We start from the raw sequence: 72089 nt of genomic DNA, 5'->3' as shown, positions 1-72089 counted from the left end.
CTGCTCAGACATTGCAAGGCTCTCTCAATAATTCTCACATAGTTTGAAAATACACACTTTGTTCCCCCAGAAAAAGCCTGCAAAACAGTGGGATGAATGCTAAAATGTGACATGGTTTGACAGTTATTTATAAGTGATATTTGGGAACGTGTTTGCTGTAAAAGCAAGGGCCATCCAGTAGCTTCCAAGAGTTGTTTGGCAGTTACTCATTTTTTTTAAAAAATGAATTCTTCTCCATGATTTATGTTTATGGCCAAAATGGAATTGAGTGTCTTTCCATTAGGAGTCTGGCAGGGTTCAGCCCGTGTTTTGCTATCCATGGACAAGTCTGTCTCTAATTTACTGATGCAATACAGTAAAGCAAGGCAAGGGTTGTGAGCTTTGTGAGCAGCGGCAGGGATGCTCAGGGTGGATAAACAGGTGCCCGGTATTTCTGTGAATTTGGACATATTTCTTTAGGGTTAGATCCAAATTGGACAACCAGTACGTTGTGAGAATTTACCCATTGTGTGATTGCAATCTGCTGTGGACTTACTTGCGAAGGGCTGCACTGCAATGTCCCACATGGACTTGACTTTGCGTAAGTGATTCAATCCAGTCAATATGCACTTCCCAACAGATGGAAGCAAAATCCTTATTTTGTGCAAGTAGCTAAAAGCAGAGGCAAAACATCTTCACATTTGTAGGTACTTTCATTGCTGGGCTGTGAGATGATTTCGATAGGATAACAGCAGTTTGCATTCAGTCTTTTACAAAGGCAGATTTTGATGGGGGTTTATGCAGCAAATGTTCTTTCCTGGTATTTGCTGCTCTCCCTTTATGACTCCCAGTGTCCACATTTGCCTGTTAATCACGCATAGCCAATATTCAGGTGGCAATGCCATGCTTTGGCAGACGGCAGCTCCAGATCCCGTTTGTTTTTTGTAACCAAACATAAACAACATACCAGTTCACTTTGAAAACCTTTGCTGCTACGGTTCAGCAGCTGAGCTACAAAATTAAAGGGCTGGAGTGTTAATGTGTTGCAAGGTCATATGAGAAAATAGCGCGTTCTGTAAAACATTCATATAGTTCAAAGAAAAGACGTATATTTTGCTGTCGGACAGAACCCTCATAGTTAATTAGTCATTATTATATATTATTTATTATTCGTATAAAACCACAGAGGCTTGGCATATTTTTATAACAGGTCTGTACCTCTTACTGTGCTAGCCAGCTGAGTCTGCTTGTGAACGTCTCCAACTCAAATATCAATTTGAATTTCAAGCATGCAGAGAGGAAACATTTTGCCTTCGCAAACCCAACCTGTTTAAGGGCCAAGAGACTTCTGGCCTGATTCAGCCTTAAATGTGCCTTTGCCTTCCCTGCTGAGGTCCCTGCATGTTTATGGCCTGAGTTTTCTCTCCCTGGGGTGCAGCCCTTCTGAGGCTAAAAGCCAAGATTTAGCTGGAAACTTCTGTGCTTATCCTAGTGAAGGATTTCATCCGTGAAGTGAGACACATGGCCAATGCACACCTCTAACCTGAAGAAGTCAGCCTAATGACTGGAAATTTTTCAAACCAGGCATTATGCAACTGTGTTTTGCCTTAGGATCTTCCTAATCCCAGCCATGCCCAACCTGTGGATTTTACATGTCAGACTGTTCTCCAGGTGCTTTCTAATAAGATCTTGTGACCCAAAATCATCCTTACCACCTTATCTCATTCAGGTACTCCTGGAAAAATCTGGTGTGCCAGGCCCAGCAAGGAGCCAAGAAAGAGTTTTGGAGTGAACTGCTCGGTACCATTTCCCCAGTGTTTTCAGAGGGACACATGAAGATACTTCGCCCTCTCTGGGATATATTTCCTGACAGTGCTGCTATTGACCTAGCTCAAGAGAACAGTGAGTGATATGATAACACAATCAAGAATCGGTATTCATAATATTATTACAAGCAACTCCTAGTCTATCACAACTAGTTCTGTCACTAAAAAAAATCAAGCCCTTCTTAGAAGAGTTCACAGAGGTTGGCTGGTTTCTAAAATAGATGTTAACTGCCTCCACTTGACTTGGTTACTAATACACAGCATTACTTTAGCTCCAGCTATTTGAACAATACTTTTGACAGTGAAAGAGACTCAAATACATCTTTTGTAATGTGGGAGAAAGGGCAATGCACATTCAAGTGAAAAAGGAAGTTCCTAAGCTGGCATGTGCAGGAGTGCACAGAGGAAGAACAAAGGAGAAATGGAAATATCATCTTCTAATGGATTTTTGACAACGTTACATTCTGGTCAAAGTTTAGCAGCAGTTGAACCACAGTATTCTGGGTACTCTTTTCTGTCTCACTGATGAAAAGAGATCAAAAAAGCAAACTAGATCAAAATCTTTCCTGTCTGGATTGTCAGGTAATTTACACATCTTTTTTACATTTTTCAAGGTAGCAGGATGGGTTGATAAGAGCTCTCAGTGAAAAGATCCTCGATTACATTTAGGACGGTCTTATTCTTCACCTTTCAAAACTATTTTAACCTCTTTCTCAAGTTCATTCAAGAATTGGGCCCTAAAATTATTTACAATAACTCACTCACTGTGTGTGAAATTTGAAATTACAGTTCAAATCACTTTCTTACTCCCTTAGACAGAAAATATATGATACTTGTGCCTACACATTGCAGACCCACACTCCCAGTTGCAGCTGGCATTATAGATTATAGATTATTATCTGTGCCTTTTTACAAGGTCATCCATTCCTTTCTTGTTGCCTTACGAGTTTTTCTGCTCTTGTCATTTAAAATGGTATCATGTCTATCGATCATCATCTTCATGTCTTCAGTTTTCATGTCAGCCTCTTGCTGTCTCAAATTGAACCTTTAAAAATTCTTATCCTGTGCAGGCATTGTAACTGGAATCACACCTAACCTATTACTACTGCTGTAATATCTTCCACATGATTACTGTAAGTACAGTACGTCTGATAGGATCTGGAAAGCAAAGTACAGACTCTGTAGTCGATAGTGACTTTTTTGCTGCCATTGGAAAATATTTTTATCTTCCCAGGAATTACCATCATCAAGGGAATCTAAACACCTCAAAACCGGAATAAAAACTAAAACATGTCTGCCAACTGTTTCTACCCATTTCACCTCTCCATCTAAATATAAAACCTATAGATTTCCTACTGAAAGATTTTGATACATTTAAATGATTGGGTTTGATAAGGAGAACATGAAAACACCTGAGCTACATAGAAGAATAACAATAAAATCATACCATTGGTGTTTTATATATTTTGATTAACTCCATGAGTTACATGGACCTAAGCTAAAGGAAAATCAACTTTCTAACACTTTTGTGTCTCATTTGTAGCAGAATTGCATAAGAAGATGGAAATTCTTTTCTTCTTCCCATTAGCCATCCCCAACTTTCATTTAAAGGCAACTGAGTTATCAATAAAATGTTGCAGAAAGGCAAATAAAGGCTTGAATTGATATAACAGCTTTGAAAGTATTAAAAAGAGATGTCCATTAATATTATCCCTATTAGTGGATATTTACTGTACTGATAAATTGTTCTGTCAAGGCTGAGTTCAGAGCTGAATTGAAAAGCTTGAACGTTTACAGTGCAACTAAGCATTAACACATCAGCAAAGCAGAAACTCTGATAGTTGAGGTTACAGACTGAAAAGATTAAATGGCTTTTAAATCTCTAGAGAAATATTTATCATACACTATTGATATTTACAATTGTTCCAGATGCATTTTTACTTTATTTATTGTTAATGACTGTCATTAAAAATAATATTAAGAACTATTTATGTATTAGTTTTTATACATATATATTTAATAATGTCAAATTCTGTGTTTCTGTGTGTTTTTTTCTGTAGAGTAGAACCTTCTAAGTAAGTCTGTACGTACTGTATTACCAAAATAATTTATATAGTAAATATAAATGCCACATCAAGTATTAATCATTTTAAATATATGCAAAAAGTACCTCACAGCCACAGCTTTACTTCTAAACTAAGCAGAACCAGTTTAAGGTCGAGCCGTGTCCCATGACTGCCCATTCTGTTCAGCTACCAGCATGTTTCCTGGCAATTTTAGCCTATGTTAACTAGCTTTCTCACAGGCAAACCTGAGCATAATTTGCTCTTAATGACATTTACTGAGCAGCTAGAATGCTCAGCCTCCTGCAGAGTGCAGCACCCTAATGGATCCTGAAATAATAAGACCAGAAATCCAAATAAAAATGTTTATAGAAATCTTCTGAGACAGAGATCTAAAACGTCACTTAATTTTTGTGTTGCAAAAGGATGGGGAGGAACAGTTGCATGTTTGTTTTGAGAGCTTTTCTCCCATCAGAAAAAATATAAGGCACCCAGAATTTGATATTCAAATCCTTATGTGTTGACAGCACACTAATCTTTCTTAAGTTGCAGACAAATAAAGCAGCTACGCTTGATTGTAACAGCATGATACATAAGACTGTGAAAGATTTGGCAGAAGGAGGAGATTTTTATTTCTTCAGTTCTGTCTCATCCTGTATGGTAACATCTCTAGGTGGCTGCATATTTAATAATGGCATCCTTTATGAATTAGGTCTGCAAGGGCAGACCTCCCCAGTCTGTTCTAATAAATGCTTTCACCTTGATACAAATGGTTTCCAGCCTGTTGCCAAAAGTGACTGATTACCTGGCTGGGGGATATTTTCTTAACTCCAGGTACCTATCAACTCATCATTTTTTCTCCTACCTTCTTAATAATGTTAGCACCTCTTGTCTCAGAAGTTCAATGGTTCGTAAACAAAATGCATTTTTTTTCACCAGCTGGACAGATTAATGAAGAATTATATGTCTACATGAAACCAAAATTGAAAATGTTGAGCAGTTATTAACACAATTAAAATTAAAATGCTAGCACACATATACTCAAAGTTTAGAAGTTCATAAAATAAGTAAATAACTTCTGTAAGTTGTCAGACTTTAAATTTACTTTGTAGAGGGTCCCTACTCTTCTCTTCACATTCTTCTGAAAACATTAACATCTCAGGCAAGCCGATTTGCCAAAGTCCCTAGGCTTCATTTACACCATTGGGTTTGGAGTGGTCCTGTAATATTTTGGGGGAAGTTCAGGTGCTCTCTCCATGTCAGAGCACCTGCAGGACAGTACTTGCCTTGCAGCCTCATGGAGTCCCAGCATGGCTGGGGCTGGCGGGCACCTCTGGAGCTTGTCCAGTCCAGCCCCTGCTCAAACAGGGTAAGCCAGAGCAGGTTGCTCAGGGCCATGTCCAGTTGGTTTTTTGAATACCTCCAAGGATGGAGACTCCACAGTCTCTCTGGGCAAACTGTTCCAGTGCTCCATCACCCTCACAGTAAAAAAGTGGTTTTGTGTGTTCAGATGGAATTTCCTGTGTTTCAGTTTGTGCCCACTGCCTCTGCTCCTGTCACCGGGTGCCATTGAGAAGAGTGGGGCTCTGTCTCCTTTACTCTCCCCATCAGGTGTTTATACAGATTGATATATCTGTATATGTATTTGAGCCTTCTTTGAACAGCCCAAGCTCGCAGCCTCTCTTTGTATGTCTAATGGTCCAGTCCCTCAATCATCTTTGTGGCCCTTTCCTGAAGTCACTCCAGTATGTCCATGTCTCTCTTGTACTGGGGAGCCTGACACTAAACACGGCATCCAGATGTGTCTCACCAGGGCAGAACAGAGGGGAGGGATCAGCCTTCTTGGCTGCAGGGGCTCACTGCTGTCAACTTGTCCACCAGGACACCCAGGTCCTTCTCTGCCACGCTGATTTCCAGCTGGTCGGTCTCCAGCATGTACTGATGCAAGGAGTTATTTTTCCCCAGAGGCAGGACTTTGCTTTTCTCTTTGTTGAACTTCATGAGGTTCATCTTGGTCCATTTCTCCACTCTGTCCAGGTCACTCTGAATGGCAGCACAGCCATCTAGTCTGTCAACCACTCCTCCCAGTTTTGTATCATCTGCAAACTTGTTGAAGGTGCATGCTGTCCCAGCATCCAGGTTATTAATGAAGATGGTAAGAAGTATTGGCTCCAGTATTGAGGACACCACTAGTGACTGGCCTGCAGCTGGGCTTGATGCTGCTGATCACAGCCCTTTCAGCCCAGTAGTTCAGCCAGTTTTCAGTCCACCTCCCTGTCCATTTATCTACCGATGCTCCATCGGTATGTCTATGAGGATGCTAAGGGAGACAGTGTTGAAAGCCTTGCTAATGTCAAGATACACAATATCTGCCCCTCTCCCCTTATCCACCGAGGCAGTCATCTCATTGTAAAAGGCTTTCAGATTGTTCAGTCATGATTTCATCTTCGTAAATCCATGCTGACTACTCCCAGTCACCTTCTTGTCCTTTATTTGTTTGGAAATGGTTCTCAGGATTATTTGCTGCATCACCTTCCAAGGAACTGAGGTGAAGCTGAAGAGCCTGTAGTTTGCTGGATCCCCCTCTTGCTCTTCCTTAAGACAGGAGTGACATATGCTTTCTCTTGGTCCTCAGGAGCCTCCTCCAGTCGCCATAGCCTTTCACAGATAATCAAGAGTGGACTCACAATGACACCAGCCAGCTCCCTCAGCAGCCGTGGCTGCATCCTGTTAGGTCCCATGGACTTACGTATGTACGGTTTGTTTCAATGTTCCCTGACCTGATCCTTGTCCACCAAAGGTAAATCTTCTTTGCTCCAAACTTTCCCTCTGGTCTCAGGATTATCTTGACTGTCTGCACAGCCTTTGGGTATCCCACGATCCCTTTCAAAGGCAACATCAGATAGACAAAGCAAAGGGGGTCACCTCCCTGGAGCACTTGGATTTTGTGCCAAGGGGCACAAGTGAGCTGTGTCAGCAGCCTGGGCTGAGACTGAACATGGGTTGGCTACAAAGCGTGGCCAGTCTCTGGAGCAGCCCTGGGTTCAGGTGACTCCAGGAGCAACCTGTTAGATGACACATCTGAAATCCAGCACATGGGATCTTAAAAGGAGTTCTTCAAGCTAATGGCAGCTTTGTACAGGAGAAACAGAGATCAGTCTGACAGGTACACAAGCAGTTCTTTGTTCTGGGCTCTGGCACTAGCCAACCGTAAGGCTTAGACTCCAGTATGAAGTTTCACCTCCAGTGGCACATCATACAAAATGTAAAAATCAACGTGGGTAGAGCAGTCAAAGTTTAAATGGCAAACAGACTACAGTGGCCCAATTTACACAGTCACACCCTGACAAATAGATTTCTCCTTCATGAAGGTACATATTTCCACATTTGCTTTCTCTTATGCCTTTGAAATTAGGGAGGCATCATATCTTTTGCACCAAAAAATAGAAAAAAACCTAATTTCATTTTAGAAACTCGAAAACAGCTCGTTGCTGAATTTGATGAGCAACTTGGGCATGAGTTATTAATGAAGCTGGCATAAAGTAGATAGGAGGTCAATAGGATACACATAGTAATTAAAATGCAAAGTTTGCATTGTTTTTAAGTAATGCCATTGGGACGCAGGATGCTGGTGGTGAATACAGTTTAAGAAACAACCCAATAACATCTATAAACAGCAGATAAAAGGATTTTTTGGCCATTACAGATAGTGAGAAAAACCTTATGGAAAAAAAGAGATGAATATTTTTTTGATTTAACATTGTTATTTCTTTTTATGGGAGTTTTTTATTAAAGTAAAATTGATCAGATCACTAGCCAGTCAAAACCAAAATGAATGATTACAAATATTGTCAATATGCATGTGTGCATGTGTTTTTCTGTGAATGTAATTTGCATGACATAATTTAACTTCTAGTCAAAGTCAGTGCGGCCATGATAACCTCCTTGCCTTCTACACTGACAGCCATATCTTTCTACCATAGCATATCATGAAGACTAATTATCTTCCATTACTTATTTCAATCATTTATCATTTGTTAGCCTCCCCATCAAATATATAAACGTTCCTTTTAGATTTTACTTCTTTAGGTTTTACTGTTTCAGGACACATAATATTTAAAACAAAATTCTACTGAGTCCTTTCCAGATTGAATATTTTCTGAATTGCAAATACTACAACGGCAATGGTGAACTGCTGCAAGAAGGAGCTTTCAGTGTGTCTTCAAGGAAATTCCCAGCATGACTACTTATGCAATTAGGTATTTGCATGAATATGCACAACACTTGCCTTGAACCTCTTTGCAAACCAAATGTTTTCTAACACGGATGTTAGTGTTGAACTAATAAAAAGGGTGTTCAATATCATGAAGGAGGAGAGCTTTCATTCTGGTAGCAGCTCACAAAGCCTGTTTCAATCTGTTCATTAATTTTTTCCTTTCCGGAAACAACCTCCAACATATGAAAGTTCATAAGTGCTGCCGCAAGATGACATCTCCTGCAGCCCTGCATCAAGGGGAAGAGGTCTAACGCACCCAAGGGATGCAGCAAGAGTTTCCAGCTCCCATTCCTGCTCTGGTGCATTCCTGGGAAACCACAACTTCGAGACGCTCAGTGCTACAGGTTAGAAATAGACTCTCCGTTTATCCCTGAAGAAATAAAGTGGCATGTGAAAGAGATTACACAGATCCAGAAAGATCCAGTAAAAGAAAGTTCTCTTGGGAGAAAAAGAAAAAAGGAAAAAGAGGAAAGAGTTTCCAAGCAGCATCTGATTATAAAGCTAGGTAGCACTTGTGTTGCCAGTTCATTGCATTGCTAGGATCACCGAGTTTGCCGAGAAAATATTGCAGCCTCTGCTATGGTTTCAGGCAAAATCATTACAATTCTCATCATTTTCTACACAAATTACGCATAAGGGAGGGCTCCTTTAAACAGTCAGCAGCAATCCAACTCGTGCTCATTGTACAGTGGTTGCTGTTGCTAAGGTTATATCTACACAGCAGAGTGCATAATAAATTCATAGACTGTAGCGTGCAGGAGTATTCATGTTGAGTATCTGCAAGTGCATCCGCAGTGTTTGAGCGTGATCGCAGCAAGCAGTTTCCTGGCTGGCTCACAGATGCCAATGCACTGTTGCGGTCGATGCGCCTATCTACATGGTGGATGAGATTAAAAAAAAAAACACCACCGGAAAAATAAAAGGCTCCCTTTTGCCTTGGGGACCTCCTGCACTGTCTCTTCACAGAGGTGTGTGGGACAGATGCAGGAGAAAGATGTGAGGTAGAGGGGTAGTGACAGGTTTTCCTTTAGATAGGTGGGTGCGTATTCACTTGTCCTATAGGAAATGTAGCATGCCAGAATTGGATCCCCTGGTTTAAAAGACTTCAGACTGCAATTAAAGGTGATACTTAGATGCAGGAGGGGAGTAAGTGTAACTGCATCCCTCTAAAACTGCAAAATATATTGGTGAGTAGGGCTGGGGAAGGGCTGCTGGCAGTGATGATGAACACCCTCAGTAAGGTGTTGCGTCTACAAAAGGCAGCCAACCTATATAAACAGGGCTTTCCCCTGCTTCGTTTAAGAGATCAACATTAGGGTTTTTGTTTGTTTTTGTGCTTTTTGTCCTGGATCCTGGGCAACGAAACCTAGGCTTAAAAAAACAGATGATTCAATCAAAAAGCTGAATAGGTAGTAACCACACCAGAAGTGGCAATTTTCAGTTTCTAACAGTCCATGTCCAATCCCTCAAACTGAGGCTTTATCAATCCTTTTTTTTCCTTTTTTTTTTTTTTTTCTAGACAGCATAGACAGCAGAAAATCCTCAGTAGCAGAAGCTATTTAAAGTCCCTGGCCCAATATTGAATCCTCAGATTTGGCAGTAGCAGGTTTCAGCTGGATTTTCTGGGCAGTAAGTAACTCAGCAGCAAATTTACTCTTTTTAATACAATGGCAACAGTCCTTGGAAGTAACACGAATGACTTCAGATGGTGCCAAAATTTAAATGAAAAATCTAACTATAGCTGGCCTTGCAGCCTGCTGGCAGCACACCCTGCGCTTCTGTGGGAGACGAGGGTTCAGGAGTGAGCTCAGGGGTCCTGCCTGGCTGCTGCAGACACCCCTGGGAGCGCCGGGGTGATGGGCCCTCGCACCGCCATGGGCTGATGTGCTGACCCGACACACCACCTGAAAGCACGGGGAGGTGCAAAGATCACTGGCAGAGTATGGCAAAACGTGTATCTCGTTGGACATACAGGTATGTGTATGTCCAACAGGAGGACTCAGAAAAGCCTGAAGATGCAGTCTAGGGTGCTTTCTAGTCTGCTGCTGCCATTTTTATTAATTTTTGTTTCTTATTCCCGTACACTAATGAATACACTATCCCTTTACACAGAAGGGACATAAAGATGACAAAAGAACCTCTCTTCAAGAACACCTTTTGCCTTTGGGAACTGCAGAAACTAGATACGTAGTTTGTAAGATTTGTAAGATTTCTTTTAAATGCAACTCATGTAGGTTTTCTATCTTTACAGCATAAGTGTAGACAGTCATCACTTTTAGAGAAAAAAATAATGGAAAAATGCCAATGGAGAAGAAATCCTTATAGTTGCAGGTAAACTTGCCTTTTCAGGTGCCCCATAGGAAGGTCCATGTCTTCTAGCCAGACTACTCCAGACTGATATCTGCTTGGGATAAGCCTTGACTCTCTCCTGGGAGATGCAGTGGGTATGTGAATACATACAGCAATATGTATGCAGGCTGTGAGAGTGGTCCTGGGAATTGGGAAGCTATCTCAGGTTTGCTAATACACACATAGCCTGCGAGGCTCTTCTTGCAATGAAATCCCCAGCAGTGTAACCAGGGAAAAGTAGTGTTTTCACATGCGTGGAAAAGACTGAGGGTCAGCACATAACTCCCAGTCTCTCTTGGCCTACCAGGACCAGCACTGTGGGAGCTGCACATTTTTAAAACAGCTCGGTCTAATCAGTACAAATTTTAAGCATCTTCCATCACTCAGAAATAAAATATAGGTTGGGCAGTACTTAAGTGAGTCCAGGAAAATAATCACTGCCTGTATGCTTAAGTTAAGCACATGCCTCAGAGATTTACTGTAATGTGGCTTCAGTAAAAGGACTAAGACACGGAAAAATTGTATTAACACAACTTCTTGGATTAAAGTGCACTATACTCACCTGCTTGCTTCTATTCAGAGCATATTATCAACAGACTCCTTTTAAATTTACTTGCTGTGATGCTGGGAATTTTTTTTACCTACTTTTGGGAAAAAAGTCAATTTTCAGTCCAAGTTGTAAACCCTTGAGAAAGGGATTTTGAACAGATCCCCCACTGTGACTGGAATAAAAACATACCAGAAAAGCGCATGTTGGGATGGCTGCCTCATAAGAAACAATGCTTTCTCCTTCTCAATCACATTGTGATTGCTATTCTTTTAATATATCTCAACCACCTAGCTAGACATCTTGCTTCGCTTCTATGTGAGGTATTGCAAGTTTTGAAATACACCCTGGGAAAGAAAAAACACAACAGCAAAAATGCCTAATAAACCTGAAATGAATCACTTATTTTCATTGTTTTAATAAACACAGAAACAATAGTATGGAGTGAATACAGATAACAAAGTAAGAAAATACCAAAAAAAGTTCTTGGGAATCGCGAATTAGTCCCCAGACAGAGGAGAGTCCGGTAGAAGTTTGTAGTGCAATGCTGGTTTTGAAACATTTGGGTTGAGCAGACCTTACCAATAAACTTTTACTACAGGCATTCACAGGCACACTTTGCCTCTTATTTCTCACCCCCACTCTTGTCTAACACTTAATGCAGAATACATTTCCCTCCATTTCGAACACTGAAATGTTTGGGTGTACAAACCAAACCTCTACACAGTTTCTGCTCTTGTAAGTCCTCCCTTCAGGATCTTAACTTTGCCTATTCTGTCTTCTGTGCATCTACTTTTGAAGCTTTGAAATTATTTGAATGTAAATTCATTTAATTGTTTAAAACCAGAAAATTAAGAAAGAAGACAACTGAGATATTTTTCCTGTATGTGTATGTGATATGTATCCACACAGTAGACATTTTCTTGTACAATGCACATTTCAGGAAATACAATGTCTGAGAGAGGAATTAAAAGAATAGTCCACAGTAGGACTCTATCACTGAGAAATATTTTTGACCTAAGTTAGGAGATAGGATGAGGAATAATCAGACTTAATGGGAAGGATCTATTGTTAAAGTCCATAGCATAGTAACATGCTATTGCTATCCAAGAAATACATTTGTTGCTCATTTACTACTGACAACTCATGAGCAAAAGCTGTTGCAAAGTATTTTCATTAGGATGAAGACAACTTACATAGACATTTCTTCAGGCAGCATGTTCACTATGAGTTGACAACAACCAACCTTATCATCTTAATTCCACTTAAGAATATCAAGCTTTTTTATTATAGGGATCCTATGACAATTTTTTTGTCCAAGTTTCTTCCTGTCCTTTCAGGGGAATAGTAATGGTGATTTGTTACTACATTGTATGGAATATTTCATTTGTGTGTTTAAGAAACAGGCTCAGTAAACCAGCAATGTGGTCAGCAGGCAGTTTACTGACTGCTTGAAAAGTTATTTAATTCAATGCAAGTACATAAAGAAGAAACAAAGGCAGCTACAGTTCACAGTCTACAGAAGCCTATCAAGAAATTTAATGTTAATACCTCCTCTCCATTTATGTATTATGGAGAAGGAGGTATAATGGAGGAGAAAGTATGCTGATCCTCTGTCGAAGTCATTTAATATTTTCTTGGATTAGCGTTTTCTCTAATAAGAATTTATGTTTTCTCTAAACAGTGTTAATTCTAGATAAATCTAAAAAATATTTTTTTATTAATTTATCTAATATTTCAGGCTGTAAAAAGGTATCTTCTCCTGGATTTAGCTGATGGAACTAGTTACCAGCCCAAGTCCTCTGGCTGTTCATTATCAGCCATAGGACTGAAGTTATCATCCCTTCAGACCTGCTAGTGGAACTGATTGTGTGAGTGCTCCCTAACCCATTTCACTCAAAATAAGCTAAGTTTGCAAAGCCCTCCTACATAGGATGGCACACATTTGACGTTCTGAGAAATGCAGGTATGATATGGACCATTTTAATCACTTTTCACATGCGTGCGTAGAAAGATTAAAGAAATTGTTAATCATTCTCACACTTGTGTCAGTTGAACACCCAGGAAATTAAGTTGTGAATGTTTTTTGGGAAACTCAAGAGGTCTAGGATAAGTAGAAAATGCAGAGAAGAAAAAGGAGTCTTCATGGGGCTAGTATTTGTATTAGCTTATTAGATCTGTTTTGTAATCACTTAGCGAGCCAAAGTGACTGGCAAATGAGAGAATAAGAAAGAGAGAGTACTTGTTCCTAGGAAAAAAGTATTGACCTGATGGAAGGTTGATTACAGAATGATCCATGTGAGTACCACATTGTTTTTTCACATCTTATTTCTCTTTTTCTTGTTATAATCTTGATAATAGCAAATCCAGGACTGGATTAGTATATCCTTACAAAAATGAGAGTTGGTTTTTTTTCCAGTTATGTATAGCAAAGGAGGAAGTATTCGTTTGGTAAATGTAAAAGTGTTAACGAGAAGTGGATTTTATTTGGGATTTTTTTATTATTGAAGAAAGAAAGACCTTTCATTTGAATGTTTTCTGCTGATGAAAATGTTATGCGTTTGGAGCTGGGAACTGGACATGGTGGAGGTGGAGGCAGAAGAGCTATATGACCACTGCCATGAACTCTGCATGGGCTGTCTTCCCAGCACAGTATGAACTTGTGGGTTGACTGAATGCCTGCCAAATCCTGTCAAAATTCAAACACTATATCATAGCACTAGTATCTCTTACTGGAGTTCTGCAGATAACCTCTATGTGAGATGTTGTGAGTAGCTTTCTGAAGAGAAAAAACCTATTGCCTGATTATATTCTCTGCTTCAAGTCTCACTTTTGTGTTAAAAGAGGGTGTGCCAATATAGGTCTTTTATCGTCTGGAAGTACTGATTTCCTGATTCTCTTCCTTCCAGTTTCAGAGGCATAGATGTGGTATAGAAGTTGCACAAGTGTGTTCTTTGGCAGGTTTCGTCAAGTTACCAACGGCCTTTGATCTTGCTTTCCAGCCTGACTTCATAAATTTGGCTTTGGCTTTTCTAGGAGAAAGATGACAGAGAATTCCTACAAGCTATTTTTCATTTGAAGCACTGATTTTAAACAGAACTGTTCCCTTTTTTTTGCCTCCAGATTCAGCATGTTATGAGGCTCCTGGCAGGCTGCCTGGGAAGGGACGATTTGTGACATATGTGGAAGGTGCAGCCCCAGACTGAATGGGAGAGGGGTCCTGCCCCAGCAGCAACTTTGCCATCAAAGTGCAGAACCACGGGGCTAGTTGGCCTCACCAGAGACTGTCTTATCCATCCTGCTGCCCCAGAATAGATCCACTGTCCATGTTATCCCTCAGAGAAGTTTATCTAAGAGATCTTTTAGGATATCAGTGCTAAAAACACTGTGACCTTTCTTGCCAATCCATTCCAGTGTCTTCACCATTAGAAAGTTTTTCTTAATATTTAGCAATTCTTGCGGTAATTCATGCCAATTTCTTTCCATCCTATTCACCATAGACATGAAGGACAGATTTATTCCCCTCAATACTGAAGCAGCCTCTGTGTACTTGTTAACCTGTTCCCAGTAAGTAAACCCAGTGTATTCAATGTTTGATGTTAAGTCAGCTTTTCTAAATTTTTGATTTCTGATTGTTCCTTTTGCTTCCCTTTGGATTCTCTCCATTTTCTCTAATCTTTTTTAAAGGCCTGCATTAAACTACACAGAATAATCCAGCTGAGGTCATACCAGTGCTGGGAAGATCAAAAAGATTGACCCTGTGCACCTTGTAGTCCATGCTCCTATTTGTACATGCAAGGTTTACAGGTTGCCCTTTCTACAACAGCATGGCATTGTTGAGCTACGTTTTGATCCATTGTACAGCCAAACCTTTTTATGAACTACCATTAAACTAGTCATTTCTACCCTGTGTTTGTGTACGTGAACTGCTGTGCCCAGCTGTGGTACCATTTACTAATTCCTAAAGGCTGTTTCTCCAGGATTACATGATCATGAGCTCAAGTGCCACAGTGAGTGGTAACAATGAGTAGGGGATACCGTTCTGGAGGAAATCTGTGCCTTGCACTGTGTACAACCAGTACTTCTTAGCCAGGTTTGCAGCTCAAGGCTCTTGTTAGACCTGCTGCTATCTGCTTTTCAGATGAAAACTATAGTAAAAACCCTTTCCTTCTATTTGCATTTGAAAAGTGGACCATTAATAGATATATTCAGTTTGTCTTTCATGTCTGTTCTTATTTCTTGAATGTGAGACTACTGTTACAAGGACCAGACAAAATTTTGTTCAATAGATATAACATTTTTCTTTGAGACAAAAACATTAATGGAAAAAATGAAAATTTCTGTAAGGATTTTTCAGATTTTTTGAATGACAAAAATCAAAGCTAGAGTATGTCCATGAGCATTTTAAAATACTTTTTTTAGATTCTTCTAGTGGGAAAAATCTTATTTGCTAATCTGGTGCACTTATGATAATTAACTATTTTCAAAGAAAATATGAAATCTTCATGTTTAAAAATCAGGGGCATTTTCTTTATCCTCGTGCCCCCTTTTTGACATTGTACTTATTTTAATATAATAAAATTAATTATGTTCATAAAGTGGGTGAACTACTTTACATTTTTATTTGTATTTTTCCATCTTGTAACTTTTTAAAAAATTCTGATTTTTTGTAGCATCTCGGTGAAATGCAATCTCTTGCCTATGGGTTGGCTTGTGGGGGAAAGGAGCAGGAGAGCTGTGGAGTTCCTGCTGCTGGAAGGCACCCTGACACTTCCTAGGCTGGGCAGGGGCTCAGCTTGCAGAGGCTGAGACCTGTCTTGTTGAGTGTTCCCCACTGAATATGGATAGCTCTGAATACGGATGCCTTTGGGAGTGGGACAAGGGGTTCAAAATCCTGCCAGTCCACATTCATTGCTGAGGAAGGTCAGCCAAGCTATGTGCAGAGTTGGCTCATAGAGGAAAGGGGCTAAATGGCCCAGCTGTTAAAAGCTGGGGATGCTCAGACCCAAATACCAAGCAAGAAGGAACTACAAAATAAACATCTGCCCAGAGGGGCTGGAAGCAAAGGTAGGGCTGATTATATTTGAATTTCTGGTGCGTGCTCCAATTTGAAACAAACCATATTGTCACGCCTTTGGGAAGGACTGATTTATACGGCAGGGTCCCCATCACTGTTGTTCATTGTCTAAAGACCCCAGACCTGATTGCTGGCTGGTAGGAGATTTCTGAACATTGCACAACTTGTACCATGCAGCATCTACTTCCGCTCCCCTGCCTGGATGAGCATCTCCTTCACTGAACATGAGCTATCCCTTTTGGTTTTGAATAAACAGTTTCTTGGTGAAGACTGCTTTACATTGTGAACAGCAAACACTAAACAAGTACTATCTCCTGCTCTCAAGTGAAGCACGTCAAGAATTGCTGCCGAAAGCTCATCTGATCAAGCAAGCACCTAACATCTTCTGCGCATCCTCTGAAGTGACTGTGGATACGCTGGTTTCGCTGCTTCGTGCTGAATTCCTGCATTCTTATTAAGTTCATAAAATACCCGTACATGGGTGAGCTCCCTGTCGGCTCCTGTGACAAACCACACGCTCTCGGCAAGTCTCAGCTTCAGCTGAAGTGGACCTTCAGCCGCGGGAGGGCAGCAGTTCAACGCGCCGCGCGGGGACTGCAGCCTCTCCGGTTGTGAAACGCGATGAAAACAGCGGGAAAAGAGAGTTACATCGACAAACGCCAGCCACAATAACTGGCCTTATTCCACCTCTTCTGCGGTGTTAGTTGCTGTGATGGGGTGCTCTGAGTGTAGCATAACATCATTTTTAGACAAGTTGCAGATGAACTTTTTTTAATATATATTTCTCAAGTTATATATAGATTTATAACAAGCTCACAAAATTTGTTTCTTCCCTTTCTTGGTACAAATCATACGTAGCAGGTGCAAATGCAATACTGTGGAGGTGCTTTGTCAGGGTACTTCTAGTACTGCCATTAATTTAATTCAATGATTCCTGTGGTGTTTGGTGAAGGATATGTGACTTAATTTATACTGATGTTTAAATATTTGTTTTCTTACTCTGTACTGTATTACAAATCTTATTGAAATAAATAACAGAATTTATTAAGACAATAAAGTGATTAAAACAAAGTCTTCGACAACAAAATGAAAAGACAAATGACTTCATTACAATCTTAATTGCAATTAAATTCATTTAATTGTAATGAAATTAAAAAGAAAACTATGTGAGAAGCAGCTTTTCCAGTGAGGATTTAGAAGTGAAAACAAGCTTTCATGAAGTAAGTTTGAAACGCAGCTCTGTTGCAAAGCCTAAGATGAAAACTGGCTCAGTGTAGATGAAACACTGGCTGTGTTTGCCTCGCTTGCAGAAGCACAGGCTAGGCCATGACGGGCTCCCTGACCCTCGTGCCAGGCCTCCCCACCTGTAGCTCAGGCTAGCTGCCCTCATCCCACTCTCGCTGCTCTTTCAGCACAGAAACTCCCCCTATCTCCTACCACCTTGGTGCAAATGAGGTCAGGCTGTCTAGGAAAGGACACACGAGTGATGTATTTTTCCATCTATAACTCCATGGATCATGATCGCTATGGTTTGTGGACCAAGCACACATGGGCATGGCTGTATCGGTGCCACCCGTGGTGCTGGCTGTATGCCATAAACCTGTGCTAAAACATTGCAAGAATTCAAGCATTTGTTTTCCCAGGTTCTTGGGAAAAAGTGTCCAAAGCTCACTCTTGAACACAGGCTTGCCATCAGTCACTTGGCTTGACTGCTACGCTTAAAGTATAAACAGTCAGCTGGCAATAGCAAAGAGAAAAAACACTTGATGAACAGCGACATAAGAAAAATATTACTTTGTGTGCATGTGCCCTGCAGTAAAACCAGTCATTCTTACTTTACATTTTTAACCCCACAGAATCTTTTCCATTCCTGACTGTGGCACCCAGATGTTCCCCAATAGCCCAGAACAATATTGTTATGGCTGATGTTAAGCCAACTCTGGGTTTTTGAATTGCTAGGTTGGGTTTTGGATACTTTGTGAAGGAGTCCATCTCACAAAGCCTCACTTATGCAGGCAGTTTTGCCCAGCTGAGCTCTGCGGTGGGATCACTGCCCTGAGCAGGCAGTGCTGGCCAGTGCTCAAAATGAGAAACTCACCTGCTAGAATTTTTACTTTAATGATTTTGCTACTGTAATTATTTCAGGTACCCACGAGATGGTGCTACTATGCTTTGGTTGAACCTTGCAGCGAGACTGGAAAGATGGCAAAGAAAAAGTAGTAGATAGCTTGAGTCAGGAATGTCAGAGGTGTTGCATATATTCACGTTGCACAGTTGACATTTTTTTGACAAGTATAGATGGAGCTTAATTGCAGTGAACAAAACCTTCATAAAAATATCTTAGTGGAGGACAGGAGAGTACAATAGATGACCATTGGTATCTAACACATCTACAAGGGGAAGCCTAATAGCAATTTTTAAATATCAAATTCAACCTTTCAGTTTATAACAAAAGATTCCTTTCCAACCAAAACTCATCTAGATTAAAGCTCTCTATTGTGGACCCTACAATAAAGCAATATTACCGTTAAGATAAGAGGATATAGCTGCTTTTGTTGCTTGTTTGTTAAGGATCAGAAAGGCAGACAGTCACTTCCTCCTATCATTTATGTAGAAACTCATGACCCACTGGTGTTCAAGAAGATAAAAAAATTAAAACACTCCCTTTTTGTCTTCCATATGCGCAGCTTTTAGGCCACTGTACTATTCCTGTAATGCAGCAAAAAAAAAAGCCTAAGTATGAATTTAATCCAGTAGAAAACATTTGTATTAAAGAGGAAGAGATTAACCTGGGCAAGCAATATGTGGGAAATGTTGTAATTGTGCTTTAATACGGGAGAGATATTGAAGCCTGCCAGCTCCTGCACTCCTGTGTCAATCTCTTGCCCAGGGTCTCTTCATGGTGGCAGTTGGCACAGGTCAGCAAGTTGTGCCTCTGTCCTAAGGTGCAGGGCAGGTATTAACGTCACAGCTAGTGACTCCACATTAACTGCAAAGTGGAAGCTCTCAAAAGTGGGAGAAATGAGCTTGTGCCTTAAGCAAGGAACAGTCGCCATCCTGCCCTTCCCAGACTCATCAAGGCAGAGGAGTTTTGGCAGGATGATTGATCCCAATATATAGAAGACTGAGAACCTCAGCTACGAAGAAAAGGAACAGAAAGGGGACGCTTATCTCATTCTTATGGTGAGAACTGTCTTTACTATTTAAATGCATAAAGGAACCGAAAGCCAACAGTGACATAAACTGCAACAATCCAAACAGATCACTTTTCTCTGTTCAGTGAATTCATAACTGCCATGCTGGGGTCACCATGCTATGAAATGCATACAAATCCCATGTCAGTCACTGTGTAAAAAGCAGTCTGTAATAAAGAAATGGACAGGAGCATCTGCCTATCATACCTGCCTCTCATAACTTTTCCTGCAATACTCATGTAAGATGTACAGTAGTTGTTTTTTTCTTTCAGCGCATACAGATAAAGGGAAGTATTAGACATGCCAGTGGCCTATGAGCCATACACTGCCTGGTTGTATGTTAAAATTCAGATGAGGTGAGTAGTGCCCCTTGACCAATATCACTGCATGGGCTGGATGCTGCCTACATCATCCCAGATGGCACGCTACTGCCATGTAAAGTGTGATACTCCCAGATCACACTACTGTTGGTGGAGGCAAGAGGCAGCATGACTCTCACTTGCATTCAAAAGGCGTTTGTAAAATTGGCTGTTGCTGTCAGATGGCCCAGGTATTCAGTGTCCCTGGCAGTCTATGAGAGCCATGGCATCACGTATGATCACATGTTTACTATCGGTGATAGGGTGAGTTGCCATGTGGGTGTGTTTTTGCTCATGTTTCTTACTGCCTTAGTAAAGTTTGATTTATAACGTGTTGTCAGACTCCATTACTGTTTGGACCACATTAATTGGCGTCACAGACAGGATGGAGTCTTCCCAACACCTGCTGGAGACTTTAGGAAAAGAACAAGGTTGGAGCTCGCCCCAACGGGCAGTGGATTGGGTCTGAGATAATTGGACGAACCTGCAAGCTATCAGGGATGAATCTGAACGGTGGCATAAGGCCAGCCATTGCAAACAGGGTAAGGGCAAAGGTGCCTTGATCAGCCTCCTGAGTTGTGCTCTAGACACAGCCTGGGCCGAAATCACCGGCAGCATGACGCCCTTGGACAGGCAGGAGAAGCTAAGCAAGGGGCCAAGAAGGACGCAGCAGCATGGCGATCCAACTGCCCAGCCTTTTAAACCCAGGTATCAGTGTTGGAGTATAAGTTAGCCCCCTTCACCCAACAGGCCCTCAAGGAATGGCACGATCATCCTGTTGCAACAGCCCAAGTTAGGGCCACCATCTACTAAGATGATAATAATGATGATAATTGGGATGGGGACATTTGTGGCCCTGGACCAGACCCTGACTCCTCCTGACCCTATAGAGGAAGACACACCTGCCCCTCCATATTGCCCTCCACTCTCCTTATATCCTATGATTAAGGAGGAAATTGCTGATGACACTCCCTGGCCTTGGCATGGTCAGAGCCGAGAAGCAGGAGCCCCTCCCCCACCTGCCCTGAGCACTTGCTCAAGTTATGCTCCCTGGGTGACCGGTTTCGTAAAAACACAGGGGAAGGCTGGTGGAGTGACTCAGGAGGCTCTGGCGCACTGGAGCAGCACTAACTTACCCCAGTGAGGGAGAAGTGGCCATCCTGCCCCTTGGACCTGGGGTGCAGTTGCAACTGGTCCCAGGGCAGGTAATGTTTTCACCCTGTGGGATGCCACCCTGGCCATGGTGTGGGCTCTGCCCCATGATGAGCGAGAAGGCAACCCCACATTATGCGCCTGTCATGGTTTAACCCCAGCTGGCAACCAAGCACCATGCAGCCACTCACTCACTCACCCTGCAGTGGGATGGGGGAGAGAATTGGAAGAGTAAAAATGAGAAAACTCATGGGTTAAGATAAAGACAGTTTAATAGGTAAAGCAAAACCCGCGCACGCAAGCAAAGCAAAACAAGGAATTCATTCACCGCTTCCCATCGGCAGGCAGGTGTTCAGCCATCTCCAGGAAAGCAGGGCTCCATCACGCGTAACAGTTACTTGGGAAGACAAACGCCATCACTCCGAATGTCCCCCCTTCCTCCTTCTTCTCCCAGCTTTATATGCTGAGCACGATGTCATATGGTCTGGAATATCCCTTTGGGCAGTTGGGGTCAGCTGTCCCAGCTGTGTCCCCTCTCAACTTCTTGTGCACCCCCAGCCTACTCGCTGGTGGGGTGGGGTGAGAAGCAGCAAAGCCTTGACTGTGTGAAGCACTGCTCAGCAATAATGAAAACGTCCCTGAATTATCAACACTGTTTTCAGCACAAATCCAAACCATGGCCCCATACTAGGTACTATGAAGAAAATTAACTTTATCCCAGCCAAAACCAGCACAGCACCACAGTTGAGCAGTATGAAACTACAATGGAGCACTTAGCCATTTGTGATTTACTTGATCAAGCTGGCATTGGAGGGAATTCCCTGGCGCTCCGGGCATCTGATAGGGCACAGCTCCCCAGCTGACACCCTTCGGTGTTCCACTATGGCAGCTACAGGCTACTAATGGCAGATCCCCCACATGGACAGAAATTGTCAGATAGGGAGGGGATGGCTGGTCAGTTTTTGACAAGACCCCCACTTCCCAAGTACATCGGTGGCAATGGCTTCTGTGCCCAAAGGTCAGATGTGGAGGAACCCTTGCCCAGGTAGAGGACAGGGCACCTCCCTCCGCTGGCCAAACAGAGAGGGGCCACCTCTGGCAGCTCCTGCTGGAAAGGGACTTTATCCCCTCTCAACAAACTGATAAATTGCATAACAATGTTTTGTTACAGCTTTTGAATGGCCATCGGCAGGTGGCCCCCATGAGCCATGTAGCACCTCCTTGCACCCTGGTGTTAACCCCTTCTGCCCATCCTTCTTCTCTCTCAAAAGCGCTACCACAGAACTGGTGGGTGAGTGTCCACTGCCGGATGGAGACCTGCCTCCTAGCTCTGTTTTCCAGCAGATGCTTTTGCTTACCCCATGTCCTAGCCCTGATTATAAGTTGTCATGAATGACCGGCACCCGGTCACCTTTGTTGCGGACACCGCGACCCAAATCTTGATGTTGGATTTTAGCTCGCCCCTTCAGTCTGTCCTGAGGGTAGCCGCCATGTTAACATGGTGGAAATCTCCCAAGCTCCCATGCAATACTCCATTAGTAAAGTCAAACTCTCTTTTCCCTCTGGCCTTAATATCTATACAGCCATGGCACTGGGACCTATCAATTTTTTAGGTATGGACCTTCTCCAAACCCATTCTCTAGGAGGCCAGTGGGGCCAATGGATCCCAGTCACTCTAAATGCTTTGGTGCAACTCCTTCATACTGCACCACCTCTGCCACCCACTTCATTAGAGCATACGAAACAGTACCACATAGATCCCATGGCCACCAAGGCAGTAACTGCCCTCCTCAAGGACCTTCAGGCAAGAAGGTCATTGTCACCACCAACTCCTCCTTTAACTCACCCTTTTGGCCCATTCAGAAACCAAACGGTGACTGGCAGCTCACCTACTTGCTTTCCCCAGGGACTGATTCATAGCCCTACAATTGCACATGCCATATTAGCTAAGGAACTAGCTCCTGTAACCCTTCTGGTAGGGCTGTGCATGTATCAATATATTGATGACATCCTCCTCGGTGGTCCAGACTGCAATTCTGTGCAAATTGCCATTGACACCATGACCACACGTTTGCAATCTCTTGGTATTGTCATTCCTGAGGTTAAGTGGCAAGAGCCTGCTCAGGAAGTTACGTTTCTGGGAATTTGCTGGATCAGCGGCAGGGAGTCAGTACCTACTGAAACATTATCTGAACTCAAAGCTCTATCCTCCCCTAAGCGGGTAAAGGATCTCAGGGCCCTGTTAGGAATGCTCAGGTTCTGGCATCATCACGTCCCTGTGTTTTTGTTAGTAGCCAGTCCCTTGTACAATCTCCTAAAAAAGTGGTTGGTCTGGCACTGGGATGAAGTACCTGAGAAGGACTTGCAAATACTTCCTGACTCAGTGGAACAATTTTAAGCCCTGGGTCCCATCCGCTCTGGTCTCCCTTTTGGTCTCCATGTTGACATTTCTGACCACAGTTTCTCCTTTGGTCTGTTGCTACCCATGCAGCAGTATTGGCTACAGCCAACATTACCCAAGATGACCCAGTGGAACTTAGACTCCCTATCTCAGTTTTGCAAAGCATTAGCAGCTCCAGCCCTATTCCCCGGGGCATAGCAAACTCCAGCAGCATGCATAAGCTCATAATGTATATTGCCCATCACGCTTGGACTGAGGACAAGCCCTCCTATCTAGCCACCTCATGGAGGTCCACATTCCCTGGGAGGGTGAACTCAGCCTCTCCAGTGCCCCGGCTTCACCCATCATGGATGCCCCTTCTGTCACAGGCTTCAGCCCAAACCCCACCACATGGCATGGAGTTCATTGACAGAAGCACACACCGCGTAGCTTCCACCTGGAAGCGGGTAGCTGCCGGTATCAATGGATGGGGTTGTAGATTGTACTGTAAAACATTTTCTCAGTCATGGTCAAGCCACTCCCGACCTGGGTTGGTGGCCGCTGGATATAAGCAGAACACCAACCTTACCTAGCTTATTATATAGCTAACGAACCGCCAGATAATACCCTAGCCTAAAACTCCACATCAAGTGATGATTTGAGAGAATCAATGGGTGGAAGTGACACCCTTGACACCCTGCCCCTTGACCAACATCAGCACGTAGGCAGGATGCTGCCCACGTCATCCCAGATGATGTGTAGAGCACGCTGCTGCCATGTAAGGTATGATTCTCCCAAATCACGCTACCGTTGGTGGAGCCAAAGGGTGGCAACTCTTACCTGCATTCAAAAGGCACTTGTGGAATTGGCTGTTGCTGTCAGATGACCAGACATTCAGTGTCCCTGGCAGTCCACCAGAGCCATGGCATTGCTTCCCATCCTGTGTTTCCTATCAGTGATAGGGTGTGTCGCCATGTGCGTGTGATGTTGCTCGTCTTTCTTACTGCTTTGGTAAAGTTTGATTTATAACATGTTTTTAGACTCCATTACTGTTCGGACCACATAGTGCCATAAAATTATTCACATCTGTTGGCTTTAACCTACAGAAATTAACCCTAAAATCTTGCCCAGTGTGCCCTGGATAAAGAGGATAAGGGAACCTCGGTATTTGTAGTGTTCTGTGTTCCTTTCCTACTCAGCTTGGGCAGTATCTAGAGAGCTGCAAATATCAAGATCATTTTACTTCATTATCTAATGTATACAGCACTTTTCCATAGGCAGCCAGAAAAATAAAAAGGTATCTGATAAAAAGTAAAATATAATATACACCACAGAGACTCCAGGAATCAAATGGATGCAGAGCTTGAGGCATCATGCTATGATGCCGTGAGCTGAGGATCAGCTTGGGTTCCTGGTACATTTATTTAGTGAACAAACTTACAGTATAGAGCCCAAATGTTCATATGGGAATATCTAAAGTTATTTACCCAGTTTTGTTATTTAAATACAGTGTCCTGATTTTTTTAATTCCTGAGGCCCTAATTACCTTCCAGAGTGCCCAGGGGCCTCATCCGGGTTTTGCTGGGGCCCCTTGGAGGCCCCTGCTGCCCTCCAGAGGTTCCCACATTCTAAAAAATCTAAAAGTCTAAAAAAAAATCACTTTCAAGTAGAAATTCACTTCTGTAGATATTCTAGAGGGCTGTATAGGCTACTTTTATTTGTGTTTTTTAGCCCCTGGGACCCACATCTAAATCCTCTTCATCTTCCTCCAAAATAGGCGAGAGACCGAAAATATAAATAATGAGGATTGTTCCAGTTCTTGTTTTCCAGGTCGTCATCTGAAACTTCTTTGGCAAAATTAGAGGAGATGAATCCTCTTGTGCCATCCACCAGCTCTCCCACATACCATCTTCATCCACCTGTCTAAAGACATAAACATATTGTTCAGCAGTTAGAGGAAGCTCTAGTTCAGGCTGCTCACTGGGACCATCAACAGCATCATAGCTGTATCAAGCTTTGCATGTTCGAAGCTTTCCCAGTTGCTGTCCCAGAGCCTGCAGGATGACTACCTGTTTGTCTGCTACCGATTCTTCTGTCTCACTTGCAGGGTCCTCCTCTAGAAGAAGGCAGGACCCAGGACTGTCTTCTGCCCAAGCTGACTTTGAGGGGCTCTGAAACTGATTCTCCGGTTCACTTACCTGGGCTCAAAACAGTTGCACAGCTTCTCTCTGGTCCCTTTTTACTTCTGTCGGAGCACTTTCTGCCATTTCTCTAATGGCTTTCAGTTTGCGCTCTGTATCTTCCAACTGGGTTTCAAGACAGTTGATGGCTTGGATGACAGAATTTCGCTCCTCTGGCACTCGCATTAGTTGTCGCTTCAGGTCAGCATTTTCAGCTTGAACCTTTTCTGCCCAGCACATCTGCCCATGGAGGCGAGAATTTTCTTCAGCCAGTCTGGTGTTTTCATCCATCATCTTTATAAGCTGCACCTCTAACTCCTCACACCTTTGGCCGAGGGTGCTCACATAATATGAGCCCTCTTCCTCTGCAGCCAGTTGGGCCTGAAGCTTCTCAGCCGCCTTCTATGAAACTTCATTCTGCTGGTCTTGTGCCAGCAAAGCTCTGGCAGGCCCTCTCCTTTGTCTAGCCCTCTGCTGAGGAAATGATTTCATGCACAGTTCCTCAGTGGAGCTTTGGATGGGCAGTGGTACTGGGGTGTTCATCAGGTGCTTGATGGTCTCCTGCAGATGCCTGCATCTTTCTTTCAGCTGCTCGGTGAGGGCAGCTAGCTTAGCACTTTTCTGCTGGAGCCTCTCTGCCTCCTTGAATGCTTCTGGAGAGCTTCTCTTTCTCAGGAGGCGGTTCTCCATCTCAAGGGCAAGGCGTTGCCTCTCCAGGTTTCCCAGGGCATGCTGCAGGCAGGCGTTCTACTCCAGCAGCCAGCTGCATGCGCTCCCAGGAAGCACCAAGTCTTCCCCCACAGGCTTTGGCACCTGGAGCAGAGCACCCACCACAGCCTGGCATGTCGTCTGCTGCCCAGCGCTGTGGCTTTCGTGGGGTGTCTGCTGTAGCGTCAACCGGAAAGACCGAGGCTTGATCTGGTGGCTGGCCACTGCCAGGGCCTGGGGCCCATTTCCCTCAGGGGAGCAGGAGCTCTGCATCTCCTGATGGCCCCGGTGCCCAGGAGGGCCTTCAGGCTGGGCCCAGCGGCACAGCTCATGGGAGCAGAGATGCTCGCCCTCCAGCTCCCGCCGGCACTCCTCCTTCTGCTCAGGGCTGCCAGGGGCCTGCGCCAGGTCCCAGCGGGGCGAGGGGCAGCTGCACGCCACAGGCCCCCAGCCTGCGCCACCCCACGTCATGGCTGAGGGCATGGGGAGCGGGCCATCGGCCACTGAACACTGCTGTCAACAGCCACCACCAGTCGTGTTCCCTGCGTCTGCGAGGGGCAGCAGCCCCCTGAACCCGTGTCAGCCGCTGCCTCCCTTCACTGTGCAGGAGCAGAGACGGCATCTGCCATGGGCCAGGCGTGGGCGAGTGTGGCCTTATACGTGTGTCCTGTTCCCCGTGCACACAATGGAGGCGTGGGGCAGTATGGCCTTTGTGGTGGGTTGACTTTGGCTGGCCGCCAGGTGCCCACCCAGCCGCTCTATCACTCCCCCTCCTCAGCAGGACAGGGGGGAAGAAAATAAGATGAAAAAGAACTCATGGGTCAAGATAAAGGCAGTTTAATAAAGAAAAAGCAAAGGCCACGCGCAGAAGAAAAGGAAAACAGAAAGATTTATTCTCTACTTCCCGTCAGCAGGCAATGTCCAGACACTTCCTGGGCAGTGAGACCTCAGTACACCGAGCGGTTGCTTCAGAAGACAAACGCCTTAATGATGAATGCCCCCCTTCCCTCTTCTCCTTTCTATTAGCTTTTATTGCTGAGCGTGACGTCATATGGTAGGGAATATTTCTTTGGTCAGCTTGGGTCAGCTGTTCTGGCTATGTCCCTTCCCAACTTCTTGCCCACCCCCAGCCTACTGGCCTTAGGCAATCCTCAATCAATAGCTTAGGGTAACAAACTCCAAAATTTAGCAAAAGAATGTATTTTAAATAGAGTTCAGCTCAGTGTGCTAATTTTGTTTTACTGAAGGCAGTAGCCTTTTAAATTGATTACACTTTGAAACTGCACATTCAGACAAAGCAAGTCTGTAAAAGGTCACACAATGCTGCTCTTGCCATCAGTTCTCAATAGTTTGCAGAGTTTCAGATATGTTTTGGCATTTGGAAACTTTGTAAATATATCATCTTTAAGTGTGTATCTTGGATGAACTTAAAGTCAACTTACAGAACATTTATCTTTGTTTTAGGATGCAGTTTGAATTTGAGCTAGCCATTACTGAAGTAAAAATTATTTTTTGTTTTGCTTTATCCACAAAGTTGCACTCATCTAGAGAATATAACCCTTTGGGATACTCCGCAAAAGGCAAGGCAGCACCAGGAGAACCTTTAGAGCTATCATCTCAGGCAGTTGTGGTGGAGTAGCCTTATTATGACAGTACATTACTAAAGTTAATAAACTTTTCTGGAAGTAACACTAATTAACCAAATCTGAGTGCCATACTTTTCAGTCATACTAGCTTGTGCTAACGTATTCAGGACTACCATGAATATCTTTGCATAGCACTACGTTACTTTGTGTAGCTATACCCAAATGTGAGTCTGTATCAATGACAGTAACATGGACGTCTTCTGCGTTCAGTTATTTTCTTGCCAGGACACTTTGCAGCGCCATTAAAGAACATAGTGTACTTTAAGGTTATATATTGCTGGCAAAGAAACCTGAGATCACAAACCTTGTTTCTGACACATCTTATTTGTCTGCAAATGTCAGCCTACACCGAGTCCCATTTGGAAGAGATTAATGGCCATGGGAGTCTGCAGTAACACTGGCTTTTGAAACACACTTCATCAGGCTGTACCATAGCTCAGCTCCTGCCTGTATGGATTGTTTTGGTCAGAACTAAGATCTTAATAGCAGGCTGATGACATATGTGCCGACATGAAATATACTTACACAGACATATTCCAGAGACCACTCTCTAGAGACACCACTCATGTCTGATGCTACTGGACCTGAAGCTGGTAAAGAATATGTCTGTGAGGGCAGGGTGTCTTACTTACTCTGTACATAATTCATTCACCATGACCTCAAAACTGATACAATTTCCAGACTATTTTTAAATATCTCATCTCTTAGGAGACCAAGAAAGAAATGCATCCGTAGCACTCTGCCAACTCATTCCTGGTCTGTGCTAGTTAGTGCACCGCATCACTTTGCTATGAAGATTTATTTACAAAGAAGCAATTTCACTGAAGGCAGGACAGATCTCATAAATTCAGATTCTGAGATGAGTTCAGGTAAGAGTCTTTTGTCAGTACATCTGTGGTGCTTAGAGTATCCTCAGTGAGCTCACTGTGCTCCTGGATCTCTTAACCTACAACTCACTTAGTAGGAAGTTGATGCCATTTCCCTCACAGTGGTCAAGGTTCACTGATGGCTGTGGGATTTATTATGCATGCAGCTACTATCAAGTGAAAGTACAGCACCATCAGGGCCTTCTGCAGAGAGGTGTAGCTGTGTCCTAACCTCAACTGGAGAGGCTGAGCTGAGCAGCTGCTCTGCCCTCCAGCACTGTTTCCAGAGATGGACTTTGTGGGCTACAAGAACCTGAGGACACAGTTCAGGAGGAAGTCAGTAGTGCTATCTTTACTATCATCTTTACTGCTATTTACTCTGTTGCAATGGTAGTTGTATAACTTTAATAGTAGCAGGACCTAATGTTGGTGTTTTTTAAAATTCTTTCTTAGGTTATCAACTCTGGCATTTTAAAGATTATTTTCTGCATAGTAATTTTTCATTGTAGGTGTATCTGTTTCACTGTACACTAGTGTGCTAGTTTTGGCTGGGATAGAGTTAATTTTCTTCATAGTACCTAGTATGGGGCTATGGTTTGGATTTGTGCTGAAAACAGAGTTGTTGATAATACAGGGACGTTTTCATTATTGCTGAGCAGTGCTCACACAGAGTCAAGGCCTTTGCTGCTTCTCACCCCACCCCACCCGTGAGTAGGCTGGGGGTGCACAAGAAGTTGGGAGGGGACACAGCCAGGACAGCTGACCCCAACTGCCCAAAGGGATATTCCAGACCATATGACATCATGCTCAGCATATAAAGCTGGGGGAAGAAGGAGGAAGGGGGGACATTCGGAGTGATGGCGTTTGTCTTCCCAAGTAACTGTTACGCGTGATGGAGCCCTGCTTTCCTGGAGATGGCTGAACACCTGCCTGCCGATGGGAAGTGGTGAATGAATTCTTGTTTTGCTTTGCTTGCGTGTGCGGGTTTTGCTTTACCTATTAAACTGTCTTTATCTTAACCCATGAGTTTTCTCATTTTTACTCTTCCAATTCTCTCCCCCATCCCACTGCAGGGGGAGTGAGCAAGCGGCTGTGTGGTGCCACGTTGCCGACTGGAGTTAAACCACAACAACTAGCCATTTACCTGTGTGCTACTGTGTGCAGTTTGAATTTCTGTAATATCTTCCTCTGCAATAGAAGAGAGGTGGATAAATTCAGGCTAATATTTTCCCGGTATATCTCATGAAGTAATTACAATGCTTCTGTTATGTCTCTAAACAAGAATAGACAATGTCAATGTTTCAATGCTATATTTGATTATCAGTTTGGCTTCTAATTTTTCTGAAAGTCATCCTCAGCTTAAGTACAGAACTTGCATATGCTTAGCCACATTCCACCCTGCTGAAACACTTCCACTAGGATGTCTGTCAGGCCTTTCACACTAAAAAGTCAGTCAACCCACCTCCAGACAGTTGGGCTGGGGCTGCCTGAGTCACGAGAAAGGAAAGATTTTAAGCTGCTGATGAAGTCTTTTAACTTTTGCAGAGTTTCCAGCAAGACATTGAGAACGAATGTACACATCATCACACAGATGCAAATTTACACGCCCCTCCATGAAGGCCAGTTATTCGGTAAGGCATTTCACACTGAATGTCTCGGGTGGGACCAGACCCTCCTGCTCTGTAAAGTAGGCAGGCACCCTGCAATCAGCAGCACCCACTGCTCCGCACACGCTGGGGTGCTACTGCACTGAGGGCACTTCAAGCACTGAGCCTTGGGGTCACCACTCAGTAAATGTGCAGGCAGTTAGACATTTTCTAAAGGTCCTTCTATTCCTCTTTTTTTTCTTTTTTTTTTTTTTTTTTTTTTTTGCCTCCTGATGCTTACGTTTCCTCCACACAGGGGCAGAGTCATAAAAGAAAGGCAGTGCCTTCCCCATTCCAAAACAACCTAAAATTGAGGAGTTGGTGCATGCTCCTCAGGGAGAGCACAGAATTTGGGTCTCCTAATTTACTGGGTAAGTACTGTAAACACTACCCTAGTAATAGGTCCCCTTTGGGGAGATCTTACTGGGGCTTTTCAATACTTAAAGGGGCTTATAGGAAAGATGAGGACAAACTTTTTAGTAGGGCCTGTTGCGATAGCACAAGGGGTAATGGTTTTAAACTAGAAGAGGGTAGATTTAGACTAGATATGAGGAAGAAATTTTTACAATGAGGGTGGTGAAACACCAGAACAGGTTGCCCAGAGAGGTGGTAGATGCCCCATCCCTGGAAACATTCAAGGTCAGGTTGGACGGGGCTCTGAAGATGTCCCTGCTTATTGCAGGGGGTTGGACTAGAAGACCTTTAAAGGACCGTTCCAACCCAAACTGTTCTATGATTCTATGATTCTGTGATAATATTACATGGACAACAATTCTTTTCCTTAAACAGCAAATTTGGAAACAGAAGAGCAAACCCTGCTGCTTCTTCGAATAACTAGACCTAGTCACCTTATTCCTGCATGACTGCTTCAGCTTCAGGATCTGTCGTGGGCAGAGATTTCTGCATGTATCTTCAGCCTTTGAAGATCTGGTCTGAGAATAGATAAATTTTTAAGCTTAACGTTGTGATTAATGTTTGCTTTTAGAATCATAGAATCATAGAATCATTTAGGTTGGAAAAAACCTTTAAGATCATCAAGTCCAACCGTTAACCTAGCACTGCCAAGTCCACCACTAAACCATGTCCCTAAGCGCCACATCTACACATCTTTTAATTTCTTCCAGGGATGGTGACTCAACCACTTCCCCAGGCAGCCTGTTCCAATGCTTGACAACCCTTTCGGTGAAGAAATTTTTTCCTAATATCCAATCTAAACCTCCCCTGGCACAGCCTGAGGCCATTTCCTCTTGTCCTATCACTTGTTACTTGGGAGAAGAGACTGACACCCACCTCGCTACAACCTCCTTTCAGGTAGTTATAGAGAGCAATAAGGTCTCCCCTCAGCCTCCTTTTCTCCAGGCTGAACAACCCCAGTTCCCTCAGCTGCTCCTCATAAGACTTGTGCTCTAGACCCTTCACCAGCTTCATTGCCATTTTTTGGATGCACTCCAGCACCTCAGTGTCTTTCTTGTAGTGAGGGGCCCAAAACTGAACACAGTATTCGAGGTGTGGCTGAGTACAGGGGGACGATCACTTCCTTAGTCCTGCTGGCCACACTATTTCTGATACAAGCCAGGATGCTATTGGCCTTGGCCACCTGGGCACACTGCTGGCTCATATTCAGCCAGCTGTTGACCAACACCCCCTGATCCTTTTCCACCAGGCAGCTTTCCAGCCACTCTTCCCAAGCCTGTAGCGTTGCATGGGGTTGTTGTGACCCAAGTGCAGGAGCTGGCACTTAGCCTTGTTGAACCTCATACAATTGGCCTCAGCCCATTGATCCAGCCTGTCCAGATCCCTCTGTAGAGCCTTCCTACCCTCAAGCAGATCAACACTCCCGCCCAATTTGGTGTTGCCTGCAAACTTACTGAGGGTGCACTTGATCCCCTTGTCCAGATCATTGATAAAGATATGAAACAGAACTGGCCCCAATACTGAGCCCTGGAGAACACCACTTGTGACCGGCCGCCAACTGGATTTAACTCCATTCACCACCACTCTTCGGGCTTGGCCATCCAGGCAGTTTTTTACCCAGCAAGAGTACGCCCGTCCAAGCCATGAGCAGCCACTTTCTCCAGGAGAATGCTGTGGGAAATGGTGTCAAAGGCTTTACTAAAGTCTAGGTAGACAACATCCACAGCCTTTCCCTCATCCACTAAGAGAGTCACCTTGTCATAGAAGGAGATCAGGTTAGTCAAGCAGGACCTGCCTTTCATAAACTGTGCTGACTGGGCCTGATCACCTGGTTGTCCCATATGTACCGCGTGACAGCACTCAAGATGATCTGCTCCATAACCTTCCCCAGCACTGAGGTCAGACTGACAGGCTTGCAGTTCCCCTGATCCTCCTTCTGGCCCTTCTTGTAGATGGGTGTCATGTTTGCTAACCTCCAGTCAACTGGGACCTCCCCGGTTAGCCAGGACTGCTGATAAATGATTGAAAATGGCTTGCTGAGTACTTCTGCCAGCTCCCTCAGACCCTTGGGTGGATCCCATCTGGCCCCATAGACTTGTGTGTGTGTCTAAGTGGTGTAGCAGGTGACTAACCGTTTCCCCTTGGATTATGGGGGCTTCATTCTGCTCCCCATCTCTGTCTTCCAGCTCAGGGGGCTGGGTACCCAGAGAACAACTGGTCTTACTATTAAAGACTGAGGCAAAGAAGGCATTAAGTACCTCAGCCTTTTCCTCATCCTTTGTTACTATGTTTCCCCCCGCATCCAATAAAGGATGGAGATTCTCCTTAGCCCTCCTTTGTTGCTAATGTATTTATAGAAACATTTTTTATTGTCTTTCACAGCAGTAGCCAGATTAAGTTCTAGTTGGGGTTTGGCCCTTCTAATTTTCTCCCTGCATAACCTCACGACATCCATGTAGTCCTGAGTTGCCTGCCCCTTCTTCCGAAGGTCATAAACTTTCCTTTTTTTCCTGAGTTCCAGCCAAAGCTCTCTGTTCAGCCAGGCTGGTCTTCTTCCCAGCCAGCTTGTCTTTCGGCACATGGGGACAGCCTGCTCCTGCGCCTTTAAGATTTCCTTCTTGAAGAATGTCCAGCCTTCCTGGACTCCTTTGCCCTTCAGGACAGCCTCCCAAGGGACTCTGTCAACCAGTCTCCTAAACAGGCCAAAGTCTGCCCTCTGAAAGTCCAAGGTGGCAGTTCTGCTGACCCCTTTCCTTACTTCTCCAAGAGTCGAAAACTCTATCGTTTCGTGATCACTGTGCCCAAGACGGCCTCCAACCATCACACCACCCACAAGCCCTTCTCTGTTCACAAACAACAGGTCCAGTGGGGCCCCTTCCCTGGTTGGCTCACTCACCAGCTGTGTCAGGAAGTTCTCTTCCACACAGTCCAGGAACCTCCTAGACTGTTACCTCTCTGCTGTATTGTATTTCCAGCAGACATCTAGTAAGTTGAAGTCTCCCATGAGAAAAAGGGCTCGTGATCATGAGACTTCTCCCAGTTGCTTATAGAATATTTTGTCTGCCTCATCATCTTGGTTGGGTGGTCTGTAACAGACTCCACCATGATATCTGCCTTGTTGGCCTTCTCTTGATTCTTACCCATAAACACTCAACCCTATCATCACCATCATTAAGCTGTAGACAATCAAAACACCCCCTAACATACAGGGCTACCCCACCGCCTCTCCTTCCTTGCCTATCCCTTCTGAAGAGTTTATAGCCATCTATTGCAGCACTCCAGTTGTGCAAGTCATCCCATCATCTTTCCATGATGGCAACTATATAATAATTTTCCTGCTGCACAATGTCTTCCAGCTCCTCCTGTTTGTTGCCCATGCTGCATGCATTGGTGTAGATGCACTTCAGTTGGGCTATTGATCCCACCACCTTTTTGGGGGGAGAAGCCCTAATTCCTATATGATTGTTCTCAGGCGCTTCCGTGGTTTCTAACACATCAGCAACCCTTGTCTCTTTGCTGCCGCGTGGATCTCCATCCCCTACCTCCACTGAGATGGCAGACCAAAGGACCTCGCTAGCACACCGTCCCTAAAACATTGGCGTGCTGCTCCCACACTTATCTCTAGTGAGGCTGGTTTTATCCCTTTCCCCCTTCAAGTCTAGTTTAAAGCTCTTTCAATGAGCCCTGCTAACTCGTGCGCAAAGATCTTTTTCCTCCTTTGAGACAGGTGTACGTCGTCTGTCACCAGCAGGCCTGGTGTTGTGTAAACTGACCCATGATCAAAAAACCCCAAAATCTGCCGGTGACACCGGGCTCGGAGACAGGTATTGATCTGCTGGCTCTTCTTGTTTCTTCCCTCATCATTGCCTGCAACTGGAAGGATAGAGGAGAACACTACTTGTGCTCCTGATCCCTTAACCGGTTGTCCCAAGGCCCTGAAGTCTCTCTTGGTTGCCCTCGGACTTCTTGTTGCAACTTTGTTGCTGCCTGCCTGAAAAATGAATAATAGATAATAATCTGAGGGCTGTACCGGATAGGAAGCTTTCTCTTCACATCTATAACCCAGGCCCCAGGGCGGCAGCAGACTTCCCTAAGAAGTGGGCTTGGTCTGCATATTGGGCCTTCTGTTCACTTCAGAAGAGAGTGTCCTATGACAATGACTTGTCTTTTTTTCTTTATGGAAGAAGTTTTGACACAGGGTGTAGGCCGACTTAACCTCAGCAACACCTTCAAGCTAGATGAACTATCATCCTCATCATTGTTTGGTCCCATTTGCAGAGCCTGGTATCTATTATGCAAGGGCACCTGGGAAGGTGGAGTAGTCACAGAGGAGATGCGCCTGCTGCGCCGGGCAGGAACTTGTCGCCATTGCCCCCTATCCCTGAAGTCACTGTGTTCAGCCAGGCAGAGAGAGGATAGGGAATCCTCCGTATCATGCGTCCTGTCTGCCTGTTGGGCCTGTCCCAGGGAAGGTAGGGTGTGATTCCAGAAGTCTCTCTCTCGCACTCCCTGATACTCCTCAACCTACTCACCTCCTCCAGGAGCTCTGTCACTAAGCGGAGGAGTTCCTCTACCTGGGCGCACCTCCCACAGGTGTGCTCACTGCTGCCGTCTGGTACTGGCATAAGAGCAGGGCGCACCCCACACCCTGACACCTGGGTGGCAGCGTGTTCCCGCTGGAGCTCCGTCTGGGAACCTGCATCAGTCGTGGTCGGTGCAGAGCTCAGAGAGGCCATGGCTTTCTGCCGGGTGGAAACAATTGCTCCCTGGTTGAGCTGGAAGAGCTTCAGTGCCCTTCCTGCATGCCCTGCCATGCAAACTGCCGCACCATGCCCTGTTTGCCCGCCCTGTTTGCGGCACTCCTGGTCGCTAGTGCTCCCTAAGGGCTTCTTTTATACGTGTCAGGGGGCTTGGCTGCCATTACTCCTGGCCCCGTCCGGGTCCTATCAGCTGCTGTCGCCAGAGCTGTGGGCTCCTGGCAGCTCTCTTGGCTCCCCCTGAGGTTCCCCCAGTTCGGGAACCCCCCTGTGCACCACGCTGGAGCACTCCACTGCGGATCCTGCTGGCACCGGAGCTGCTCACCTCAGCGACTGAGTGCTAGTTTTGACTAGAATCTCTTGTGGTTTTGGGTGCCCCTTCTCGGCAGGGAGCTATGTGACAACTTCAGGGTCAAGGTGCCTAAACCCTGGCAGCATGTAAGTACTAAGCCTTTGCTCAGAGCTGCCATTGTCCTGGAGCCAGCTGAGCACTTCTCTTGGGACATAGGAGTCCTGGGGTCTGCTCCCAGCTTTGAATCATGAAAGGTGTGGGCTTCCACTAGAATTTCTTCCTTCCAGGAGTGTTTTCTAATCACTGCAGTGTTAGCTAAGCAGGAGAGTGACTCATACTCTTTCGTCTTTCTTTTATTTATTCACTTGCTAAAAATTTTGAAAGGCCTCAGTGTTGTTATGTGATGGATTGAAAACAAATTATGAGTTCTGGAAATTTTTCAGAAAACAGAACCTGTGTTTTCGCAGGAGCATTCTTATGAGAGCCTAAATATGGATATCAGTTTAAACATACTTTGAGTTTTATGTCTTATCACAGCTTTTTTTTCGCACAGGAATGAGGGCAAGAATTGTAAACTTCCGGTTCCTAATAATGGAAGAATTCCTGCTTTGCTCCTATTGATATTACCAAATTACTACACACATAGTCTTTGTGGACACTGCTGTGTGCTGCTGAGATTCAGAGGCCAATGTGAACTCACTGATTTCAGTGGAGTTATTCTACGTTTACATAGAGTTTGTCATGTATCTGATTCTGTGTACCTGCCTGCTCATGGAAGAGATTTTCACTGAGAATCATACAATTATTCCCCAGCTTGCTGTTAGCAAAGTGCATATAAAGATGCTCACAAAACTGATACTTACCCTTTCTGATGGCTTTCAGTACTGTTTTCTTCTTTTATTTACACCAATTGTTTCCACCAAGAAGGAATATAATTAAAGTAATTGGATGAAGCATACCATATAACCACGTGAGAAAAGATTTGCACATAGTAAAAATAAGAAGGCTGAATTTTAAGTTTTTAACTACAATGCTAATCTTTGCCACAAATAAGCTGTTTCTTTGGACAGTGCAAAAAAAGGATGTTAGTCAGGACTTTTGTATGCTGTTGTAAGATACGGTCACAGTTAAATATTTGTTAACCAAAAGGTAGAATGGCGGAAGAGAAATAAATAGCATGTCAAAGTTGGTAGAAAAGCAAAGGGATTACTCTGATGAAAGCTGTGGTCCTCAGTTTGTTGTGTTTAGCCCAGCAGTTCAAATCCAGACTGCGCAAGGAGCAAATGAAATCTTCTCTTAGCACCTAACTGGTGTTCATTAGTCTGTGTGAAATGAATTTGGGATTTCAGTCCCTTTTTAAGTGGATAGGAGTTTTAGCCTGTGAAGTTAGGGGCCACCAGGTACATCTGAATCAGTCTCATCCTTCCACAGCTTCTCGAACTGCTGGATATCCAATGCTTGTTTGTTGGGCCACTGTCAGCAGCAGGATGGATTATAGATGAAGGTTGCCCACCCACAGTGAGTCAGACATCCCCGTGCCATGCCAGGGAGGGATGTGAGGGAAAGCATGTGTTTCCATGGCACAGGATTACCTTTAACACTTGAGCTGCAAATGCAGCCTCACTGGCTTTCTTCTGTCTGGGACATCACAGATTTGCCAACCAAATACATAGACAAATGGCATCCCAGCATGTGAAACTGGCTCTGTGCTGTGCTGCAAAGTCATAAATTGTATTTTGGGGACCAAAAGACTGTGTTTCAAACTGGCAGTTGTGAGCGCTCCTCCCAGATCACAGGCAACCTACAGTCAAGTTCAGAGTACAGGGTCCCACGCTGGAGCTCCCCAGGCTGTGCATGTTCCCAGGGAGTGCTGCTTTCCAGGGCTGACACCTTTCCATCAGTATTAACTTCACTGCAAGAATGAAACGATCAAAGTAACAAAGCATAGCAAGTGGGTTAGCTGTCCTTTGCAGAACATACATACAATCTCTTGTATTCAACAAGCGTAGGAAGTGCTGGGCAGCGCAACAGTTATAGCTATAGCTGGGTCACTACATCTTAGGGGATACAAGACAGACCCAGACGATAACTTTTTAATTAGAGTCTTAAGTTCATTATCATTTATCTTCTCTGAATCATCTCCTACGTTGAGTAGAGACATAGACAAAAAGGACAAAACAGAAGCCAAATAGAACTGAAGTACTGAAAAAAGAATATAATGGCATTTTTGTGTTGAATAATTTCATTATTGTACAGAATTTGGTGATTCTTCTTTTTTTATTTATAATTCATCACAGGCAATCAAGAAGTAGAGTTAAAACACATGAAAAGCCTGTTCCTGCTGTAGCAGTATTCTAGCAAGTTTGACAGCTGACTTTTTGTTTCAGTCTTGTATTACTTGCACTCATAAATAAAATGCATTTCTTTGGCTAAACTCCAGTAAGTATCAGTACTACATTTAAGGTTTTCTGTATTGTCAGAATGTACCTTCAACCAGCTCGGGACTGATAATATAATATGTTTTACCACTGTAAATTCTGTGATCCTTTAGGATGGCAAGGAAATTGGATAAGTTGCTGGGTCTGAGAGATAATACATTTTGTGCCTAAGGTACCATAGGCCTAAACAGAATTAATAAAATTTTAGACTAAAATGATAAATGATATCATATCCCCAGAATATTTTAGTGCTTCTTTTTCATTTTTCATTTCTATGTAATTCTTGACCCTATGCAGTCAGATTTGTCAAAATGAGCAATATGTTAGAAATACGGAATTTGAAAAGAAGGTAAGATGCAGTGAAGACTATAATCACACTAAGAAGCCATATGTTAGAAGTCATATTTCTGAAGCAACTGAGGTTAATTATTAGTACACCTTATGCCATCATTGCACAGAATTTAAATAACTTCAACAACTTATTTCAAGCATGAAATCTTTAAAAATAAGTTAACTAAGTTAAATCTATGTTAACTGAAAGCTACCTGCATGCAGATGTTGGTAACAGTGCTAGAGAAGACGAAGTGTGCAGTCCCAGGCGTGTGCAGAAACGGCCAGAGATCACTGCAAACAGGCAAGTATGCGGTAGTGACTTTGAGGAGCTACAACAGGGATATAGCTGTGTTGCAGTTCTAGCTTTTGACTTCTGAAGTCCACTTAAATTCTCCTTTAGGTATTTAAACTCCTCTGAAGTTCCTGGTTTCACACAGTTGTTACAGATTGAAACTAGGCCAAAACTTTTTTTATTTAATTCCACTTCTATACAGAATACAGAGAATTATATTAATAAGGATCATCACAGTGAGACCAGTAATTTTCCATCCAGTTGATCTGGCCCAAGGAGCCTCTTCCTGCTAGAGAGAATATTCTGATAAATGTAGCAAAGCAGGTAATTTCAGTGAGAAGTGCCGCTAGCCCACCCTACAAATGTGTAGGTTTTGGCTTCTAATGCTAGGTTTCTTACAGCTGAGATATTGATGATGGTCTTGGCTTTCTGGAAAGATGTAATACTTCAGCAGTAAAACAGTAGAAGGATCCTGTTCTAAAATTGAGTAGCTGGATAGCATTTTGTAATACTCAACTGGCAAAATCAGAATACTTTTTTCATTATTATGAAAAATGAAAAATGAAAAATTCAGTATTAGTCATACACTAGGTGATGTAATATTAAAGGCTGGAAGAGAAAATGCTAATTCTCTAATGCATGAGGCTACAGGAAAAATCCAATTCACTGAATTAGATAATACTTCCGAACCTTTTTGAAATACGACCTTAAAATACCTCAATAGCAATTGAAATGTAATTAGCTTTAATTAAAAATTGTTCTGTTGATCTGTGATGTTGCATGTTAAGTTTATCAATGTGCTCATTAGGTAGGTCTTGTTGTTGAGGTTTTTTGTTGTTAGTGTTGTTTTTGTCTCCCTGGTACACTTAAATTAAGGACTGTAGTTATAAGGCAGGGCTGCTGCATACAGTGAGACTGTGACTTTCCGTGCAAGTCCCATCTTTCACTGTCTTCTTGACAGGTGAACATACTGAATGCATGGAGCGCAGGATTATGTATTCATCAAGTTCACAGATGAAGTAACTGGGAAATGCTATAAAGCAAATGTATGTATGGAAATCTATGGAGCTTAGACTGATTTATCATAAATTACAAAAAAAAGTATTAATCTGGGAAGAGTGTAGCTGGCTAGGAATAGCAAAGCTTGCAGAAAGGCACACTTTCCTGTAAGAGAGGAACCTGGAAGGCAGCTCCTCAAAACTACCCCTGACAGGACTGAGTAATGTAAATATGATATGGTGCAAAAAATGAAGAAGTAATCTTGAATTGTCTTTGAAGAGGCATAACTTCAAAACAGAAGAAAAAGGTTTATCTCTGTATATAGTCCTTAATTTGGCTATCTTTGAACGCAGAACTGTGGAGGCAGGCTGACAATCAGTGAAAGTTGTAAGAGAACTGGCCTCTGGGTGTAACAGTTCTGAAGACTGTGATTGAAGCTCATGCCAGTTGATGTCTAACATGAAATCTTTGGGAGAAGTAGATTTAAACTAATACAACCTAAAGAAAAATAGCCTGGAAAGGATGAACTCAGTGGAAAGGAAAAGCTGCACTGCTCTGAGAGACTCTGAGGTAATGGTGAATCTCGATTCCTCTCTCTGTTGATAACTGCCTTTCAGTTAGCTTTACTCACAACCTTTATTCACAACCTATGTTGCATACCTTTTGACAGTTCATGTGGTCCTTATGGCCTTTCCAGTTTCCTGTTGCAGCTTGGAACATTAGCATCTTTCTGATAGAAATACTACATTTTGCATTCTCTCTGTGAACCTGCTGTTCTAGTTTTAAGTGATAATGCACATGCATATTCACTTTGTTCTGAGCTTTATGATCCATGTTGCCACAGAAGAACATAATTTGCCTGTAAATTGTAGTTAAAATATTCTCTAGTGTCAATGGGATCCAGGTTTTCCTATGGTCATCTTTTAAGCAAGGCAATGTTTCCAAATGCAAAGGCCACAGGAGCCACAGTGATGGCCTGAGGGGAAATTCACCATGCAGGACACTTCTATGAAACTTTCAGTTTTCTGCTATGGAAACTGGTCAATTAAACACAATATTTAGTCTGTGCTGTAACCTGGACCTGTAGCTTGCATCTGTGAAGAAGTCTTTGCATGTGGGAAAGCTCTGGGTCAGTCCAACAACTGAGATGAGCTGGAACAGGCTCACTGCATATCTATGTGCTCTGTTCTGAGATGGAAATGCCTGATAGGCACTTTATGCCCACTTGTTTCCAGATTGGACAGGGCAACCTTCACCTTGTTGCTAACAAGTTCTTCTCAGCCCTCCTGCATGTACATGGTCCAAATGTTCCCACCTCTTCACAACTAATCATAGGGACAGGCAGTGAAATGACAAGGTGATCATAAAGGTTCAAAAAGGGCTGGATTATGACCTGGCTAATCACACTGTGCTGGCTGCAGTAAAGGCTAATAAAACATGAAAGAAATAATAGTCATTGTGCATCAGGGTGACATCCTTAATATGGAAGTTGAGAAGAAGTCCTCATGCCTTAGTACAGATTATTCCATATCTCCTTATTGACAGAGAAAGGACATTGGATTGGATCTGGTCTGATCTATTATCTCCGTTCCTCTGTAACAGGTTAAACTAAATATCCTCAAGCCTGCCTATGTCAGCAAGGGAAGAAAAGAAGGTTTTTACTTCACAGCCAGTAGTCTGAAGAGCTGTAACGAAGGCTGGATGTCTTTTTCCACTGATGCTACACTATTGCCACATTATCTTCCTTCACAGGTGAATGCCTGTTTGTGATGATGAGGTTCCAGCAGCTGCAGCAAAGTGCTTTTACCCCAGAGAGCCACATACTCCTTTGGTGGGAGCTGTGCTTTGGCAGAGACCAGGTATAAGGCACTAGGGATTGGCTTGTTCTGGGTAAATTAAAGTTTCACCCTCCAAACTGGGTGTACACTGAAGAAGTGTCATTGCAGAGCATAATCTGATTGATGAGCCCTTTGTTCTTTTCAGGGAGCTAGTGTTAGCTGCTGACTTCGACCAGAACAGCATGGTGCCCCACAAAATCAGAGAGGCTGTTCTCAAAATCTGTAGTATTGAGCTCCCATTTTCGGCTAAGTGGCAAAACATTTTCCAATTACAGAGTTGCTGGATATCCTAAAGCCCTAAAGGACAATTCCTCCAAGGAGACTGCCAGATAAAAATAGGTGCAACCAATATTTTGACTGCAGTTTTAAAGCAGTTCTAAAATTTTATTACTTTATTTAAGACCCCCAGCTAATGGGAGATTTATCAGTCAGCAGCGAGCAGCATCTTCTCGTAAGAGCTCAGCAGTAAGCAGACAGCAAACTGCATTACTTGAATGAAAAAGGGAAGTGTTATATGTGATGGGTTGACCCTGGCTGGATGCCAGGTCTATCACTCCCCTCCTCAATTGGACAGGGGAGAGAAAATATAACGAAAGGCTGGTGGGTCGAGATAAGGACAGGGAGATCACTCACCAATTACCGTCACGGACAAAATAGTCTCAACTTGGGGAAAAAAACTAATTTATTTTATTACCAGTCAAATCAGAGTAGGATAATGAGAAATAAAACCAAATCTTAAAAACACCTTCCCCCACCCCTCCCTTCTTCCCGGGCTTAACTTCACTCCCGAGTTCTCCACCTCCTCCCCCGCCAGTGGCACAGGGGGACGGGAATGGGGGTTGTGGTCAGTTCATCGTAAGTTGTCTCTGCTGCTCCTTCCTCCTCAGCGGGAGGACTCCTCACACTCTTCCCCTGCTCCAGTGTGGGGTCCCTCCCACGGGAGACAGTCCTTCACGAACTTCTCCAACGTGAGTCCTTCCCATGGGCTGCAGTTCTTCACGAACTGCTCCAGCATGGGTTCCTTCCATGGGATGCAGTCCTTCAGGAACAGACTGCTCCAGCATGGGTCCCCCGCGGGGTCACAAGTCCTGCCAGCAAACCTGCTCCAGCGTGGGCTCCTCTCTCCACGGGTCCGCAGGTCCTGCCAGGAGCCTGCTCCAGCACGGGCTTCCCACGGAGTTGCAGCCTCCTTTGGGCATCCACCTGCTCCAGCGTGTGGTCCTCCATGGGCTGCAGGTGGATATCTGCTCCACCATTAACCTGCATGGGCTTCAGGGGGACAGCCTGCCTCACCATGGTCTTTACCATGGGCTGCAGGGGAATCTCTCTGCTCCAGCGCCTGGAGCACCTCCTCCCGCTCCTTCTTCACTGACCTTGGTGTCTGCAGAGTTGTTCCTCTCACATATTCTTACTCCTGTCTTCGGCTACAGTTTGTTGCACGTTTTTTTCCCCCTTCTTAAATATGTTATCCCAGAGGCGCTACCACCATTGCTGATGGGCTCGGCCTTGGTCAGCAGTGGGTCCGTCTTAGAGCTGGCTGGCATTGGCTCTATTGGACATAGGGGAAGCTTCTGGTGTCTTCTCACAGAAGCCACCCTTGTAGCCCCCCAGCTACCAAAACCCTGCCACGCAAGCCCAATACACATATAAGCTCTACTCTATTGGAAGTGGATTAAAACAGAGCCTGTGGCCTTCTCACTAAATCACAAAAGGGACTTGCTGCTGTGTATACTATTTTTCCCAGTTTTTCAAAGGAACCATTCCTACTAAGAATTCTGGATTCTGTCTTTCTCCACACAGCTCACTTCCAGATAAAGCAAGAGTGTCTCCAAGGGACAGAGAGGCCCAGGATATGCAAAGTGCTCTTGCTCATGTTCGGTGCTCAGGGGTCGAGAAGGCTGTGCTCTCCTTATGAGCAATGGTGCCTGCTGAGTGTTCTCCCTTGCAGAGAGAAAGCTAAGGGAGGAACGACATAATTTGTCCCCTCTCTGCCCTCAGTCAGATGAAGCCTCTGAAGAGGGTATACAGTTTTGAAGTTGGTCCTGCTAATGCAGCACCTGGACAAGGAAATGTCTTTTTGAAATATTTGTAAAGCTCTCAAAATGGTGATCAGCAGGTGAAACGTAGGAGATTCAACACTTCTTGACTCACCAGCAAGCACCAATGTAAACATTTGAGCATCTACGTTTTAAAAGACAGAAATAGTTTACTGACTTTTTTGAAGTCTGCTTCCAAACACAAACACAGAACCCCCTCTGTAATGTATCTTTATCAGTGATTTAAGGGACGCTGCCTAACTTGGCACTGACACAGAGGTGGAACACATTGCATATATTTTGCCAGCTGAATGGTGACATGGCACAGGGCAGTACAATGTCAGTAAACACCTGCAGCCAGATCTGCACTGAATGTCCCATCACGGTACTAATTAAAGCACAGGCTCAATCAAAATGCAAAGTTCAGAGGTGATGTGATTACAGCTTTGCGAGTTCTTCAACAAGAAAGAGACATGCTTGACAGTGCTTTGTCTTATGTGCCCTGACACTGTTAGCTGCAAAAGTAGCAGGTAGCTTAGGGATTTATTAATTTTCCGCATATGGAATGCACCAGATTTTTTTGATGTGGTTGGTTCTGATCCAGATAGATGGATTTTGATAGGGATTTTTCTGGTCAGCATGATTTCATCTTGAGCTGAATGAAAAAGTACAGATAGCATTGAACATACTTAGTTCTCATAGCTTTCCTTATTTCCAGTTTATGATAGCTTTTATACTTCATCAGGGTCAGGCTTGTATTGTACCTGTGGCCCAGCAGTCTTGATTTCAAACTAAGTGGAAAAAAAATCCAAAAATTAATTTTGTATGAAACAAAAAATTATGGCAATATCCTCTACTGAAAATCTAACTGCTTTTTAAGTCTCAGAGCTGAAACAGACATTTCCCTCATTCTCATTTTTGTCCTGAGTATAAATTTCATCCTACAGCTGAGATTTTTTCTTGATGAAAGCTTAATTGAAAAGACTGAATTCCAGAGAAAGTCCAATTTATGAGGTGAGTCATATTCAAGCTCTAAAAATATTGACAATGTTTGCTTCTGATTTTGATTTTAATCGTATGCTTCTTCTGTATTCCATTAGTGAACCATGTCAACATGTATTGATTTACATGTAAAAAAGAAAAGTACTGATTCACAATAAAGGTCGACTGTGCTGAAACAGATCTTACTGGCATGCAAAACTGATAGTTACTGTGACTAGACTTTAACAGATCTTATAAGATGAAGAACATGGGGAGAACATTTATGTAATCTGCTGGGTTTTGTCCATGATAAATGAACAAAAGGGTAAATGATGAAAATCAAGACAAACTGGTCATCTACTAGCCACCAGAGCTACCTTTTAGTTCTAGAATAAAATGTTACACAATCTATTTATAAGCTCTTAAAAGATAAAATGGAAAAAGTAATCAAGAAAAAGCAATGTTAAAACAGATATATTTCCTCATGTGACAAGGACTGCTCTAAGGGATAAGGGGGGAGCGGAATTTGACTTCAAAAAAACTTCCAGCGCTGTCCCACTTGACAATCCTGGCCCGAGCCAGAGATGCGTGGTCTGGATGGAAGCACAGCCAGGTGGGACACACAGTCAGCTGGAAAGCTTGTCTCAAAGATTTGCTGTCAAAAAGGTGTCTCAAGTGGAGTCCCAGGGGAATATGTCCAGAGCTGGTTCTATTTTCCATTAGCCACTTGGATGATGGAAAAGAAAGTACACTTATGAAATTTGCTATTTGCTGACGGCTCCAAGCCAGGACGGATGGCAAGCAATATGTGGGACAGGATCAGAATTCAAAATGATCTTAATGCACTGGAGCAGGGGGGGAGGAGAGAGAGGGGGGCAAGGGAAAAGGTCTACATTTAAAGAAGAGAAAGAAAATTAATAAATACAAAATGGAGACTAACTGGCTAGCCATTAGCACAGCAGGAAAGGATGTGAAGCTAGCAGTGGATCAGAAACTGGCTGCAGGTCTGGCTGCGCTAAAATTCTGTCACAGAAGAGGCAAGTTACATACTGGGAGCTATTAATGGGAGAGACAACATAAACCTGAAGGAAATCCATTATTGTTAATCATGTTTTTATCTCCGAGAGATTTCGCTAAGTACAGGTGGAAGGTTATTTGAAATTATTCAGTTACTTCTTTCAGGACCTCAGCCAATCTTTTATACCTGAAACATCCCTATGGAAAAGCATGGATAAAATGCAGGATTGTCTTTATGCTCAGTCCTGTAGCAGTGATGCTGCTAGCTGTTAAGAATTAGATGGCTTCCATTTCAGAGTCTCGTTTTCAAGAGTTTATGATGTAACTTGGAAACATAAAGAGGAAGTGGCACTGAGGTTAAAGAAGAGCTAGTTTTCCTGGCATACCTCTCTTCTAATTTCTGAATCTTTCATTCCAGCCACCTCCACACCTGGCACTGTCAGTACTTAAAGCACTGCTTTCTTGCAGCTGCATCATCTCTTCACTTATACTTTCTATTTAACAAATCCCAACAACAAAAACCCTGGAGATCCTGATTTAACATGCTTTAAAATAATATGGTAAATATTTAAAGCTAGCTTAGACATAAGGGAGTACTACTTAATTCCCTTCAGTACCTGCATCAAGAAGAATGTAGCTCTGCTTTTAATATGAAAATGGTTGCTTTGTTATTGTGTTCTTTTCCCAGAAAGAGACATTTTCAAATCTTCTCAGTCTCCCATCAATCTCTGGATGCCGCTTATCTTGGCTTTGTCATTCAGAAACTGTAAGTCAATGTATACTTGATAGTGACATTCATATTCATTGTGGCAGTTGAGGAAAACACATCACTAAACTATATAGCTAAGTCAATTTATTCTCTGTACCCTTAAAAAGGTATAAAGCAACATTTATAACCTTCATGCCTTCTCTTGTCTACATAAATGAGCCCTGGAGACAATTATTAATCCAGGGCAGGTAAGGCATCCTTCTTTTCACTGTTTTAACTCTATATACAGAAGAAATTGTACCTTCATCTATTATCCGCTGCGCCCATGTACAGAAGCTGAGAGGTCAGCATGCCTGACTCATCACGAGCGATATACATTACTATCCTTTTTGTATAGAACTGCAAAAACTTATTTAACATATAAAGAGCTTACACTTAAGAGGCTTTCGTGTGGCATTTGTGCTTGGAGTATGCGTGGCTTTGTTCTGTATTGTTTGTTCTTGAATATTTACTGACTTAAATACTGACGTACAGAAGTGGTAAAATTTGAGGTATTACTAGATGTTATTGATCATGCTATAACCTGAGAAGAATCAACATCTGTGGTAAAACAGAACACAAATACCTATATAATTCAGTATGTATCTTAATAATCTTTTCCCCAAGTTCAAAGTACCTTCCTAGCCTTTCCTACTTTTCAAAAGAACAGAAGGCAGAGAAGGTGTCTAGGAGGTCGAGACACTTAACCTACTAAAAGGTAGGGAGGCTGATAAAGTGAAGTCTGAAAGAAAGAAGCTTTATAAGAATATTAACCCTCTAGGTAAGGTGTTTGTCTTCAGGCAGTATTTGGAGATGTTCACCTATTAGGTCCTCTTCTAGTAATCTATAAATACATACAGGTAAGTACTGGCTTCATAGTACTTGGGCAGAATTATCATATAGTGGGAATTTTTTCACTTTATTCCATATCAGTTCTTCTTAAAATTTGATTTCCTGATTTACATGAAGACATAATCATGCACGGGAGGGCTCACTGTGTGCTTCACAAACAGACTGGCCAGGCTTTGTATGAAGTGAAGCTTTCATTGTGGCAAGGCTCCTCTTGCACTGAAGATTCTTAGAAGAAATGCATGAAAAGTAGACGAGACTGAAAGAAGTATGTTCCAGTCCAGCTCCTTCTTTGCCTGTACTTGTAGCAATACATCATTTTCTATGAAATATCCTTGTGTTTTCATCTATACGTGCATCATTTTGAAGAGAAGGCATGCCTAACTTCCCTGTCAGTACCCTGTCCTGTCAGATTGAGTGATGTTCTTTTAGAGACATAAATATGTGTCCAGGTTCTGTAGGACACCATCATATTCTTGAGCAAAACACAAGAAATTGTGATTATGATAACTTCGCTGTTGAGCAGCAGCACCTTCTGACTCAAATCTTAACAAAATAGTAGCTCTTCCTTTACATTCTCCTTCACCTGTCCCCTAATATCAGTGGCCAAAGTTACCCTGTTTTTCACTAATCATTCCTGACTCGTGGCTGTCAGAATTATCTATGAGAGTCTGTTTGCTTTGCTGGTGTCTTTGAATCATGGATCTGGAAAGATGGCTAAGACATGTTTCTCATTCTTTAATGCACATTATGTGAAAGACCTCTTCAATTTTAGGTAACCTGCTGTCCAAAAGGAATGAAATGACCTCATCTGTCAGTTGTATGTGTTCTGTGTCACAGAACATTTGCCTCACGCACAAAAGTAGTAGATGTATTTACAATGTCGCCACAGGGATGGCTGCCCAGCATTTGTTCTGACTTTTCCAGAAGGTCTTGAGAAGGATGATGCACTAGCTTTCCACTAAATTTAGTAGGTGATAAAGATGAGGAAACCTGGCCTTCCATCACAATTGTGATTATGCTATGGAAAGTGGCCCATACTCTATGAGTTGGTCTTACACATGTAAGCAATGGGTCTTGCTTGACTTGAAGTGTTTTATTTGTTGTCTGCCAATAATAATTATCCCTTCAGTCTGTTGTGGTTATTTTTACTTTCGCTGTCAGTGCACACTTAAATGGAAACAATCCTCTCCATGAAAAGCAGATATGCTAAGATATTTAGTCCACACATTTTAGGTTACTATCAGACAGTAATTGAAGGGAATGAAGAAAGTTCTTATTTCTTTACCCCACTGTATATTCCTTAGAGGGGCCAGGCAGGCACCGACATTAAGATTAATTCTTCTGAAGCCATTTGCTTAATCCTGAACATAAACTTTATGATGACCTAGATAAGCTGGCACAAAATTTTACAGTTATGGAAATTTCTGTAAATCCACTGATCTAAATGGATTTGTGTCCCTCTACATTAACTGTGAATATGCATATGATGTGCAGAGCTGTTTTTCCCATATGAATCAGTTTAAAATTCACTGTCTTCCCTGGTTCTTCATTCTTTTCTTCTGTGTATACTGCAGACGATAGCAGAGCTCCTTGTCTTTGGCCTTGTTTTCTGCACAGTCATTGTCCATAGAGGGTTTATTCTTTGAACCTACTGCCATACCAGACTAGCACTATACTCAGATATATTTGCTCATAACTACTTGAAATATCATACAAATTACAATACAGAAAAACCCACAGCAAACAGCAGGAACTTCTTCTTGTAACTTCTGTTACAACCTTGCCAAAACCTTCATGCAGCACTCAGGAGTTAAGATTGCTGTCTTAAATACTCAATTGGCTGATCTCTCTTTAAGAGTGTACAGAACAAGAGTTATAGTACTGTAAAAGTATTGCTACTTCTCTCTGCCAGATTGAGTTTCATCAAGGCTCCCCATTGCAAATAAATCAAAGCTGTTCTCCAGTAAAAGTAAGAGGTCTCAATACAACTGAAAGGATACTACTCAGAATTACTTATTGTCATATTTGGATTCAGGGAATTGATTGTTTTATCAGGCTAGGATCTGCTGCTTTCTGGGCTATTTGCTAAGTGACAATGGCTAGTAGCTGACAGACCAGTATATTTCAGACACCTACAGTAAATAAACTTAAAGTTTTAAAGCTAGGAAATACTTTACCCAAGATGCTCTCCGAATTATCCAACACAATCCAATAAAAGCACAAATAAACTACCAAAAATGCCATTTGGGAAAACAGCCTTTTAAAAACTAAACAATAAAATCCATAAACAAGAATATTTAAGAACCTTGTCTATCTCAGTTGAGTTTGGTTTTTATTATGTTTGAGGGAAATGGAAGCTAAGCAATTGCAACAATATTAAGTGACTCTTCAGAATCAGTTCTCCTTTGGTTTACAACTATCTAGGAAAATACAGAAATAACTAATGGAAGAGACTGCCTGCAGCTTTTTCAGCTTCTCTGTGTAAGCAGCACAGACCATCTCAATAGAACAACTATTTCAACAAAGTTATCTACAGACTCATCCCTGAACCCAAATGCATATCTAGCCACCCAGAATGCCAAAATTTGGACGCCTTAGCCCAGTCCCAGCACCTAGAAGTTTGGTTCAAACTCTGCCCTAAATGTCTGATGATTCAGCATTTTTTTTCCTCATTTCTGCTAGACAAGTCAGATTCATTTTCTACCAGGACCTACATGATGTTTTGGAGACTGTTTCTTTTGTCCGTAGAGCCATTCGTTTTACCAGTCTCTGCCAGGCCTCTCATTTTTTCTGTGCCCCCAGCAGTATTTCTGGAACACTGTGGTACTGTATGGACAATAAAAGTTTCGCACAAATCATAGAATCATAGAATCATTTCAGTTGGAAAAGACCCTTAAGATCATCGAGTCCAACCGTTAACCTAACACTGCCAAGTTCACCACTAAACCATGTCCCTAAGCGCCACATCTACACGTCTTTTAAATATCTCCAGGGATGGTGACTCAACAACTTTCCTGGGCAGCCTGTTCCAGCGCTTGACAACCCTTTCGGTGAAGAAATTTTTTCCTAATATCTAATCTAAACCTCCCCTGGGGCAACTTGAGGCCATTTCCTCTTGCCCTATCACTTGTTACTTGGTAGAAGAGGCAGACACCCACCTCGTTATAACAATAAAAAGCTGATTGTACTAACTTTATGTTACCCTGAAAAACAGAAGTGGGGAAGAAAACAAGAGTTGCTCATGCTGTCATCTTAGAAACTGCAGGAGAAGAGCAAGCCAAGTGGCAGAAATCCCACACTTAATGTGTCTGAGTGGGGTTTGTATCTCTCTGTTTAATTCATAGCTAGTAGTAGACTGGTTGGGTAAAAGGTCATGGGAAAACCAGGTGGAATTATGAGGGTGGAAAGCTCTTCACATCTTTGGAGGGTTGGCTCTGTTTCATCCAGTTGCAGCATTAGGATTCTCTAGCTGTTAGAAGACAAATTCAATTCTAAATTACCAAATCTCAGTAACTTTATAATTTATGAAGAACTACAGTCCCTATTCAGACTACGTTGAATTTTGGCTCTTGTGATCTCTTACCTCCCCACCTGCATAGAATTGTACCTCTTTAATCATCTCTCAAATCAGAATTGTGTTCACAGAACAGTTAATTGAGAAATGATTCCCACCAAGAAAGGTTATTTCTGACTATCAAATCCCATGCCCTGAGGGAAATTGAGAGTCATGCATATTTAACTTACTGATCAAATGAGCCTTTCTATCTAAAGAGTTCTTTGAAAGTTAGAATAAAACCAGATTTGAAGATCACTTATCTTCTAAAGTCAGCTTGTAAGTCCTGAAAATTGTCAACTGATCTTATAAAAGGTCTCTTGCATGTGTACCACCTATTTTACATGGAAACATGCTAGCATGCTTTTTAAACTTTTCACTATCTGCATCACAAAATACTAAGTAGTAAATTCTAAAGTCTGAATAAATTTGAAAGCCTGCAGAGGGGTTTCTCAGCTGCGAACAAGACGTGGAGCCCATGAAATCTATACAACTTCACATTTGCTTGGACATTCCTTTTATCTGTTCTCTGATAGGATTGCAGTGAAGGAGAGGGGAATGAGGAAAATCTATACACTGGGATTAATTTTGCTGCTTGAGCCTGGAGTAGGTATTTAAATAGCATTGATAGAAAAAAAGGGCATTCTACACCTTTCCAGTATTTCCCCTCCATCCTATTTACATATTGGAGTCCTTGCTCTGTGCACAAATGAAGTACGCCAGTGATAAGACTGATGTAACACTGATATTATGAGAGGGATTAGGAAAGCAATCTGGAGCTTTCCTAGGAAAGCAGCACTTCACATGTGATTTTGTAAAACCCAGTTCAGCAGACAGCATACATATGTCTGCAGGGGGGCAGACATACAGTGCAGAGGCTTTTCCTACACTGTCTACACAGTGCACAGGATCATGCTGAAAAATGCATCGGAGAACTGAGAGTGACTAAAGCCACCTTACGCATGTGTGTTAATTTAAGTCATGTATAAGCAGAGATTTTGTCCTGCCTTTGTGTCTCCTCAGCTGAGTAGTATGCGAATGTTTGCAGCAAGACCCTGCTAGGTAGCATACCTGTAAGAAATATCACAGTTCATCTGTTAGGTACAAGACCAGTTTTGTAAGCTCAGTACTACTACTACAGCAAGGTCTCCAGTTTTCTTACTGACATCTCAGTCACTCCAGTTCTTGGTTGCTATGCCTGCAATTTTCCCTTGCGCTACAGATCATGTGTTTATCAGCTATGCCTTTTGACTCCAGCAGCATTTGTGAAACGTTGCTCATGTAGGATGTTGTGCTGGTTTTGGCTGGGATAGAGTTAATTTTCTTCATAGTAGCTGGTATGGGGCTGTGTTTTGGATTTGTGCTGGAAACAGTGTTGATAATACAGAGATGTTTTCGTTATTGCTGAGCAGGGCTCACACAGAGTCAAGGCCTTTGCTGCTTCTCACCCCACCCCACCAGTGAGTAGGCTGGGGGTGCACAAGAAGTTGGGAGGGGACACAGCCAGGACAGCTGACCCCAACTGACCAAAGGGATATTCCAGACCATATGACATCATGCTCAGCACATAAAGCTGGGGGAAGAAGAAGGAAAGGGGGACATTCGGAGTGATGGCATTTGTCTTCCCAAGTAACTGTTACGTGTGATGGAGCCCTGCTTTCCTGGAGATGGCTGAACACCTGCCTGCCGATGGGAAGTGGTGAATGAATTCCTCGTTTTGCTTTGCTTGCGTGTGAGGGTTTTGCTTTACCTTTTAAACTGTCTTTATCTTAACCCATGAGTTTTCTCATTTTTACTCTTCCGATTCTCTCCCCCATCCCACTGCGGGGGAGTGAGCGAGCGGCTGTGTGGTGCTTGGTTGCGAGCTGGGGTTAAACCACGACAGATGTCAGACGCAAAACTCAATGACTTTTCATTCATTGCACTGCCATGTTGCTAGCGCTGATCCAGACACCTAACTGTAACTGCCTTTACAGATTTCTGCTCCACTGACCATGTGGTAGAACCTACTGAAGGAATAAATTTTAAGCCAGCCTTAATCTTAGACTGCATCTGCGATTTCTCCTGCTCCTCTGCCAGAGGCACACCTCTCTCCTGGGCGGCTGTAGAAGTGTGATGCTCTCAAGCTTTGCCTATTCTATGGATACACTGCATTTACATGCACACTGTCTCCTCCTGTAGGTTTCACTTTGGACAACATGCAAGTTGTCACCAGACTTGTAACAATTTGTTACTCGATCTAATAAAAAATGGTATTTCAGTTTCTGAAATGGCTACCCTTGGATACATCCACCCAGCACAGAACTGAAGCAGGAGAGGACCAATGTGTTAGTATTTTATAGGTTGGCACTGTGTTTGCACCAATCCAGAACACATGCATTTGAATGAGAAGGCATCGTACCCTGACATAGCCAAGAGGAGACAGGCACCGCTCATACCTCAGCCTTTGCTGCCACATAGGCTTCTGGCATGCTGTCCCTCCCACCACGGCTGATAGCAGCTGGTCTCTCACACAGACGGATGAACGCTGACTATTTACTTTGAGACATGGAGTCCAGCTGATGCGACGGCATCGAGTCCTCTGGTGTTGTATGCAGACATATCATAGGTTGTTAGCAATAAGGTGCCAAACTCCAGCTTAAAACTGGCTAGGCTGATATCTCCTATTCTAAGGTTAGTCTTGCACCTGATTCTGTCAACTAGATGGTTTCCTCCAGTTTCTAGAGTAATTCATGTTTCCTTAATTTCAGATTTCCATTAAAGTCTTACCTTTGACTGTAATTTTTCAAACTGATGTTGAGGTGGCAATCAAAATATAGTAGATGTTTTTACAGGTCAAGACTTATTTGTGAAGTGTCCATTTAAGTCAGGCTCCAATACCATCTTGATTAGCTAATTAGAGACAAAGTATCTTACAAAATGTATTTCATTACTATTAATTATATTACTAGTATTAAGATGCAACTGATCCATAAGGCAATACTCAAAAATGATTAATTTCTGTGTTGATTATATGAAAGCTGCTTAACAGAGCCCTATGAACCTGTCATCTCCTTTTTCATTAAAGTTGTCAAGTTAAATTATATCACAGAAACATTATTGTTTATAACTCTACAAAATAGCTAAGACATCGTAAATCCAAATATCTTAAAAAATCAAAATGCTGAAGAGGCTCTATGTTATTATTTCATTAGGATGGAGATACTACCATTAGGCTCTTTCAGCCTAATTGTGTGTTTGGTGGAATCAGTGTGATTTCTATTCCTTTTGTTTAAACATAAAGCCCTAAAATCTGATCAGGAGAATGGAAAGTGTGTCGTATGAGGAGAGACTAATAGAACTTGGATTATTTAGGTCAGTAAATAGAAGGCTGCAATGGGATATCATCACTGTTTCCATGAGGGAAGTGCAGACCAGGGAAAGAAAATAATTTAATCTAATGGATGATGTTGGCAGAAAACCTAATGGGTATAGACAGGCCGTTATTACAGCTAAGATGGAAATCAGAAGAAAATTTCTAAAGTCAAAGCATCAGGGGTTTGAAATAACTTTCCAATCACTGCAATAACTGAAAAAGCCTTACTTTTAAGATGGAGCTTAAAGAGTTTGTGGAGAAAATTATCTGATGGTGTTGCTAGTGATAGAAGAAGAGTAGACTTGTGACCTTGGGGATGTTTTTTCAGTCCTATGCATTAGATTATCTTATTAAAAGCTAATCAAATCAACCACAGAGGTTAGGTGATGACCAGAGGAACAGTGACAGGTCAAGAAGCTCAAGTAACCAGAGCAGGCAGCACACCGAATCAGCACCAAAAGAGAAGGATCAGGCTAGGGTCCTGGTTTTAAAAATATATATATTAAAAAAAAGTTAGGTCAAAGAAAGAAACCCTCTCTCCAGAATGCTATGCAGACTAAGGGGGATTTTTGTGCAAAAAGATATAGGATTTACTATGGGATCCATAATAAGTGGAATGATAATTTTGTGTTGGAGCAGAGACAATTTCGGGATGGTGCAAAACTTATTATGGGATGTTTAAGGGATGGATCAAAGGCAAAGAAAAGAAAGGATCAAGATGGATCAGTGAAGACCAGGTGTGGGAAAATGGAGGAGGGGTATAAAAGTGGCCAGTGGCATGTAAGCCACCTGCTGCTCAGCATACTTGTCTCCCTGAGCCCTGTGCATGATCATTGCTGTCGATCCTATATTCTTATTAAGTGCTATGTCTAACTATCCGCTATGTGTGTGTGCTTATTCTGAGACTGTTTGTGTGAACTGCTAGTGAACTTCAAGCTGGGTTAGGGGGCAAATAGGACAAGAGCTCTGAGTGCCAGTTTCTGGAGAGGCTGGGGTCAGGAAGGGAGGCACATTGTGGATCCTACAATCCACAGGATTCAGCTACCTATAACGCCATGTTCCCATATTCCAATTCAGTTATTTAGCTTTTTTTAGTATTTTATCTTTATTTATTTTGTCTACCTTAGCATTTTTTAAATTCTCCCTTTTTTTTTAACAAGCCCAACTTGCAAATTTTGTAGCATTCATGAACATAATGTAGAAGGTGTTGATGACTTTTTGCTTAGTCTTATGTTTCATCATCCTTTCATTCTGCTGTCAGTAGAGTGCACTCTACTTGATGAAATGTTGAGAATACTGGACTTTATTTTGGATGAGAAGGACCTTGTTTTGGTTAAGAAAGATAAAAGCCCTCTCTTTCCTTCTGGTCCTGGTAGTACTTTTCATTACTTTTTATTCATGTTACTTTTCTTTTTAAACCTCTGAAACTTGTTAAAGAGTACATTTTAGGTAATTTCATGCTGTTGCTCATTGAAAATGAACATCAACCCAAGTATGACAATCATCTTGGGTAGCTTTTAGAGGAACTGTTGACAGGCTTGTGGATGAGTGCTTAGAATAATCCTCAAGATTATATTTATGACTACTTGCATGCACTGGAACTCCAGTACCAAGTCTGTCCTTTCACTGAGGACTCACACACAACATTTTCATATATTGAGGTCAACGGTAATGATAGGTTCTCTTCTTCTGGCAGTTTTATTCTAGGTTTATCTTGAAGTCTTGTAGTTTTATCTTTATAGAAGACTGACCGATTGAAACACTTAGATAAGTGTAAATAGGGCAAATCTCTGGTTTCAGCAATACAGTTTCCTTTCTAACTTCTCTAATAAGGTCTTAATCATTCTGGGAAGCACTGCACTAGATATTGTGTTTAATATTATGTCTGCTTATCTTTGCCTTCCAGAAAGAAATTCTGGGATATTGCCTCAGCTTGAGTAAATCACCTCGACTGACTGATTTGAGTTAGCCAGTTGATTTGAATCAGTGGAGTAGTTAGTGATCTGGGCTTCAACATCATGCAGACAGAGCTATCTATTGAAAGAAGTGTAATTTTTATCTTTGATGTTTGAAGTCGCTTTTCTCTTGCTTCCCTTGCCATATTTCATAACCACTCCAGTTGGGGAACAGTCTTCCTTATGGCAGTCAGTGATTCTCTCCTACAATTTTCTATCTGTTACCTCCGCCAGAATTAGCCCTTCTTTCTATTTTCTTCTCACAAGCTGTCATTTGTTATTAAATAACACCACCTTTGATATCCACAATAAATACAGCCCTGTGTTTCAGACATAGGAAAAAAACCACATTTAACAGAGACTGTTAAAAGAATGGTTTATTCCACTATTCTGTCAGCCTTCAGCCAGGGACCCCCAGCTTGCAGCTGCCAGTTAGAGTTTACTCCCACTGAGAATAATGACAGAAGCCTTCTTTAAACCTGACTTGGAAAATAAAAATTCAGCTTCTTCTTTTTCACGATACACTGGAAAAGTCTGAAATACTTTTGAGGGCTTTTGGGGCTTGCTTTTTGCATTATGAACTCAGATCTTTGTCACTGAGTCTACCAGAGTTGAAAGCCTGGTAGTTTTAAGGGAAAACCTAGAAAACTGGAGGCACATTTATGAGGTCTTCATACATTATAAAGATGCATTTAAAAAACAACAACAAAAAAAGTTACTTTTAGTTTGGGTTCAACCAGTAGCCCAAATAAGCTATCAGAATAGTCAGTCTAGTAGTCTAGTATTGCCTGTACCTACAGACAACCCAATTAGTAACCCAGTTCTTTAGAATGGATATTTAGATTTTTCTTTTTGATTTGATTTTAAAGTATAATTTAGCCTTTCCAGATTTCCTTCCTTATATATTTCATCAATGAACAAATGAACAAGGCATCATTTTTAAATATCAGAGACAAAAAAAAAAATGTCAAATTTCTTTCAGCTTAATAGTCAAACTGTTTGTTACCATTGCATGAAAAGGTAGTAACACTGACCAGTGACACTGCTTCATTCTGTGTATTGAGTACTCTAACTGTAATAACTTTTAAATATAATTAGATTATTTGAACAATATAACCTTGTGTTTTACTTTACTAACACAAGTGATCCTTAGAGTATTTTAGTTGTTGTAATAGCTTCCAGTTATTTTAGAGAGTGCTCTCGTTACATACTACTAGGCAAAATATTTTAGAGGCATTCAACTGATTAATCACAGACTGTTAAAAATTTGAGTGAAATGAATTTTCACTTTAAAATGTATCATGCATTAGCAGCAGTCGGACTGCTCTTTCAAGACCTGGAAAAAAAGAAAAAAAAACATTCTCCAGAGGTACATTCAAAGCACCAGGTGCTGGGCTTTGAAATGCCCTTTAAACAAGCTTCTTTCTCATCCCTGACAATAGAAGTAGCCCCTTTAGGTTCAGGTTTGTTATTTTAGGTGATATTTAGGTGGCTAAGTCAGTTATAGTCATTGACAAAATCCTGCCTTTCTCTTAATGTCTTCCTTCCAGATTGGTCTTTGTTCCAGATAATACAACTGCTATTTATTAGTTCAAACACACTTGATAATTTTCTGCTTGCTCATAAAATGTCATTATTTGCCTGTTAATGTGATCAGTTTGTGCATCTCACTACTCTTTTGATGCTTTAAGTATATAATAGCAGAGCTGTCCCTCTGTCATCTTCCATACAACACAGTTTTAGTATTTCTTCTGTTTGTAGCAACTTATTTCCTTAAGCAAATCTAAAAACTGTAAACTCATTGCATGGTCTGTACCACGATTTTAAGTCAGATGATTGTTTTTCTCAAATCTCGAGAATGCATATTTACATTCTAATCTTGAAAATCAATAATCTCAAAAAAGAACTGTATTAAAAACATACATTAAAGAGAGCAACAGTACTACAGCTGATGGTCTAATTAGTGCCTCCTTCTTCTTTGCATAGTGTTTAGAAATATGGTCAGAAGAGCCACAGACAGAAAAAGAGAAATGAGACATCAAGATTATGAAGGACACTGAAAATAAAAAGGCCCAAGTTTGTTCTGATAAGACAAAGTCTGATGTGTAAACTTCAGAGTGATTTATCTTAGTCAGAAGACTGACTGGTTACCATGCAAAGTCATGACATGTGTGGCCATACATATGAGCAACATGTAATGAGTCTAACAACTAGACCACGTACTTAGGGTATACCACCTACTCTGGAGGGATTTTCCCTACGTGTATTCATATCACATGTAACAGGGTAACTACCTTGCACGTGCTACAGGTTAAGAGCCTGAAAAGAAATAAACCCTGAGAGCAGTCTGCCTTGCAGTAGCCTGCACTATTCACACACGGTTTGCTGCTGTGAGGTGTTGCTAATACTAAAAATTGGTGTGTAGACAGCACCTCTGGATTAGGCGGTCCCTCAGCTGCAAGTAATTGGGCGTAAGAAGAAGATAGTGCAGAAGCAGCACTGCATGTTGCACCATTTGGATACCCTCTGGCAGGCACCAGAGTTAGCCGGGACTGCAGCCAGGCGACTGGACGGTCTGGTCAGTGTGTCTCTGTGCTGCTCGCCTGCATAGTCCAATAGAAGATGCACAAAAATGGCCTCTCCACTGGAAGGGAAAAGAAAAAATGCCTATGGATTACTGGAGGATTATGTTGAATAAATAGTATTCTTCCAATTTTAAGGCAATTTAGCAGCTACTTAACTTTCTAAAAAAGAGAATGTCACTGACATTTCCCTTTTAATATATGAGCCCCCTGACCATGTCTGAGATTCATAAAATTTAATTACACTAGGGACCTCATAATTATATTACATTTCAGCATTGGTGGACTCAGGCATTAACTCAAGAATGTGATTATTCAAGTCATAAGATCTGGGAGAACAATATCTTCATCTTGGGAACGGAAAGAATATAGAGAGCAGTTTAATCACACACCTCCGAAGAATCAGTTTTGAATTGTTTTGATTTTTCAAAAAGTCTGTTGTTTTTTGGAGTTTTTACTCTACAAACTAATGTGGATTATGGCAACTTTGTTTTATGCTGGCATGTTCAATAGGATGCATCTTTTAATATATATATTCATTAAGGATACTAACACATTGAAAATTTTCTTCTTATAAATGTAGATGAGATAGCTTTCATCCTAAGTACCAAATATATTCCTTCTAAAAATGTAGGGAAACAGACTGCACTTAAAATAGGCTTTGGCTCTGCACAGATGAGGTGAGGAAGTAGCAGGGGGATAGGTTTCTCTCTATTGCAGACTTTTTCCATTTAATTATTTGCATGACTGTCATTTAGTGTTCTGAATAACATTAAAATCAAATACCTGCAATAGCAATCAGTTGTTATTCTTCCCATTTCCCTCATGCACTCTTGCTAAACAACAAGAGTATAGAAAAAGCACTAGCATTTAGAGGTGATAGATCAAATTGCTGAAGAATTATCCTTAGAACTATATATCAAGACTGAAGCAAAAGAACGTAATATTTTTTAAATGCTTTTTTTGTGCCAGAAGAGTTAATCTGAAAGCTTTTCCTGGAGAACTACCAGAATTTTGTTTTCGCAGATAACCTTGCAATGATGTTTCTTAAAAAACAAGTCCTTTCATTCATTCCTCATTTGCAAACGAATGAGACTGTTTATCCCAGCAAACACAGCATGTACCATTCTGTTGTCATCCTGTTTCTCCTCCTCCAGGCTGCTCCACTCATTTTGCCTGAGTGCATTTCTGAAGAGCATATTATATTTACAAAATCCTTATTTATTCAGTTAGCATAAGGTACTGCCTAAGATTGTTGATAGTTCTTGCAGTGTTTACTGTCTGATTTCCTGCTCCATTGCACATGAGAAGCAGCACTAACTTTTAAGTCAATGAGCCAGCACAGATGATGTGGTCTATTCAGTATTAAAGTGTTTAAAATATATCTCCAGAGGAAATTCTACAAGCAACGTTATTTTTTTCTTGTGCTTTGATTGCTCTCTAATTATGTGACCAATGCTGAATATGCAAAATTTTACAGGGATTAATTTCTCTCTATTTACTGCAACCAAAGTTTTTCAAGGTAGTATGCAATTTGCCCATCTAATGCTTCAAATCATAGGATCTGGATCACATTAACATGAAACAATAATTTGCTATTAAAATTAGTGCACTTACAAGAGAACTTAGGCATTAAATTTTAAGTGTACACAATTTTGCTCCATAAGCTAGTAGATGCCAGCAATCAAAGTCTATAAGATGTTCTGACACATTTTTTCTTCATTTCCATGCCTAGACTTCTGAACAAAAGCGACTAATAAGATTTGCTAGCCTTAGTTTCGGCTTTAATGTTTGTTTTGAGAAATATATCCTGCCATGAGATAATTGGATATATTTTTAAATAACTGAATTAAGAAAAAATCTTTTCTAAGTTATGTTGTTCAGTGTGTAGATCCCCAAACTTGATTAAGGAAGAGACAGAGGAGCCCCTTCAATGCCTTCCATCTATCACTGATTTGCACCTGCCGTCAGCAGGCACAGGAGCATGCAGGCAGCTGCCTGGAAGGGGCTCTCTCATATTTCAAACAGCAGGAATCTTCTGGCATTTGGCCATGGACTAACCTTTGTAATGACTGAATATCCACATGTGGTCCCACTGCCAAGATGCCTCTGCCCATCCCTCTCACTCCAGAGTAGGGGAAGATTGAGAAGCCTTTTTGTATTTCTTAGCTAACAGCTGCTGAATGGAAAATACCAAACAGGTATTCAGTATTGTACAGATATCCAGAAGAAAAACCCTGGTAATGCTAGATAGCAGAAATTGAGTTGAGCTGAGAAAAATACTGGAAAATCTACTTGACCTTATACAGATGCTTTTCCAAAATAGAAAATGCCATGCAGAATGTCTTCTTTGTTAAACACAAACTTGCTGCTTGTATAAAAACATCTGCAAGAAGTTTACTTCAGGCAGGAAGCAGCTCACTTGCTGAACTGATCCTCGACACTGTGTTCCTCTATTAGGAAATATTGTGCTTGGCACTTCTGCAGAACTGGGACTGTATGCATTTTATCAAATACTGAAAAATCCTCAACTTAGACTGAAATCTCAGATTCTTCCCTTTGCATCTGAGAACTCTGTACAATTTGCCTCCCAAGTAGGATATTTCAAGTCAAGAAAATTTAAAGCAATTATAACAATTATCTACGTCACCAGACTCTGCCTGACAAATGAGTATGACCGCAGTGACCTCCTCAGAGTTTCTCCCGCATACTATCTTTCTCACCACCAGTAGCATTAATCAAAGATGTGACGCATGTATCTCTGTATAAAACTGGAAATGAGTCAGCCGCTATAGATATATGTGACTCCTTGCAGATGCTCAGGCACCACTGAGTCGTGACTTGAGCAACCAACTGCTTCAAAGCTGCACATTATTTGAAGTATTCTTTCATAGAAAAAAATCAGCAGGAACCTTGTTCCTAGTTTAGCTTTATTACATAACAAGATGTGTCGGGTGCCACATATTGCTGCACATAGATACTGCAAGGATGAAAATATGAATATGTGATTTTTCTCTTCCTTCTCCTACTATTTGCAGCTAAGATGAGAGAATCATATATGTAAATTTTAGATGTCTCTGACCATGAGAATTTCAAGCTTTCGTTAAAAAGAACGTGACTCTTACTGTGATAAGTTTTCCTTTTTATCTTTCAGCATGTTCAATAAAAGCAGATACATTGTTAATAAAGACGTTGAACAACTGGACATTATGGTTACGGGACATAAAGGCTTTCACTCACTGGCCAGAAATTTTAATGCAGAAGGGGTTATTAAAGGCTAAAAGGTGATGCTTGGGCAGCTGACTTCAACCATCTAGCAGTTAAGCTTCCAGTCCAAGCTGGGCATTGAGGATCTCTCCATAATCAAAGGTGAGACATCCTACAGAAACTCTCTGATGAGCCAGTCACCCATTCCACCTATTTTAAAATTAAATGAAATGCCTTTGGATTTTCCTCACTCAGTTGATTAACTTGATCTAATGTAGACTGGACACTTCATTTTTGGACAGCTAAAATTAGTTGCCATGAATCCTAGCTTAGAAATTACGGAATACGCAGCCAATGATACACTTAAAAAGGGTGCTTGCCTCAGTCCAGCTACTCTTGGCAAGATGTTCCTCATTAGATATTTAGTCCCATATTGCTTTAATATAAAACAGCCTTAGAGAGATAGCAGAACCATAGGCTTAAAAAGCCTACTGGCAAAAAGTTGTTCTTTGTACTCAGTGGACAGACATTTCCCAGTTTAGTGTAGCACTGCATTAAACATCAAATATTTATTTCTGCTCTGAAAAAAAAGAGGAATACTATTCTCTTCACATGTTTCAATGAGATATCTCTTGGCAAAGATAGTAAATGTCTAATGTATCATTACTTTAGACTGACAGGAAGCACAGCTCATCGGGGCTCACTGAGAATATACGATGTCCAGGTTATCCTACCACTGGAGTGACTGAAAATATTGCTCCTTTCTTCTCAATATATTTCTTTGCAAATAGGTTGGTCAAATCTGTATGCTTTTAGTCATCTCTCTCTGATTTTGCTGCCTGAGCTTATATAAAACCAAACCAAGTCTGTATGATCAGCTGGAGAGCAACGGTTAAGACTGCTTGTGGCTGTCTTAACTATTGTTAAGACAATACCAATAACCTGTTAATTAAGAGCCTGTTCACCTATAGTATTTGTTTCAGTGCTTTGCCTATGCTGCAGTAAATATCACTATTGGAATTAATGCAAACCTAATCAGTTCTTTTTTATCTTGATGGAAAAACTATGCTTTAACAAACTTAACTGAATGTCCTTAAAATAACTAACTAGTTAGTAAAACATGATTCTCTAGGAATTAATGAAACCATTCTGTTCTAACCACAGACCAAAGCAATGCAACAACATGTAGGTTTTTTATAAGAAAGGGCAAAATGAATAGAAAAGCTGTACCGATGCGTAATAGAAAGTTTTTAAGAGTTTCTGATCCTGAAAAAGCTGACAGAGAAACTAAACAAAGAGAGACTATAACTGCATCTAACTGAACCGATATTCTGAATCTGTTTCATTTTAGATTTATGACAAAATTTGGGTATAAAACCACCTTTATGAAATCACCTTATTTGCACCAATATATTGTTTCCTATCAACAGACAGAGGGGAAAAATCCATTACTATTTTCCTGAATCTCATTGAACAGCTAGTAAGTATGAGACATTGCTGTTTTATCTAAGAATGCATCCAAGTATAATGTATGTTTGTGATTTTAATCCATATCCATGGAATACTTGTCCCCAAACCTCTAGGTCCTGCAGAGTGCCATGAAGTCCAGTTCAGCATTCCTATGTAGCTATAAGGTAAAGGAAAGGACTCACAAACCAGCAGGTGTCAGGTGGCTTTCCAAAATCTCTCACCACCTGTGGTTATCTCATTATGGTGAAAATTAATCTGGAGTAAAGAACAGATCAGGTTCTGGTTGAAGAACAGTTGGCAAAGGATGATGAACCCAAGCATGACTCAAGTGTTGTGGGTGAGCAGAGGAAATCATGAATCAGTTTTCCTAACCATGGTGAAATCGTTGATAAGTAAAGGTGTCCATCCACAGTCAACTCAGTCTGCATTTATGCGTCTTCCAAGATTTCTCGTTGAAAAAATAGTTCTCATAAAGCAGAATTCCTATGTATCACTTTCTGCCATTTCTGGCTGGGAAATTCTGTCTTATTTTGTCTGACAGTGAGTTGATATCAGTTACTGAGGTCTTCATCACTTCTCAGCAGGATCTCAGCAATGAGATGAGCATGAAACCTTCAGAATTTAGGAAATGCCAGCTAAGATGGAATATTGCAACTATTCCAAACATATTGAATCTTCCTTAAGTTTTTACAATGGCTAAACATAAAATATTAAACAAAATACACACTTAGTCTAAGCCTTTATCATCAAGACACTAGGCTCAAGATATTTAAAAGGTCAGCTAAAGCACAGATAAAGGTCAGAGCTAAAAAATCTTACCTGGCTGAATGAAACCTTCTAAAGAAAGAGAAAATTTGTCCCAAAGAAATCCTTAGAAATTATAATATTAAGAACAAAAAGTGTTTTAGCATGCACTGCTTTTCTACTGGAAAAAAATAAAGACCATTCTATTACACATAAGAATTCTATTACATATATGAATGATATAAAATAGAATGTAAAAATAAGAGAATTGCTGTACCTGGGGAATGGTGTTTGGTTTAAACAGCCTTTCCCAGGACTATAACCAAATCTGTAGTTTTTCAAAGTTGTGGACAAACAATTTCCACATAACATGGACAGAGAAATTACCACAGATTTTGGATTTTAGTAGATATACCAAGAATCCTGACATGCTCTGAAAACTGATTATTTCATCATCGCATTGAGTTCTGTCAGAGCAGTCAATATTTCGATCATTTTCCGAGTCATAATTGCAGTCAAAAAAATGGAAAATCAGTCTAGTTTTCAAAGAAGGAAAACTGCCAGTTTGACCAAAATATAGAGAAATAAAGCCCATTCCCAGTACCTGTAAAGTGATGCCACTGATTCAAATGAAACATAGGGTAGAATTACCTCAAGTAATTTCAGACACATACATCTTAGTCACTTAATGTTTTTTACAGCCTACGTGAGAAATAGAAATCTACAAAGAACAGGTCATTCACGTACTTTAGGTACATTTACCTACTTTACGTACTTATCATAGAATAAGATCAATTGCATCGTATAAGCATATATTTTTTTTCCATTGACTGTAGAAGGAGCATATGGCAACTGCTCATATAAGATTATCTATTTTGCACATATCCATATTTCACCAAAAAAAATGCCAAAGCGTTCATGTCTTAGCCCCAAAAGGAAAGTCAATTGGTATTATTTCTAGACAGTCTCATCAAGAATTCATTTTACATTTACTTTACAGAATGTTATTCAAAAGTGATTGGGTTAAGAGAAATAAATCGTATTTATAAGCATGGCTGACTTCGACTTCTGCTGTGATTATCCCTATTGACACAGGGATTGAAAGTGCCTTAAAGCTTGGTGCACCTACAAGTGCACCAATGACCTCAACTGTAGTATTTGTAAGCTTCAGTAATCATCACAAGTTGGTACCACACAAACTGAGGTAATTATCTCACCTATGATTTTCAGCTTCTAAGTAACTATCTGATTTCAAATGTGGCTGATTCCCAGACATGGATTATCCAAATCTGAAAGGCCTGTCAATCAAGACAGACAGGAAAATCAAACAGGAAACCATGGGTGATTTGGGGAATGTTAGTAAAGAAATTTAGCCACACAATTTAGCCACACAAAGTGCATATATGCTATATACTAAGATTTTATCAACTAGAATCAACTAGAAAGTCTAGGGTTTTAATCACATCGTCACTAATAAGACATAAACACAGGTATGATCACAGCATTCAAAATAAACAGAGGTGCACCACAGGATGCATTTTCACTACAAACAGGGAAGTATCAGTACTATTAGACAAGCTAATGAGTATAGTACATGTAAAATACTCCATAGAGCTCTGGTCCAGAAAGACGAATCCCATTGAAGCGGAGTACTGGTATGACTGAGGAAGGTAAGAACCTGTATAAGGAGGGTATGCTAGAGAATCTTGATTAGTTTAACAAGTTCAAGGCTGCCTAGGCTATCTTAACTTCTTAACTAAGAGATAATGTTGGCATAAAATGAACAAATTCATTTAGGCTGAAAATTTAAGGAAGGCTCATTAACCACCTATATTTTTGAACAAGGCTTTCCACAGAAGTAGCTGTTGGGAGCTAGCAATGTCACCTACTTTAAAATGGAGCTAGATAAGTTTACGGAAAAGAACCTATGAGGCAGCAGTTTGAAGTAGCCGGGACTTGATCTAATGACCCTGCTAACGTATGTTCCTCTTATCTTTTGAAAACATCAGACTTTTCCTTACTTCCATGTATTATTAGATATTCTGTGTTTCAAAAAGATCAATAAAGAACAACTACCTTGTTCTGTGCAGTGAAGTCTTTTATTTTGAGGCATAAAATTCCACAGACTTGAGACCCAAACTGAGACAGCAAACTGTTAATAACAGATATTACATATCTAACACTTTGTTTTCATAACTGCATCTAGAAGTCAGGCTGCTTTCACCACTCTCATTTTTATCTGTTACAATTTTTTTGTTTGTTTTCATCTTTGCCAAGTGTTTTAATCCAAAACCTAGAATTTACTTTTTGGGTTTTTTATTTCTGGGAGTTATCAATGTTTTCTCTTCCTTTCTCACACAAAACCAACAGGAGCTTTAGCGATTCTCTTATCTTTCAGGAACACGAGCACGTCCCTACTTCCCAGCATGACCATATTTCTTGTTCTTATGTCTTGTTTTCCTCTGTTCAGTTGGATACTAGTTTTATATGAATATTATTCCTTAATTTTAACTGGAATTATATTCATAAGATATTGGAACAATCTACCTCATGGTTAACTCAAAAAAGATATGTAGATTCACAGGCTTTAGGTATAACATAATTCAAGTTTGTTGCTAAAGTGTCAAAGCCAGAGCAAATGCAATTGGAGGTAGCCATATCTAAATGAAAATGCAATTCCTTCATCTCATACCAGCCACATCCCATGCTATTTGATCTTTTTATTCTTTTTTTTTTTTTTTTCAGGAGAAAAGAGCAATTTTCCAAGGGGCAGCTTACCAACAAACTTACCTGAGGTATTTGCAGTCATTTTCCTGCATGGCATGGTGCCTGAAGTCTAGCAATAAAACACAAGTTTAAACTAATAAAGACAAACTGATATGCACAATAATCCTCGTTCAATGATACAGCTTTTTTGGTTGCTTTTTTCTACTGTACAGGACAGTGCAGTTTGGTCCACTGTTGGTTTGTTTGAGCTCTAGTTCCAGCTGCTGCTGTAGATGCACTGTTTGGCCTTGGACAAATCACTGTCCTTCCACTTTCCTCTTCACTTACATTAAAATGTGGGTGCCCTAAATTAATGAAGAAAAGAGCTGAGACATGGGCCCAGGGCAGTGATGAGGTTTGTAGCTAACCAAAGTGAAATGGTAAATATAAACCAACTTGTTCTTTTCCTATCCTTAGTCTCTGTCAGGGAATTACAGTAGTTCTGGAGGTGACAACTGAAAGCCCTGGAAATGCAGAGGAACGTTTTTTTTCTTTTTGATGAGGGTAAAGTATATCATTTCCACTGTTCTTTAGACAATTCCTTGAACTGTGTTCCTTAAATTAAAAGCGTAGCATATACTGCTCTTCTTTTATCTAAATAACATATGTTCTGAAGATGTTCATCTATTCTAGAGAAATAGGTCCCATTTTTTTGGAAATAATGTTTTAAAATTAGATTTATATAATTAAACTACACAAAACACAATCCAGATGTGGATCTGTGTTTGCAGATCTTTTCCATTGACCTTCTCTTTAATTACTTTGTCCTCTGGTAATAAAGTTAGCAGGAACTTTTTATTGCAGGGTATTTGTACAAGATTAAAAAGATCTCCAGGAACTTACACACTGTCAAGAGTAAATTAATATTCTCTTCCTCTTGCTGTAACTGGAAGCATGGCAACTGAGTCAGACATTAACCTGTAACATTTTGACTTTCAGTAATAGCCTTTAAATGGAATTAGTATGCTTCAAGAGTGCTTCAGGAGATCTTACTTCTAAACTTTAATGAAACTCAGAGAAATGTAGGTGATGTGGACATTATACATGCTATGTATGTTTGTATATTTGCACCTCTGGCTTTCTTTCACCTTTTATACACACAAACAACACTCCTGAACCCCCTACATCCCCCACACTATGCATATATGAAAGATAGATATAGTAATGAGAAAAGACAGAATGTTAGACTAAAATACATGAATATGAACAGAAATTAAGAAGGATTTTCTTTGCTGTATCTTTAACACTTGTCCTGGTTTCGGCTAGGACAGAGTTAATTTTCTTCCTAGTAGCTGGTATAGTGCTGTGTTTTGGATTTAGTAGGAAAAGAATGTTGCTAACACACTGATGTTTTTAGTTGTTGCTAAGTAGTGTTTATACTAAGTCAAGGATTTTTTCAGCTTCTCGTGCCCAGCCAGCAAGAAGGCTGGAGGGGCACAAGAAGCTGGGAGGGGACACAGCCAGGACAGCTGACACAAACTGGCCAAAGAGCTATTCCATACCATATGACATCATGCCCAGTATATAAACTGGGGGAGCTGGCTGGGAGGGGGAATCGCGGCTCGGGAACTAACTGGGCATCAGTCAATGAGTGGTGAGCAATTGCATTGTGCACCACTTGCTTTGTATAGTCTAATTCTTTTAGTATTACTATTGTCATATTATTATTATTATCATTATCACTGTTTTTCATTCCTTTCTGTCCTAGTAAACTGTCTTTATCTCAACTCACGAGGTTTTTTTTTCCTGATTCTCTCCCCCATCCCAGGGTTGGGGGGGCAGTGAGCGAGCGGCTGCGTGGTGCTTGGCTGCCGGCTGGGGTTAAACCACGACAACACTGTGTATTAAAATCCAGGACTAAGTCTATCTTGGCTGCAAACAGTAATGCAGTAATGCAGGCTGTCAGCTAGTACTGCTTTATTTCTTGGGATCTAAAACTTTTAGGCATTTCTCTCACCCACATTTCTCCCCTAAAACTTTGCAGTGATCCAGTTATAGGTGGAGCACTTGCTAGGTCCTGTGTGAATAGCTGTAGCGAGGAGTGGGAATGATCCATCCGGCAGCAACCACTGAGACCTACCTTTGGTATAGTCACCCTTGAGGCCAGAGAACTTCTCAGTAGGAAATGACAGAGGTTGGGGTGCTGACACTGCGAAGTGGAGAGTTTTGGCGTGCACATTGAAGGAGCTCGCCCTAGTCACCAACCCGGGGACAGTCTGAGAGAAAGCATCTTGGACACCTCCTCTCACTGAGCAGCTTGGATTCATAAGGCCAAACAAAGCCATCCTAAAAAAGAGCTACCAGTTTAGGGACCGAGTTGCTCAGGGGAAGTGAGATTATTTGGTTCCCAGGTAAAGGCTAGGGTTTCTTACTCTCTACTCATCAATTTCCAGAACTCACTAAATATGATAGGAGAACATGGGGTCGAGGGGTGGAAGAGTGGGTTCAGCTCTCAAGTTGAGAAAATCCAGAGTTTGTCTTCACTAATTTATTTTGGCTGCCATTGTCATAGTCTCTAAAGATAATACTACTTGTTCTTTGTTCTGCAGCATTCCTGTTTCATTTGCTGTACAAGGTACTGGAGAGCAAAAGCATTTTGTTTTGGTAACTCCTTGGATTAGGACCCTGGAAACCTGGATTCTGTTCATGTTTTTCTGTGGTAGTGGGCATGCCTATATCACAATGCACAGATGAGGGGGCTGTAGCTAGTTTTATCTGTTAATTCTGACATTTCTGCACTTCTTAGTATATAACTTGGAAACTGTAGCATCCTTTAAACATAGTTGTGTATAATACAGCCCATAATTTAAAGGAGATATATTCGGGTTTTTTTCCTTGGCTTTATTTTTTGTGTCCAATTTTCTATACCTAATTCATGAGATTTAAATTTTCCATCTAGCTAATGGCAGGTGAATAAATGTAAAAAATTGCTTAATAATCTTGTGGTTAGTCCAAATGTATCTATTTGAATCATGTAAAATTATATACATTATAAATCGTATTAATTTCAAGGATTGCTGCAGTAAATTGCCTCTACCTTCAAATCAGCATATGTACACACACAAGGGTATTTACACAAACATACTTGATGTTTGTGCCAAGGAACGCCATGGAACATTTATTATAGACTGGCTTTTTTTGCCATATCTATGAAAGTCTCACAAAAATAAAAAATGAAAACTACTTTCTTCTATAGTCAACAGGAGTCTTTTGGCTGCATTCAACAGAAAGAAAAAACTTCCCTTGTGGTCCTATTACCTAGGACCACAACGAACCGCTAGATTATGCCCTATGTGAATGAGCCATTCATTGTTCTAAAATACTTCTTACCTGACCAGTACCATATCTGTTAAGTATGCAGACTTTGTTTTAAGCAAAGGTTGTTGGTTAATCTTACCCCTCATAGCTTTGCAAAGGGAAGATTATTACTTAACCGCAATAAACTAATTGTGATAAAATCATGAAAGAAGACAGCAGAAACCTTTCAAATGGAAGTGGTCACTAACTACTAGACCTTCCTCTTATTCTAAGACATTATGATAAGCAATATCAAATTCTAATAAATACCTGTAATATTAAATACTATACAAGCTTGGGAAGTACAGCTCATGTTGAGAATATTGCTGTTTTCATTAAATGAGACACACAGACAGCTATTTTTTTGTAAAAAGATCTGCAGTGAGCTGACATTGCATTAGAAGAAGTGTAATGATTTATGATGAGATTTGCTCAAGATATTGGAGTGTAATACTCTTAAAAATGTTACAAAACAGTTAAGAGTTTCTCATATTATTGTTTAGTTTCTAAAAGCACAGGAAGACAGAAGGCCAGTATTGTGGTTAACGCATCAGACTGCAACTTGGGAGACTGGAGCTGAACTTTAGTATTCGTTACTGTCTCTGTATTGGATTCTTTATCTGAAACAGCACAGTTGACAGTACTGCCTTTCTCTAACCCTTTTCTTCTTATATCCATTTTAATTGTGAACTCTCAAGAACAGAAATAGTTTCTTGCTCTGTGTGTGAAAATTATATGGTTTGTAATAAAGCTCTGATCTTGACTGGTCCCATTGACACTAGGGTGTCACAAGAAACACAATAGTCTTGGTATTATTTGTCTGAGTTTAGTATTTACAGTGTTAACAGTGATTGTGTCTACTGCACTATTACCTGCCACACCCTGGTGCTTTCTTGGAGGCCTTTTTACAGGTCTCAGCAGGAACTTTCTCAGTTTGCCAGGTCTCACAGACTAATGACCCAGGGTTTAGGCTGCAATGAGAGGACACAGAGCCAGCATTGCCTAAACTACTTTGGGTACCAGACCAGTATAACCATGTAACAATTTTGCTCAGGTTAATTTTCACTCTTTTGTGTGTCCATCTTGCTTCTGGTACTTGAATTAGCTTCTCTATATTTGGTGCAGAGCCTGAGTAGTCAGATTTTCTTCTGAACTGAGGCCCTGAAAAGTCAGGGATTATTGCAAGGAGTACTTCTGAGCCGAGATGGGGATAGAAATCAGAAAACACTCATAAGGATTTACAGTTCAGAAGTGATTCCACAAGGACAATCGAAGCAAACTTGTATTATTTGAAAATAGCTCTAGGGATGTTAAAATATTAGAAATAAGATGGTTTGACCTTAGTGCAGTGAAAGTCTTATACACAATTTTAAGGAACAAGAACTTTTCAAGAAACATGGTCTGACTGAAGGCATATACTCTCCTGTGAATTGATACCACATTAGTCTGTGGAATGCAGCACGTTTCAGTTGAGATAATAGCACTTATATTTTCAGAATGTTTCTCACATAGGGTCTGAGCCAAAGGTCCTTTGAAGTCAATGACATTTTCTCTTTTTAAAAGCATGCATTATTAAACCAGTAGAACTGAAATCATAGGCAGACCTAAGTGAAATAGTAAAATTCATAAAAACATTAAATCTACCGTTCCTACCTTTGGTAGAACTCAAAGCCCTTAATTCTAACTTCATATTACTCCTCCCTGAATAGTAACATTTCCAAGCAATTTATTTGCAGAGTTTAAGACTGGAACCTCTTGATCCGAAATGTAAGCTTCAGTTGCGTGAGCTGATAGTTCAGAATTGCTGCATCTTTGTCACAGGCAAATGCAATCTATTAAATTACCCAGGTCACTAGAGGGAGACACATGCTGTACATGGGTCAAGGGCATGTTTGCAAGGAGGAAACCAGGTAAA

Source organism: Gymnogyps californianus, chromosome 2 (genome assembly GCF_018139145.2).
Source record: "Gymnogyps californianus isolate 813 chromosome 2, ASM1813914v2, whole genome shotgun sequence".
Taxonomy (NCBI): Eukaryota; Metazoa; Chordata; class Aves; order Accipitriformes; family Cathartidae; genus Gymnogyps; species Gymnogyps californianus.
Note: the sequence above shows the minus strand (reverse complement) of the source record.